This window comes from Molothrus aeneus, chromosome 2 (assembly GCF_037042795.1).
Source record: "Molothrus aeneus isolate 106 chromosome 2, BPBGC_Maene_1.0, whole genome shotgun sequence".
NCBI lineage: Eukaryota > Metazoa > Chordata > Aves > Passeriformes > Icteridae > Molothrus > Molothrus aeneus.
This window is the reverse complement of record NC_089647.1, coordinates 111,959,926-112,019,178: the sequence shown is the minus strand read 5'-3', so window position 1 is coordinate 112,019,178 and position 59,253 is coordinate 111,959,926. Positions and strand designations below refer to the sequence as shown.

The following is a 59,253-nucleotide window of genomic DNA, read 5'->3' as shown; positions in this document are numbered from 1 at the left end:
CTGATTGTACCCAGTAATTTTCCTGCTGGTGACCCAGGAGGAGGGGCTGGGGACAGCTGGGTCCCGAGGCTGTCACCAGGCTGTGACTCAGCTGTCAGCAGCTCTTGTTGCAAAAACGGGGTTTGGGCAGTGCCCTGCTCCCAGCTCCAGCCTGGGGGCTGCTGAGGGGCCCTGAGCCCTCAGGGGTTGCAAGCAGAGCCTGCTGTGGCTCCCCAGGGATTTCTGAACCTGCTGCAAGGTGGAACTTAATCCCTCACACTTCCTGCAGCTCTCTGTGCCTGGGCAGCCTTTGGCCTTTGGCTGAAATGGGCTCTCCACACACGGGAGGGATGCTGGCCTGCTGCCCTCAGGCTGGGACAGCAGGATCCCCTGCCCTCCTCTGTGAGAGTCTGTCCGAAATTTCCCTCATCTGCCTCACGATCGTCTCGGGGGACCACTGAAGAAAAGACCCCCCCTGTCTAAAATCTCTGGCTCTGTAGGAGAAAGTTATATGAGAGAAAGTTACTGAGACCTGAGGGCATTGCTAAGTTATTGTTTTCACCGGTGTATTTACTATATGTTACACTGAGCTCAACAAGAAGAAAGAAGGACGTTCTGACCTTTTGCAACAATAGCTCTGGGATTTTTCCCCTCCTATAGGCCTGACTGGACTTCTCCTGAGTTCTGGGTGGTTCCCCCACAGAAGAACCCTCTCACTCGTTTGCAACCACCGTGACAGACAGACTGAGATGTGAGAAGCCTCTCCATCAAGGACTGAGACATGAAACCCCCATGTGAAAAGGCTCCTCTCCTCCTTCCAAGGACTGGAACTGAAACCCCCAACCCAGGGGAGGTGTGTGGAGGAGGCAAGCTGACAAAACTGAGATGTTTGCCTGCAGGTTGTGACCACTGGACCAAGAAGACAATGGCTCTCGCTGCTGAGAACATGGACTACCTGTTACATCTATTCCTTATTGTATTTTCTCCCCCCCCTCACAATTTCCAATAGAGTTATCATAATAAAAACCTCTGAGTTAGCTGGAGATTTTGAGATCTCCCCAGACGTGACCTGGTGAGCCCCATCAACTGGACATCTGTCACAGACATCTTTTATGAAAAATCCTTTCCTTAGGATTTTTTCCTCCTGAGAAGCTGAGAGGCCTCAGGAACAAAATGTAAACAATGGTTATCTGCTGCTGTGGAATGCAACAGGTGCATCTGGGATTGGTCTCATGGGGTTGTTTCTAATTAATGGCCAATCGCAGTCAGCTGGCTTGGACAGAGTGTCCGAGCCACAAGCTTTTGTTATCATTCTTTCTTTTTCTATTCTTAGCCAGCCTTCTGATGAAATCCTTTCTTCTATTCTTTTAGTATAGTTTTAATGTAATATATATCATAAAATAATAAATCAAGTCTTCTGAAACATGGAGTCAGATCCTCGTCTCTTCCCTCATCCTAAGACCCCTGTGAACACTGTCACAGACATCAAAGGACTTTGCTGCTCTACATTTGGTAGCTATATCCCCCTCTTTCTCTCTCTCTCTCTCTTTTCTCTCTATCTTTTTCTCTCCCTTAATCTCTCTATCACTGTGGTCATTCAATAAAGGTGCATTTGTTTCGATTATTACTGCAAATCTCCTGTGCCGTGTCGGTTTTTTGCACCCCGAGATCAAATCCATGAACCATCACGAACCCCATTTGTGACACCCTCTGAGGGGGCTGCCAAAAGGAAAAGCAGGGATCTGCCAGCAATAGCAGCATTTCAGGTACCACATGAGAAGGATGTGCAGGATGAAGTCAGCCCATGCTGCTGGACTGGTGTAAGGAGAGGAAGATGAGGACAGAGCACTGTGTGTGTGGGGAGGCACCTGAACACCCAGTATGAGAGCAAGGAGCTCATCCTGGCAGCTTGGAGACATGGACAGAACTGCAGAGCCTCACACTGACAGCCAGGGGTCTTCTGCACAAATTTCTTATAGTCTAACACACCTAAAAGCTTGAACTGGCATTAAAAAAAAGCAATCTTACAGTCTTAACACACTTAAGAAGCTTGAATTGGCATAAAAAAAAACAATCTTACAGTCTTAATACACTTACAAGCTTGAACTGGCATTAAAAAAACAACCTTACAGTCTTAACACACAAGCTTGAACTGGCATTAAAAAAACAACCTTAGTCTCAACACACAAGCTTGAACTGGCATTAAAAAAAAACAAACAAACAACCTAGAGCCATTCTGCAATCAAACAGCTTTTATTAAACTTTTTGTATGGTACATTTGTGAACATCTGTGCAATAAATACAGCTCATAGTGGTGATTTTTCCCAGCTCCTTGAAGCATAAGGAGTCTTCCCTTTCCCTTAGTTGACAGTGCACAGTAAGAAAAGCTGTTGGATGACAGGGGCAATGTCAGGAAACTCCTGACAGTCAGCCTCGTGTGAGATTTATAGCAAACAGAAGTTTTCAGAAATGAGCTTGGTGGGCAGATGAGATTGGTCTGGCTGCTCAGAGGAACCACTGCTAGCCAGAGCTCTGGAATCAGCCCCAGCTTGTACAAGACATGGGAAATAACATTGGACATGACAATGTGAAAATGAACCTTAAGTCATTGCCTGGTAACTGCTTGCAAAATATTGTACAGATTTTACTGAACAGCTGTCTTCAGGTCAGAAAATAAGAAATATTTTTGCAGAGCCAACTTTAGGACTGATAATCTCTTAGAGTGACAAATACAGCATAAATTGTTGCATAAAAATATCCATGTGCAAAATAGTTTCCAGGTTTAGTCAGTGCTTGCAAAAGCAGCAAAGGTAAACAGAAGATGCAGGCACTCACTTCAGGAAAAAAAGATACAGGTCTGTTCAGGCTCTGGCCTTCAATTTCAGGTAAAAGACTGAACAAACTGCAGTGTCTTTCTTGGTCTTCAGAGCACTTGAAACAAAGATAAGCCCAGTTTTAATCAGCCCTACCACAACTAACCAGGACCAGGCCAGCAATGAGGTTTTCAGACATGCAAAAAAGCATCACATTCAGAAGCTTTAGCAGAGGAACTTCAGCCCTGCTGGATTCCCTGTCCCTTTCTCTTTGCTGCCTTCACCCCTGCCGTGGGAAAGAGCTCTGGAAAGTTTTTCGGTTGTGCAGTAATTCCATTTATTTACCCAGTTCCTCTGGAATCACCATGGGGAGTAAGAAAAGCTTTCTCCTCCCTGTGCCAGTGCAGAGGAGATAGCTCCTGTTCTTAGCAAACCCCAGGGTGAGAAGGTGAATTTCTCTGGATCCTTTGGCTTACTTGGGATGGTCTAGATTCCCATCCCCTGTTCCCCACCATTTCTAACACCCCTTGTGCCTCACTCCACAATACTGCCAGTTTCCATGGCACTACAGGGATTAATGTATGAACAGTGAACCAGAAAAACAGATTCAAATCTTTATACTTTTTTATAAATGACTAATTTGCTGCCCCACCTTTAACTCCCCTCTTGTGCTGCTCTGAAAAGCAGCTTTGGGAACCTCCTTCTACCATTTTCATATTTCTTGCTGAATTCAGTCAGGTCAGGTTTGACAAGGGAAAAGGACAAACCTCAGCTACTCAAGCACCTCCCTCCCTGCTGCTGTCAGCAAAGGTCAGATGGAAAATGGGAAAAAAAAATCAGATAAAAGCCAGTAAAGTAAATATTCCAAGTAATGCCAAAATCTAGCAGCAGTGACATCTACAATGGCAGAAAGAAATTAATCACTCTTTAGAAACTTTCAATTACTATTGAATTTGTACATTTTTAGATTTATAGTAATTTTTTTCCCAGAGCCTTGGGAAAAGCTGTCTTAAATCTTAAAGAAGTGTATGAATTTAATGGCAAACCACAGTTTAAGGTAAGGATGGGTCACTTGCCTTCAGCAATAGCCCTAATCTGAAGGGGTAGCCAATGCAGAGCTTTTCTCCTGGAATAAGGCACTACAGGATAGGAGCACCTGAACAGGACTTGGAAGAGTTCACAGCTCCTGACAGATTATCTTTGGCTCTCCTGAAACAGGCACAGAAAAGGCACTCTGAGATAAATGGGGAGGAAGAGGAAGGTAACTGATGAAACAGCATGATTTAAAAAAAATCTGCAGGCAATATGCTTCATCTTACCTTTTAAATCTTTCCTTACTTGTGCTTACTTATCAGGATACATTGGGGAAAAAAAACAGGTCTGTCATGGCAGGGAAAGCTGGTGCACTGTGTGAAACAGTCACTGGCTGATGTTTGTCACTTCACTGCCATGCTTCTACTCAAACCAGCTTTTCCTCAGAGCAGAGCAAGTCTCAGCTTCAGCCCTGAGGTTTTTTTCTTGTTTTACAGTGATGCCACCAAAAGGGAAACTCTCCTTTCTTCTCCCCATGCCTCAGTCCCAATTTTGTCTCCACACAGGTAATATCTAACTTAACATCTTTAAACAGGGGGGGGAAGAATCCAGAACTTTCCAGAGCTCTCTTGGGCCTCTGCTTCAGTAACTCTTTATTTCAACACATTTTATGATTCTGAAACAACACTTTGGAAAGCCAGCCTTTAGACATAATGAGTAAGGAACAAACCACTTAATTTAGGCAATATTTTTTACACATACATATATATATATATATATATATAGGTAAAAAAATAAATTGTCTTGATAAGAAATATTGCTTAGCCTGATTAAGAAACAATATCCCAGAAGCTGGGCAATACAGCAGGACACATTGGTAGGGTAGCTGACAGCAGGATGGCAAACTGCTTATTTTCAGAATTTAAAAAAAAAAATAAAGGAAAAAAAAAAAGGAAAAAAAAAAAAGAAAAAATCCATTCTACTTAAGACATGAACCTGATTGTTTGTTTGAGGCTGCAGAATGCTGCTGAGGAGGCCCCAGGCTGCTGCTGCCTTCAGTTGGATTTCCTCTCCCTCTCGCGCGCGGTGACGAAGTTCAGGAGGTCGATGGCTGTCACGATGCCAAACACCATCTGCCGCTTGCTGGAGGAGCCATCCGTGTGATCTGCAGGGGAAAAAAGGGAATTCTGGCTCCAGGAGGCACAAACACACCCCCTCCTGCTTGGTTTTAGTGTTTGTGAAATGGGGGAGCTGAGCCATCCCAGCTCCACCAGCCTGGAGATGTTGGGTGGCCCTGGCACACAGAGGGAGAACACAAAAAGCACCTTTGGCCAAGAGTCACAGAGTAGTGACAAGGATTTTCAGCTCAGAAAGGCCCCTCATCAAAAGGGACACTGGAACTTTATGGAAGGAAGGATAAGGATCCAGTGGATTTATTGTTCTGACACAAAAATTCCAACCAGGCTCTCTTGTTAATTATAAAGTGTATTTTCCTCAAACCTTAATTACTTGAAACAGCTGCAAGTGGCATTACCCCACTGGAACCAGGGGCCACTTGAATGGCCCAGTGGAGCCACATTTTGAGGAGGAAATGTGACACAACCATCTTCCTGCATCCCTGTCAACCACAGAATCAATATAAAAACCACAATACCCCATTTATATCCGAAAAATGTACTAACCATTTAATCTTTGCTGCATTGAGAGCACAAGTTCAACTGACTTTGTCATTATCTTGGGACTTGGGAACCAAATGGCCACACAACCTCCTGCCCTTTATCAATTGTCTAAATTCCAGTTCCTGAAGTCTGCCTGTACTGAGATGTTTAATCTACTTCTATTCTCAGTTTTTCCAGTCAGCTGGACTGTCCTGGGCTTTTTTTTTTTAACTCAATCTCTGTTTCACTGCAAGCTTCCAGTAAGACTCCAGGTTTAGAAATGGTCAACTCAGAACCAAGAGCACATCCTTATGGAGATTATCAGGAACAACCCCAAATTTGATGGCTTTTCTTTTTCCAGTTCAGAAGCTAAAGACAAATTTATTTGGCACAACTTAATATTGTCTTCAGTCTCAGTGTCTCAGTGTTTTCAGTCTCATTTCTCAGTGTTTGTAAGTTTGCAAAGTTGTCTGCTATTAGGAAGATTAAACAGGACAAAATATTATTCCCATATAAGAGTGATATACCTGAGATTTGAAGATTTATTTAGTCTTACTAATCCTAGAATGGTTTGGGTTGGAAGGGACTTTAAAATCATCTTGTTCTACCCCTGCCACAGGCAGAGAGGCACCTTCCACTCTCCCAGGTTGCTCCAAGCCCCATCCAGCCTGGCCTTGAACACCTCCAGGGGTGGAAATTAGGCTCAGTAGCACAAATTTAGACACAAAATGAGGATTTTGCTTCTTCAGAGCTCACTTTATAATTAACACTCTCACTTGCTTCTTGTTGCCACTCAAAGATTTGCCCTCACAAGGTGCAGCACTTTGTACTCACATTGAATTTGTTCATGAACCACCAGAGCAAAGTGGTCTATTTCCAGGATGTGAGAGAGTTTCCCCAAGTTGTCTTTCAGGTTAATCTGAGGAGAGAGTTACAGAACTTGAATGAAACAGTGCTTTCTATGTTTAGCAGTCAATAATCCCCATACACTTTGTACAGAACTAAAATCAACACATCAGCATTTGTGTTCTGCTCCCACCTGAAGCACTAGAAGACACCAACAAATCAAGGCCAACTTAAAGGATCAGTTTTCTTTGTTTCTAATTTCCAAAAAGCACTAACCACTACATGAAGTTATTCCTTCTGGTTCTGTAAACATAATGAATTTAATGAAGATCTGAAAAATGCTAGCAATCAAAGAAGGTTAAGTGTTCCATGTCTCTCAACAAAAGAAGTGACCATAAAAGTCTTTATATTTGGTGATTTTATTTTAAAAAGATTGAAAAAGTGAATGAATCAGGCTGAAAATCATTGCAAAGGCAGAAAAGCCCAAACAAGCCAAAACCAAAACCAAGGGTGAAAGATTGCTCAGCTAACACAGGATTTGGGTGCAAATCAAGGAACTGAGATTTAATAATTCATTTTCTTTGTGAAGCTCAACTTTGCTAAGACTGAACAAGAAACCACCTGTGTCAACTCTGGAAAAAATAAAGATATTTCCAAACACTTCAGCAATCACCTGCTGCAATCATTTAAAAAAATGCCTAAAACTGTTCAAACATGACTTAAGAGATGAAGCAGCAGCTCCATTAAGCAGGTGACTCTCCCCAGCATGCCCCATCTAACATCCTTTTACTAAAGGAACTCACAGCAAAGAAGAGTCTTGCACTGCAGGTTCAAAAAGCCTCTCTGTGAGAAATAAATGCCACAGCATGAACAGCTGGGCTGCACTGGAGCACAGAGTGGAGTCAGAGGATTCCCAGCAGCCTGTGTTTAAGAGACCTGCCATAGGAACCAATCCCTAAACTTGGGGGCCAGGAAAGGAAGGAGGTGGGAAATCTGCCACAGATTCACCCATCAGTCCCAAATCTGTCTTCAGGGACTGGGCAGGCTACAGAGAACCAGGACAAGCAGCCCCTTGGCAGCACTGGGACAGCCATGAAGGCATAAAAATGCCTGGAGATGCTCAGTGGAAATCTAACAGAACCCCCACAGAGTTTTCACCTGCTTGTTCAACCTTCTTAAACATTTTGCCCACGGGTTTTCCCACATTTAGGCTTTGTTTTTAAGTTTACTGGGTCTCTAGGCAGTAAGTACTACACTACACATGACTGGGAAGCCAAACCCCTGGAACTAACATCTGACTGCACAAGGATGGCTCCTCTCTCCACTAGCACTTGTTTGGGTTGGAAAATTATCCTGTGACTGGTATTTCAAATCCCCTGATTTGAAATTGTACCAGGGACTTTCAAAAAAAGCTCTAACCATTCTGCTTCCATTCTAAGAATTATCATATAATAATGAGGTGATCCTACCAAAGCAGGCTGCCCATGTTATAAAATCACAGAATGGTTTGGGGTGGAAGGGACCTTTAGGATCATCAGCTCCTCTGCCGTGGGCAGGGACACCTCCCACTATCTTACAGTGCTCAGAGCCCCATCTAGCCTGGCCTTGAAGAGGGATGGGAAATCCTCAACCTCTCTAAACAACCTAAAAAAGCCAAAACACCCATCCTTCCCAAAATGTACTTTTACCCTGGTTTGCAGGCTTATCCTCTTACTTGATGCAGCCATGTAGGATACCAGAAGTGATTTTTGGTGACAAGGAAATCCCAATTTCACTCATAAACAAGCCAAATCAGCTTGAATAAAGTGGCAAGAGAAGCAAAATCCACAATACTTCTGAGGTTATGTGCATTCCACCATGTTCCTCCATTAACCCATCAATTCAAATGGAAAATAACCATTTTTAGTTAACATGTCAGCAGTACCACAGCTTGTGTCACTCCCCTTCCAGCCTCCACCAAGAAAATATCAGAAATAAAGGGAAAATAAGTGGTTAAGCTGTTCTTTACTAAAGAAGCCTTTGAGCTGCCCATGGCAAGAGCCACAACCTCAGAAGTGCAGAGAATTGGCTGATGCAGCCAGCACCAGAGAAGCCCCAGAAACCACCCCACACCACCAGCCCCAGAAACTCTTGAGGTGTCCAAGGGAGACAGAACATGAACCAGGCAGTTGTGTTACCCACCACATGTCCCCATGATGCTGGATTATCTGTCTGGGGAGGAAAAAATAAATTCACTTTTGTCCATAAAGAACCAGCACCCTTCGGGTGGTTCACAGGTTGAATAGAAGCATTAAACACACTTCCAGAACACAGCCCTCAACCCACTTTGGGACAGTGCTGGAACTTAAATCCTGGTGGAAACTAAGTCAAGCATTCCATGGTTTTAAAAGGAAATTCTGTTCTCAGTAACAGCTGCTGGCTTGGCCCCAGGTGTACCTCACCCAGCCTGTGCAGTGTTAGCACACCTACTCTAGTATTGCAACCAGGAGCTGCAGAATACACCTGCCTACCTGTTGAAATTGCTTGTAGATGACTTTTCTGACTTCATCAGAAGGCTTAACTTTTCCAGCCAGCAGTGAGGAAAGCATGTTACCCAGGGTAACCATGCCCAGGATGACCCTGGGGAAGGAAAGACAGGACAGGGATAAACAACACAAAAGCTTTGGGTGCTCCTGTAAAAAAAAGCATCCACTCCCAGCCAGCCTGGAGGAGTCAGCTATTTCATGGTAATAATGCAGCATTATTGATGGCACACTTGGATTCTGTGTGTCTGCAGGAAACAGATAGCTCTCAGAGGTGCTGGAGACACACACAAGGCAGAAGGTGCTGCAGGTCCTTCTGAGCACCAGGACCTTTTCATCTCTGCTCCTTGCAGCTGGAGAGAGCTGCCTGCAATCTCAGAGAGCTTTTGGAAAGCACAAACTACTTCATTTTTTCACACTCCCATCTGTCCTTTTGAAAGGTGTGACAGCCAGAGACAAGCTCACCCCACTTGGGGTCATTTCCCTTCTCCCTGTGAGGATCTACGAGAATTCATCCTTCAGGTCAGCACAATTGAGCAACTCCTCAATACTCAGCCTGTCTGCAGGAGGGCTGAGGGTGATAAGGAACATTCCAGCTTGCTGGAAAACCCTGGTTTATGGGGGTCACTGCAGCCCTGCACTGTAACACAGTGTGCTGAAGAAAGCTCTGATAGACGTGGGCATGTTTGGGGTTGGTTGTTTTAAACAGGAATTTTTGCTTTCTTTAAGTTAAACTAGTATTATTAAAAGAAATTAAATTATCCTGCAGAGACACAATGAGTAAGTAAAAGCAATTCCTGTGAATTGTTTTTACTTAATGACCAATCACCATCAGCTGTGTCAGACTCTGAGGAGTCAGTCACGAGTTTTTATTATTCATTCTTGTTAAGCCTTCTGTCTGTATCCTTCTCTTTCTATAGTATAGTTTTAGTATAGCATTCTTTAATATAATACAATATCATAAAATAATATATCGTTAATAATAATCATTAGAATAATGTGAAGGGCAGGACAATCCTGGCATGAAAACACAAAGCCCAGCACTGGTGTGTTAAAGGCAACATTTCTGAACTGTGTTAATAAATGAAAAATGATGGGTGAGAAGACATTTTATTTCCAGCAAGCATTTAAAAGACAACCCTGAGGACCTGGTGAGGGGAGTGATAGAAATGGATGAAGAGTGATAGATGTGCACATACCCAGATTCATCAACAACTGGTACCTGGTCGAATCCCTTCTCCCGGAGGATTTCCACAGTCTTGGCACAGGTAACAGTTGGAAGCACAGTCAGGGGGGCAGAGAGGCTCAGCTCCTGAATGCTGATGTTCCACCACCTGGGAATGGAGTGAAAAACAATCCCATGCAAGTTTTATGGAGAACACAGAACCAGCCCTTTGGTGCCCAGTGGCCTCCAGCAGCACAGGAATGACAAAGGCTGCAAGGGAGAGTCAGGATTCAGCCAGAGTCAATAAAGCTTCAGGGCTCTCAGGTGTTATTCCCAGCATCAGAAAGTCTAAAGTGTGAGATGGCTTGAAAATCAAACCCTTTTCCTCATTTCATCTGCTTTCTGTGATTACAGATAGTAGAGAGCACTGATCTCCCCAATTTCTTTATTTATCTCTCACACAGAAAATTTTGCACTCCTACTCAAAGATCTATCTTTTTTTACAGTTATTATAGACAACAACAAGGGAAGATTCCCTTCTAGCTATGTAGACTTGCAGTGCTTTGCACTCAAGAACTCTGATTTTGGAAGGATTCTTTGTATATTTCCTTTTTTTAAAATTCCAGATATAACACTTTTTGCTAAAAAAACCCCAATCATTAAGTACCAAATTCTCTGCTGCTGTCATACAATTCAAGGAAAGATGTCAACTAATTAAAGCAAATTTGATTAACAGCTGCACAAGACAATAGCATGGAAGATCAGCTAAATCAAAGAAGTGTAAATTGAAATGAGCTTTAAATTAGCAGCTGCCATAAACTGGATTGAACAGACTGATGGAAATCCAGATGGATGTGACTGGCTTACCAGGGTTTGTTGCCAAGGTCTTCTTCTTTCATGAACCCTTTCTGAATCATCCATTTGTCACTCAAGAACTTGGACCTGCAGAGCACCAGGAAGTGAAAAACTCATTAGCAGGGCTTGAACATCTGACAGCAAACAGAGACAGCTGTTCACAGCTCACTGCCACCAACAGATAAAGCAGAATTGGAAACTGGACATCATTGGCCATCCAAGCTTGGCTGGCAGGGGCATGGAGAAGAAATATTCATGGGGACAAAAGGGAATCCCACAGGAAACAAAGCTCCAACTGCATCAGCCCCTTGCAATACCACAGAGACACAGCCTGGAATGGAGATCTGTTTTGTCTGCAGCTTCTGTTTGTCTAATATTGAGCTGGATGTAACATGGGTGAGGAAACTCAGCTAAAAATATCATGTTTTGGGTTATGTTTCAATGTGATTGGAGAAAAACTTCTCAGCACAGCTCAAAGCCCTGGCATTTCCACCTGCAAACTCACCCTGAGTGTGGCTGCTGCTGCTGCTGCAGGACTGCTGGACCCTGCTGTGGGCACAGGAACCCTTCCAGGAGTGGGATAACCAGTGATCCCCACAAATAACACAGTGAAAGCAAGGCCTTTGCTGTGAGAAATGCTAACCAGTGATGATGATCTACTGAAATCAGAGCTCACATTTAAAGGGGGAAAGACCCTCCCTGCTCCATGTGCCAGACCCCTTTTAGACAGCTCAGAATTTGTACCCCCAAGACATTCCTTGCTGGGATAACTGGGTGTTCCAAGGTCTGAGGGACTCCCTCATCCCTCCCCCAGAGAAGAAGAGCAGCAGGTCCTTACATGTAGTTCCTGATGGAGTCAGGGCAGATGACAACGCAGCGCTGACCCTCCTTCAGCTCCTTGGCTGCCTTCACAGCCACAGACATGGCACTGCCCGAGCTGCCCCCTGCAGAACAGGGGCAAAACCATCAAACCACCTCATGGGACCCATCAGAGGCGAGGAGCAGACAGAACAGAGGAGCCCAGAGAGAGAAGGACAAGATGTGAAGTGGGAGGAGGTCTCTGATGTGCATCAGAGGAAGGCAGAGGGCTCCTGCCTGCTCTTACCACACAGCAGCCCCTCCTCGCGGATCATCATCCGTGCCAGGGCAAAGGACTCCTCATCATTGCTCTTGTACCACTGGTCCACTGTCTGGGCAGGGGCAGGAGACAGAAACAAGGCTCTGTTTAACTGGGGAGGGACAGGGGAACTGCACCACCAGGGTGGATTCAGCCCTGGCTCCTTGAGGGAACAGCTGCCCTACTGAGCCTGGGGTTTCCATCCTCCTCCAAATGCCAAGTGGGGATTTTTGCCAAGGTAAAATGAACACATCAGCACAAAAGGCTCCTTACTGGAACCCTTCTGTGAGAGCAGCCTCAGACAGCATCAGCTTCCTCCCCTCCTGGAAGGCATCCCAGGGACACAGGCTCTGCTCAGGACAGTCTTAACCCCTTTGTCCAGGAGGGGCTGGGATGCTCTGCTGGAAGGTTTGGTTTTGTTGCTTTGTGGGTTTTTTTGTGATTGGTAAGTTGGTGTTCTTTGCTGTGTGTCTGTTTTATGTCACTGTCATATTTTCTGAAAAATCCCTTCACCAGGATTTCTTTTCCTGGGAAGCTGAGAAGCCTCAGAGAAAAATGCAAATAATAATTATCTGATTGCTGCTCCTGTGTTTGCTGCTTTGGAATGTGGTTTGAACATTATTTACCAACAGGTGCATGTTTGATTGGTTTCCTGTGAATTGTTTTTACTTCATGAGCAATCACCATCAGCTGTGCCAAACTCTGAAGAGTCAGTCACAAGTTTTTATTATTCATTCTTGTTAAGCCTTCTGTCCATATCCTTCTCTTTCTTTAGTATAGTTTTACTATAGCATTTTAATATAATATAATACCATAAAATAATAAATCAGCCTTCTGAGAACATGGAGTCAGATTCTCAATTCCTCATCTCTCACCTCGTCCTGGGGACCCTCACAAACTCAACAGTTTTATTTTTATTGTGTGTGTTTCATGACTTTTTTTTTTTTTTGATGTGTTATGGGGTTTTTTTAAGCATGAAACTAAGTGTGTGTTGTAGGAAAATGTTATCTACTCACAGCATTTTGACCTAGAATTGTAAAACTAATGTGGCCAGAAGCCTTTCAAGGGCTTTTTATGCTGATGGAAAGAAGAGGAATAGTTCTGCCTGCTAGCCCTTCCATTTCAGCTTGAAGAAACACTTCCCCAAGTTTTCCTCTGCCTTTAACCTCAGTCCTGCATCCCAGCAGAGGGCAAAGGGCAGTAAACCCAGCAATGTGACTTACAGATCTATCCAACACTGTGGGGACAAAATCATATCCAATTCCTTCCACTTCATACATTGTCTTGTCAGTCTTGTTCAGTTCTTCTGGTTCAGCAAGGATGGAGCCTTCAGGATCCACACCTATAATCTGGAGAAGCAGTTTCCACTCAGGCCACCAAGACACACAGCTTTGGAGAGCACTGGCCTTGTCACAGCTGCTGGTGGCACACAGGCAGCCCAGGCACTCCATGGAGTGATCTGAGTGTCAGTGTTCATCTGCTGAGCCAAACCTGAGCTCTGGTCACCAGTGGGACCAGAGCATGATGATTTTAGACACTCTGAAACCCTCTCTGCAGCCAGAGCCACCTTTTAACTGAGAACACCCAAGAGCTTCCCACAGAGAGCCTCACAAGGAGTGGGATGTGCCAAGGGGAGCAGTTTGAGGAGATGCTAAAGCCAAAAGCAGTGGGGTCCTCACTTACTTTGCAGCCTGGACACTTCTCCTTCAGCTTCCTGGAGATGCCAGTGATGGTCCCTCCTGTGCCAGCCGTGGCCACCACCATGTCCACCTTTCCTGTTTAAGGGTGTGGGAGAGAAGGGTGAAATCTCCAGTAGAAGGATGGATTGAAAGCTCACTCCTAAGGATGGACTTTCCTCAATAAAAATGCACAAAGTGGCTGAAAAGGGCAGGGTAGGACTCTTTGCCTTGAAACTGCATTGCTCAATCATCATTTTCTCCAACAAGGGTTTTGAAATGTCCACCCAGAGGCCTGGCATGGCACCAATCTGTGGCACTTTGGACACAGCTGGATGCGGCCCACAGAGCTGACAGCTGCAGTTTTCCTGTTCCTGTATCTGCTGATACACATAACTCATTCTCTGAGTTAAACTGAGCAGCCCATTATGTTTGTTAATTAACTGAGTGAGTGCCAAGAGCAGGACAAGAGAAGTGTTAACACAACTACTCCCTCATTTTCATGTGGAAAAGGCCATTTTGGTCACTAGCACTCAGAGTGAGTGTGGATATGATAGTTCATCCCTGTGTCACCACCTACAGCTTCTCTGGTGCATCCACATGACAGCTTTGTTAATTAAAAAAAAAAAAGGATTTTTAAAAGGTCACCAATTCACAAACAAAATAAATTGCTTAGCAGCCAAAAGAATAACACCCCAGCAAGCAGGGGTAACTGAATAGTGCCTGGGCTGTAAGGGGAAGTAAATAGAAAACAAGAAGCCTAAATCTGGAACTCATCTGGACTCTCAGTTTGTGGGATGGCAGCTTGTAAAAGTGTACTCAGTTTAACTCAAAGTTTGTTACAGAAAGACAAGGCAAATCCTCTGAACAGCCAGAGGAGAACCTTCCACGTGGTCTTCACCTTTGTGTGAATAAATTTAATTGCTGATTTTCTTATCAGAAGGTCCAATCAGAAACTGCACTGTTTAATAAGGCAGGTCTGGAGCCTTCCTATGATCCCCTTCTGTGCACTATGGAAATGCCCACATGCTGCAGCATCACAGGGAATGTCTCCAACAGCTCCCAAAGCAGCTCCTGAGCTGAGAACAAGCCCAGCTGAAGCTCTGCTGTCTCAGCTCAGCCCTTGCTGGGGCTCAGCTGCCCAGAGCCAGCTCTGGAGAGAGCCCTGAGAGCCAGAGGGTGCTGCTGGTGACAGCTGTGACACAGAGCAGCCTGTGCTCCTGAGGAGCACACTATGGAGACCACATCTGCACTCCTAAGTGAAGATGCTTCCAGTGTATTGGAGTATTTGCTCTGGGAATGTTAGAACACTTATTTCTGTATTTGTGATCAAAGACTGACCCTATTCCATACCAGTCTACCTATGGAGGGGGGGGGGGGGTTTAAGGTAACTTACACACCACTGCTTTCTCCACCTGATCACAGGCAGAGAAGTCTAAAAAACAAAGAATTCTTCTTTAATGGAAAAAAAAAATCATTACTATGACCACTTATCACTGTCATATCTTCTGAAAAATCCCTTTGCCCAGGATTCTTCCCCTGGGAAGCTGAGAAGCCTCAGAGAAAAATGAAAACAATAATGATCTGATTTGCCTGTCCTGCATTTTGCTCCTTTGGAATGTGTCTGGACATTGTTTCATTGGTTTCTGCTGAGAATTGTTTTGACTCAATGGCCAAGAGGGGCCAAGCTGTGTCAGGGCTCTGGAGAGAGTCACAAGTTTTCATTATTAACTTTTTAGCCTTCTGTCTGTATCCTTTCTATATTCTTCAGTATAGTTTAGTATTCTTTAATATAATATATGTATATCTATTATATATTATATATATACATTTATTATATTAATATATAATATTAAAGAATATATATTATATATATATATAAATATATTATAGAATAGAATATAATATAGATCATAAAGTAATAAATTAGCTTTCTAATAACATGGGAGTCAGGTTCATCATTCCTTCCTTCCTTGGGGGTCCCAGAAAATACCACAACCACTGAAACAAGGTAACTCTCTAATGGCACACAGCACACGTATGGGGTTTGCTTCATCACAATCCATGTGCTTTTCTCATCTGAGGGCTCATTCTCCAGGCACCTAAGAGCCAGGGGCTCTGGGAAGGGTTCAGCAGTAGAGCAGACCTACCATCACACTGCTGCAGGATCTCCTCAGCTGTGGTGTCGTAGTGGGTCAGGGGGTTGCTGGCATTGCGGTACTAAATTCAAAGGCACATCACAAGTATGAAAAGGCAGATCAAAAGTACAAAAATCACATTTTGAGCGAGTTCAGAAACATTTCAAACAATCCCCAAACCCCACAACACCTAAAAAATGCTCTCTGCAGAATGTTTCATTGTGTATTATCTGGAACTAGGCCTCCTAAGTGACCTAATTTAAGCGCAGTGCTAAGGTGCCAGCACCCTCCATGTGAAATCAGTCCTGTCTGTGGGACAGCACTCCTAGCAATATGACCCCTGGGTCCATTCTTCCTCACAGCATTGCCAGCTCACTGGAAACAGACACCCTGAGTGTTGTAGTTCTGGCAAACACCAGCTCATTGCTGCTCTCTAGTGACTGTAAAAACTTCCTTTCCTACAGCGTGGTGACTGCTCAGCTCCCGCTCCAGATCTGGGGCATCTTCTCCTCCAGAGACACATGGAGAGTGTTGAACAGACAACCCAGAACACCCCAGAGCCTCCTCCATGCTGCACCTGCACCTCTGACACCCTGGCTCTCACCTGGTCCAGGATGTGTGCATTGGGGATTTCATTCTTCAACCTCCAGGCCACTCCCACGTGAGATTCAGGAGAATCAAATCTGGCTGTAGTTGGGGTCCTCACAATCTCAGCACCCAGAGCTCTCAGGACATCCACCTGCAGCAAATAAAGGTGGTCACAAAACCCCAAAACACCCTCAACAGGCTCCCTTCACCCCCCAAGGCCAGAATATTTGCAGGATATTCAAAGCTTCAGCACTGTCTCCCTTCACCCTCCGCTCAGCAAGGCACAGCTCACCTGGGGCACAGGTAACCCCTTCAGTGTGCCAGGCAAACCTCAGGTTGTCTGTATTTAAAACAATTATGGGAGTTTTCAAAGTGGCAGTGCTTTGGGGATGGGCCCTAAAGACATTTCCCATCCATGGCCAGCCAGCCTGGATTTCTCCGGGCACTGGCAACAGCGCCTCAGCAGAGTTTTCCCTGGCCAAGAGCCTGCCCCTTTATTACTGAAGGCCCAGCAATGATCTGCAGCAGGAGCTCTGCAAGTGCAGACATGTTTATGTTTAAATTCTTGCAAGCAGAAGCAGCTCTGACCTTCTCCATGCTCATTTTCTCTGGCATGACGATGATGCAGCGGTAACCCTTCACTGCCGCCGCCAGGGCCAGCCCGATCCCTGCAAGCAACAAAGGCACACAGAGCACTCAGTGAGCAGCAGCAGGGCACAGAACACACAGGGCCAGCTCTGGCACGCCCTGCCTTCCACCATTTCCACCAGAGAGCCTCCAGAGGGGTGGCAGAGGGAATGTTTCTGCCTGTGGGGTTTACAGGGGCCGATCCTTGTTTGAGGTTCACAGCCCGGAGAAAGTTTAGCCAAGGGTGGGGGAGCTTGGCTTGTGCAAACTGCTGGCTTGGCCTCATGCACATCACCTTCCTCCTCTCTCACCCACTTCATTCTTCCACAAGTAATTTGGGAAAGGAATGTGCTTTAAGCTGGAGGAGATGGGAGAAATCACTTTGATTCTGCCAAAAGGTCTGCAGAGCCTCTATTGACTCACTGCTGCATAAATCCCTATTTGCAATGTGCTGAAACTAAGCCCTGTATAAAAACACATTATTTAGATGGTGATGGAGGTTCTAACACACTGTGTCAGCTTGCCACCACAGTGAAGCACCCTGGCTGCTGGAGACAGACATCTCATTTCCACTCTGAACATCTCCACCTCCAGCCTGACTCCTGCCTGCTCACCTGAAGGGCTGAGCTCAGCAGAGCTGTCCCTGGGGAAGAGAGGCTCACACCTGTAGCAGATCACCCCTCTGCTCACACCTGCTATCAGATCTCACACCTGCTATCAGATCACCCCTCTGCTCACACCTGATATCAGATCACCCCTCTGCTCACACCTGATATCAGATCTCACACCTGCTATCAGATCACCCCTCTGCTCACACCTGCTATCAGATCACCTCCCTGCTCACACCTGCTATCAGATCCCCTCCCTGCTGGACAGCCTGAGCTGATCAGGTTGGCTGAGAGGTGTGAGGGGTCAGGCTGCAGCTCCCCTGCTCCTCTGGGCACCAGCACATGCAGCTCACCCTACACAGAGACCTGCTTGTTCAAAGCTGCCTCTGGTTTTGTGTGGGAGAAAAAAATCCCCCACCTTAATCATCTTTAACTGTTCCTATAAGAGAAGCATAACCCACACCTCAAACAACTAAAGTGGTGTTTAATATATTGGGAAGGAAAAGTTTTCTCAGTATATTACAGATAAATATGGATGAGCAATACACAAATAAATAAGACAGCAGCAGCTTCATTAAAGCCAAAGGCTGAAGAGAAGTCATCAATATCTTCCTTATGGTCTGTGATGAAGAGAGGATTTTGAGACCTGAACTCTAATACTTTGTACTTTCTGCTACTGACCTGGAAATGCAGAAAAACATCAAAACAGGACTTTGGCTGAGGGAGAACTGGGATGCAGAGAAGATAAAAATATAACACATTAGCTCTCACATTTAACATACCCAGTAGTTCTGAGCAGTAGAGAGCAAAAACCAATTCTCTCAGGTTACTGTGTGCCCTGCTCTTTGCTCTTATGTGACCAAAAAAAAAAAAAAAAAATCAGCTTTCTGAAGTAATTGCCCAGTATCTCCTTCAGTTCTGCCTTTCTGGATTCTGTGGCAAGTAGAATCATTTATCAGGTACTGACCCAGAGAGAGAGATGTCACGGTAGGACCTTGGATACTGGAGGAATGCAACACATAAGGATATTTTCCACTCCAGGCCATGGTTCAGGCAGGAGCTACAGCCACACTCACCAAGGCTTCAGCTGCCCTGAATGTCCCCAGAATGCCCTGAATGTCCCCAGAATTAGTCCCAGAGCAGCTCCTGAGCCAACAGATGTGACTTCCCAGTTTCCTGCTGCAGCTGGGGAGCTGCTCACAGATCAGCTCATCCCCTCCAGTCACATCAGAACAAACCTGCCTGCTCTGTCAGGGAGCAGCCGTGGGTGGAAGTGCAGAGAAGAGTTCAGGCAGGAGCAGGACCAGGCTCCTCTCCTGAGCACAGCAGGCAGGAGGGCAGCTGTGGCTCACCCCATGAACTCCTCAGAGGAGGCAGTGTATTAGACACTTAACTATTCCTATTTCACTATATTATTAATTTTATATCTGACTCCAGGGGGAATATTCCAGGTGTGTTTGAGTCCCCATGAGTAGAGCAGCTTAACACAATGACAACAGCTTTGACACAGGAGCCCAGAGTTAACTCCAGACTGCTCAGATTGTCCATGCCCTGACCTAAGGGGATTGTTCCTTCCTCCAGGCCTCCAAGGAGGAAATGTGGGCCCAGGTGGAATCTGCTGACAATCCAGGTGTGCAGGGGCTGTGTCAGGCAGTGCTGTAAGGATGCAGCTCCTCTCCCATTTCCCCTGTACCAGCATGGAAAGGGCTGCTCCTCAAACCTGACAGAGGAACCATGGACTTCCCCAGCTGAAAGAAGGGGAAGATCCAGATTCACTCAGGTTTGAGCTTTTGTATTTTTCAGGTTCTGTGCTGCTTTAGCGTGTGGTTCTGAACTTCATATTATGGGATGGTGAGCTCTGTGCACAGAGCAGGGAGACAAAACAATTCCTGCTCCAGCTGGGCACCAAGGACAAATGATCCAAATCTCAGCCCAGGAGCACAAACACCGTGGGCTGGAGAGAGAAAAACAAGCAGGGTGGGACTGCAGGGGCTAAAGCTGGAATGGGACAATGAACTGCAAGATGCAAATGGAGCAGAACTGATCCCAGGGAGAGACCCCGTGCCCGGCCGTGCATTTTGGGGCCATTTTGGTTCATCTTGGGTGCAGCCCTGGCTGGGCTCTGGTGCTGCCCAAGGTGGATCCATGGAGGCCTTTTCATAAATCCCTGCTTTATTCTTTAGCTCTGCCCAGCCTCTGCTCTGGGTCAGCCTACACAAGGCATCAACACCAGCCCTATGAGTGCTTTTTTCCACAATAATTTCAGTCAGACTTGAATTCCCGAGACTTTTGTGAGTCTGGCCTAGCACTTACTTTCTTTAAATCAAAGAGGCTCTGCAGTTTAGCAGAACTCCTTCCCACCTGCTCTGGTCAGCAGAGGACAGTTCAGAATTGTTCCTGCTGTGAGGTGGGAGAGGCACTGCTCCCTGCACCAGGCAGGCAGAAGAGATTCCCTTCCCTCCCTGCACAGGCTGTGATCTCAAACGTGCCTTTTCCAGGAAAGCCACCACAGCACTTCCCCCACACTTTCCTCAGCCTCTCCATGCCCTACCTGTGTTCCCAGAGGTTGGCTCAATGATGGTGTCCCCAGGCTTCAGGATCCCAGCTCTCTCAGCATCCTCCACCATCCTGAGGCTGATGCGGTCCTTCACGCTGCCCCCCGCGTTGAAGTACTCACACTTGGCCACTGCAAACACACAACCAGCAGGGCTGCAAGGCATTCCAGAGCTCATCCAGCTCCTCACCCTGCCCTGGGCACCCACACCTTCCACCAGAACAGGTTGCTCCAAGCCCCATCCAACCTGGCCTCAAACCCTGCTCTTGCCCCTTTCCCCTCGCCTTCTTTGCTCCTTCCCCTTTCCTGGTAAGTTCTCCAGCCAAAAATGTTCTGATCAAAGTGAAGTTTCTCTCCCATCACTCCAGAACTCCCAGCATTAATCCCTTCAGCAACTTTCAGCACTCTGATCAGAGCCTCCTAATATCTACAGTATTAATATACAGTATTGGCTGGGTTAAAAACCCAACCAAACACAAAAAAACATCCACTGACCATTTCACCCCTTTAATCATTTCCAGTGATCTTTAGTGGTAACTGCAGAGCCGCATTTTGCACACACTGATGAATACTCTGAACAGGAGAATCAGTCAAAAACTTCACACAACTTGTTTAAATTCAAAAAATTATTTTCTATGAAAAACATTTTTGTGTTTTCTACAGAAATGGAAAAGCCGCACAAATTGTTCTCATGAGGTACAAACTGAAAGATGTTTTGGATTACGAAATCCTAAAACACAGAAAATCTACCAGGGAAAACCAGGAATTTTTCCTCACCATTTCCTGCCAATCACCTGCACTCCTGAGCCCAGGTGATATGACACTACTAACCCAAGCTACCCAAGTTTCTGAACCAGTGTTTCTAGTTTGTTCTCTGCCTGCAGCAACTCACAGAGTTCACACTTGAGCCCAAAGTGCTTCCCAATCTTGTTGATCCGCACCAAAGGTGTATTGCCAACTTTATTCAGGATGCTGGGCAGGATCTTCGGAGGCTCTGGCCTGGTACAAACACAAACAAAGTCAGTGCATTCACAGAGGGGTCACACAACAACCACACAGCATTTATTGCTTTTTATTTCTCCTTTTGTGGAGAATATTCCAGGGCACCAGGAATATTTCTCTGTCTGCTCTGGGGTGCCCTGACCCCCAGGGGAGCACTGACTCTGACCCTCATTCATGGAGAAAGTTTCCCAGACTTCAAGATAGACCAGAATCCACAAAAGTGTGAAATAGATTATAGAGAGCAATGTAGGTGCATCACTTGCTGAGAAATTTGGGTTTTGGGGTTTTTAGTATGTTTTGGATGGCAGCAAGATGGAGGGCACAGGGTGTTGTCCTGGGTTTCTTCTTCATGCTTCTTCTTCCTTCTTCTCCATGGGTTTGGGTGGCATTTTGTAATTGGGCAGAAAAGTCCCCATTGCAGCTCTTTGGGATCAGTTATTGGGTTAAAAGGGAAAATAATCCAGGTGCCAGTTCTTCATTGGATAGTTTAGTCTTAAAAGTCCTTGTACCAAGAGATTGTTGCCATTTTGTGCCTTCTGATGAAAAGCTGCAGAACTCACAGCAGTGAGACTGTTTTACTGATAAGAAATAATAAACACCTGAGTGTGAACATGAAACACCATCTCAAGTGCCTTCAATCCAGACCCAGAGAAACCCACAACTGGTACCACCACACCCTTTATCAAGCTGGTTATTTTAGCTATTTTAGTTCAAAGGAATATCCACTGGATACAAACTCACAGCCCCAAGTCCTTGATCCAAAACATGGATTAATCAGAGCTGGGTTTGTGCTGAAAATCAGCAAACAAGGTAACACTTACAGGGTGGCATGATGATGGGGGGAGGCAGAGAGGGGCTTCCCAAGCTTCCAGGTGCATTTGCTGGGTGTGTCAGGGCGGATCCACTGCCTCTCCTTCTCATTAGCCTTGCAGTTCTCAGTGCCCACCCCACCAGAGACAAAATTCTTGGCAGGTGCATGAGGGCATGAGTTGGTATCTGGCTTCTTCTGGGAAGGAAGAGTAGGGATTTCATTCTTGGAGGAGGGAGAAGGAAAAGAAAAGGAAAGAAAAAAAAGAAGAAAAAAAAAAAGGAGTTGATGTTGATCCAGAGTGCTGTGAGGATGGGAAAGTGTTCCAGCATCATTTGCCAAATCCTTATCACCAACACCAGAACCTGCACTGCAAGTTTGGGAGCAAAGGCTCACCACAGTGCTCTACACAAAGATAATTCAAACATACATGGCTCACTGTAACCAGCCTCCACAGACACAAAAAACCCAGGGCTATTCTCATGGGAGACTCCCCACCCACACCAAAAGCTCTCTCAAATAAAAAATAAAAACCTCCCCATTCCAAGCAGACTGGAACACAGTGAGGCTGCTTGGTTACTAATTAGAAAACTGTGCCAGAGGACTCTGCATGGCTGAGTGGTCACAGAGAACTCTTCCAGAAAGGTTTCAGCAGCTCCTTCCTCCAGCTCAGAGCCCTGTCCAACCTGGCCTTGAAACCTCCTGGCCTTGCCCCTTCCCTGGGAAGTTCTCCAGCCAAAGAGAAAAATGGAAAAAATTATAAAAATGGAAATTTCTCCCCTTGTTCAGCCTGAACTTTCACTCCAATACTCCCAGCATTAATCCCTTCAGTTTACTTTATTTATTTTTATTTATTAATCCCTTGAATGGGGTGGGGCAGAGAAATCCAGAACTTTCCAGAGCTCTCTTGGGCCTCTGCTTCAGTAACTCTTTTATTTCAACACATTTTATGATTCTGAAACAACATTTTGGAAACCCAGCCTTTAGATATAACAAGTAAGGAACAAACCAGATAATTTAGGCAATATTTTTTACACATACATATATACAGGTAAATAAATTAATTGTCTTGGTAAGAAATATTGCTTAGCCTGATTAAGAAACAAGTATTCCCCAAAGAGCTGTGAGTACCTTAGAGACAGGAACTGGCTTTTCTGATACAAACTTCTCCATGGTTTTTGGTGGGGGTGGTGGCACAGAAAACTGGATTTTCTTCAGGAGAAGAACTGCTGTGGGTCACAGGACTGGAATCCTCTTCCAAGATCTGCAGATCATACAAGTTAGAAGGAAAAAAAAAAGACCAAACAATCAGGAAACTCTCTCACAGGGGCAAAACACACAAATCTTTTTCATAGGGAAAAAAAAAAAAAAGAAGCTGCAAAAAAAAAAAAAAGTGAAGATGACTTCTATAAACAGGATTAAAAATAAATCATGAAGCAGAGAAATTGTGCAGGATTTATGGAGGGTGCCCTGACCCTGTCCCTCCTGCATTACTAAATCTTCCCTCTGCCCTGTCCTCCACAGCAAGCACAAAACATCTTTTATCAGACCTTCTGCAACTCCAGGAGCTTGAAAGCCACAAAAAGTAACAGGAAATACTTCAGTTCACAGGAAACACAGTTTGTTCAGTACAGTTCTTCATGGTGCTGTCCCCAAAAGACCCTGTACACAACTTTGGAAAAGGATTTATCCAGGAACAGAGGCCTCTCCACCCTCAAGGAGAGCAAAATCTCACGAGTTCCTACCCAAAATTAACGAGTATTGCATGCACAGCTTCAGGGGTGCTGCATAAAATACACACAGTAAACACTTCATGGTTTTAGCTCCAGAAATTAGTAAATACAAAATAGTGAGTGCATTTCTCCTACCACTTGTTCACAGAGCCTGGCTGCTTCCTGTCAAATACAGACAAAAATCTGGCTGAAATCTTGGGAAGCATGAAGTGTTTTCTTCCCCCTGATATTTGTTTTCTCATCACTGTTTTGCAGCAAGGTTCAGCTCTTTCCATTACTTAATTGTGCTGGAAAGGGTCCCTGGCTTCATCCTCCTGGCAGATGCACACAAAACACATATTTAAGATCTCACAGAGTTGAGAAAACTGGAAAAAAAATCTGGACCACAGCATCAGTGAAATTCAGTATTTGATCCTGTAAGTTAACACAGGCCACTAACCACTGCAATGCTTAAAGCATTTAAACTGCTCTCCTCTAGGGGACAAAAAAACCCCCAAAAATAAACCCAAAAAAACCCCACAAAACCCCACAAACCAACCAAAACGAAACAACAACAACAACAACAAAACAAAACAAAAAAAAAAAACAAAAAAAAAAACCAAAACAAAACAAAAAAACCCAAAAAACAAAAAAAAAAACCAAAAAAAACCCCAAACAAACAAACAAAAAAACCCCACAAAACAAAAAACCTCTGAAAAGATCAACTTTCCAGACTAAGACTTGAAATAATTTTCCTTCAACAAAAAGATTTCCATGCCACCAAAATGATACAATTCTATTTAATCAGGTTAATACATGCCCAAGAGCCAAAATGGATTATAACCTGTTATAGATGGATTATAATCTGTTATAGATGGATTATAATCTGTTATAGATGGATTATAACCTGCCATAGACTACTAACCAGGGTTAGAATGAGAGACACCAGTCTAAAAAAGCAAAGATGCCATAAATACACAAAATACAACACCAACCTGTCTTTGCCACCAGCAATCAGCTTAGTCCCAGCTCCAGAGTGAAACCCAGCCCTCATTTCTCCTTTTAGGATACTCTGGTTCACAGTCCAGAGTATCACTGGGGTTTTTTTGGGAAAGGAAAAATACTGGAGGATTTTTTCAAGGTTGGCATGAAACACTGGACACAGAGAGTGAGTGCCTGTGCCACAGGTAACACTGACAATATTGACAAAGTCCAGCTAAAAATGGGCCTTGCTGCCAAAGGGTCAAACAATTTCAAAATACAGGAGAAAAGCAGCAAATGTTTAGAAACAAGATACTGAAAATTTTGTTCTGCTTCCAAGTTATCATAAAATAAGAGCAAAAAACCTTTAAAAGCTTTAAAACACCAGCTCTCAGTGTCTTTCAAGAGTGTCCAAAAACTGAGATGAAAGAGGGAGAAAAATCATTGCAGTAAAAAACAAAAATTAAGAGGTTTACAGTATTTGTTCTTTGTATTGATGGCAGGAAAGAAATTAATGTGGCTCTCAAAAAGCTGCCTTTTGGACTGGGCAAAGCAATAGCATCTCATTTCCTTTATTGTAAGGCAAAAAAAAATTAATAATTTACTAACAGCAACTCCCATTACTTCTTGAACAGCAGAAACTGAGAAAAAGCTGTATTTATTGCCCTCAAATAAGCTGTGAGATTCTCTCATATCTTCATAATGGCAATACTTGATGTTTGATCAAAGCTTCAATAACAGGGCTTCAACTCTGAACAAAAATAAAGGAGAGAGACAAAAAGCTAAAAACCCTGTCACCAAACACAAACCTTAAGCAACATAAATAATTTCTTACAGCCCTAGGTGACACCACCTCAGCAAAATGGGGTCAGACACGGTCTAGGACATCCAAAGCCCCACCCTGATCCTCCCTACAGGCCCAAAACAGCATTTTATTTTCTGGAGAAGCAGGAGAGAAGGATGGCAACTCTGCTTCTGTAGCTGAACACTGCTCAGCAGAGGCCAAGGGAGACCATCTTTAGCAAAAAGAATCTGTCAGTCTGAATTTAATTTTCCTCTAAAGGGGAACACTCCCATAGCCAGCTGGGGGTGTGGGTAGAGTCCAACTAGAAAAGCCCGACTAGCTCCTGCCATTATTGTATCTGCAGATCACAGAGTCACAGAATAATGAATGAGGCTGGAAGAGACCTCTGAGATCATCGAGTCCAACCCATGCCCTAACACCTCAACCAGACTATAGCACCCAGTGCCATGGATGGGCTTTTGTAAAACACATCCAGAGATGGTGATTCTACCACCTCCCTGGGAAGAGCATCCCAGTACTTTATTATTCTTTTGGGTGTAGAGAGCAATAAGGTCACTCCTAAGCCTCTTCTTCTCCAGGCTAAACAAGCCCAGCTCCTTCAAACGTTCCTCACAGGGCTTGTGTTCCAAGATCACACAAGGCAAAAAAAAAGAAAAAAAAAATCAGAAAGAGAATTTACAAAACCACTTAAATCTAAGTCATAAAGAGGAGTGGGACAGAGGGATGAGATCCAGAAGGCCTCATGGGCAAGGCTCACACCCCTGGGTCCATCTCCACAGGGAAGCCAAGACCTAAATCATTTCTCAGCTCCTCGAGAACAGGACTGAGGGCCAGTGAGTGAAATGAATCCTGAGCTGAACTCAGTGCCCAGGTGAGTCAGGAGCTGCAGTTTCCATGGCTCTCAGCACTAATGCACTGCACTGTTCAAACATCCCCTGAGCAACAGCAAACGAGCTGAGCCTGGCCTGGAGCAGGGATGAAGCAGGGATGTGAGGCAGGTGTAAGAGCTGAATCCCAGGGAAATGCTGCTCAGGCTGGGATGGGATACAGAATTCCTGTGTCTCATCCCTCTCTCTGCTGCACCTGAGAAAGGGAAACTTGATGCTTAGCAGGCACAAATAAAGCACTGCAGAACAGTTGTTCTGCTCAGCCTGAGCACCACAGGGTGTCTTTGTAGGGACCCAGATGCAGCAGCACCCATCCAGCCTTTGGAAACAGCACAGCTGGAACATGTTTTGTGGGGATAACTGAAAACTCTTCAACTTTGTGACAGTTGTAAAGCTGGTGTGTTCATTACAGCACTGGAGCATGTGGAGATTACTCTCTTTAAAAGACATCCGTACTTCTGGGAACTTTAGGATTTTTTTATCCTCTTCTCAAATCCATATGCATACAACTTCCCAACAGGTTCATACATATTCATCTTTACGAATTTTGCGTGACATTTGCTGCTAGTTCTTCTTTATTCTTAGGTCAGGTTGACTTGCTCTCACAGCAGTCTTTCTGTTTCTTTTTATCACTTTTTGTTTCTTCTTTTTTATTTCTGTCTTTCACTGAAGCAGTTTCTCTGAGTTTAGGCTTTTGCAGTCAGGCTAAATAGCCATGTTTTCTAACTACAGACTTAAAGATGTACATTTCACTTAAATCAAAATGGATTTCTTCTCTGGAGAATTTTTACTTTGTAAAAATACTTTTCAGTACAGATTAAGGAGAAAGGCAAACATTTGGGTTGTTTTGCTGCTCTGGTTTCTCTGTGAGTCTGTGTGTGTGTGTCCTTGTCACTTCCTCAGGAGCAGCCATCCCTGCCCTGTGCCAGGAGGTATCAAGTGACCTGAAGCAACCTGAGTTAACATCTGGCTCTAGGAAGAGATCCTTCAAGAATCCCAAGTCTTATTTCCATTTTCTCCTACAGAGCAGGTGAGAACATGCACATCCTCTTGATGATCACTGTTCAAAAGCCAGACTGGCACACTCAGAACTTTCTGGAAGGAAAGGGGCAGCTCTTTAATGCCCTCACCTCTGTAACACTGCAAAGATCAAACTCTGGCAGCAAAGCAACTTCCACTGCTGTGGCAATTGTTATTCTAGAAACCAGCCAGGGAGGAGCGGGGGGGGGTTCAGTTTGCTGTGCCCCCAGAGGAGCGAAGCTGTGCCTGCAGCCCTCACACAGGTGTCTGACAGCTCCGTCTCCTGAGCTCATCCAGCCTGGACTCATGTGATAACTCTCCTGATGTCTCAGGAGCACAGCAGCATCTGAGAAAAGACTGGAGCATGCTTTGTCTGTGTTTTTACCTGCTGCAGTCAGAAGCTTTCAGCATTTCCTCCCTTCTAAGTTCCCCCTCCTGAGCACACAGAGATGGACCAGCACTGCAGCAGTGCTCTTGATCTGCCCAGCCCACCAAGCTCAGGGACAGGAGGACTCCATGCTCAGAAATTAAGCAAGCTGCCCAGCAGGACAAAAAGAGGGAGCTGCTCTCAGTTTTTGGCCAGCTCTGTAAGACAGGCAGAAGCACAGCACCCCTTCCCCAGCACTGTGCTGCCTCCTGCAAGGCTCCACAGCTTTTGCTGGCCCAGGGATCTCTGATAGAGGCTGGCAGAGACATGGGCAGGAAGGCAGCTTCTGGCTGATGCATATTAGGTGGGAAAAACCAGCTGCCATCACTCTGTGGAGCTTTTAGCAGGGTCCCCAGGGCAGCCAGGAGCAGGGCACTGCTGTGTTTGCCTGGCTCCTGTGCTTTTAGCAGGATCCCCAGAGCACAGCACTGCTGTGTGTGCCTGGCTCCTGTGCTTTGAGCAGGATGCCCAGAGCACAGCACTGCTGTGTGCCTGGCTCCTGTGTTTTGAGCAGGATGCCCAGGGCACAGCACTGCTGTGTGCCTGGCTCCTGTGTTTTGAGCAGGATGCCCAGGGCACAGCACTGCTGTGTGCCTGGCTCCTGTGTTTTGAGCAGGATGCCCAGGGCACAGCACTGCTGTGTGCCTGGCTCCTGTGTTTTGAGCAGGATGCCCAGGGCACAGCACTGCTGTGTGCCTGGCTCCTGTGTTTTGAGCAGGATGCCCAGGCCAGCAGCCAGGGGCCAGCCCATGCCAGCCACCCTGGCAGGCTGCCCTGCTGCCAGTGCCAGCTCAGTCCCTGAGCCTGCACACTGCAGGACATGGGTCACTCCTGCCCCTGGCTGCCACCACCTTGTTAGCAGCAGGCTCTGCTTCTAACCTCCTCTTCCTCTTCAGGGAAGCTGGGTAACACACACAGGGCACGGCAGGGCACCAAGGGCCGCCAGCTGCTCTGGAGAAGGATGCTCAGTGCAAATGCCCCTAGACCACAGGAGCACCCAGACCCCACTTCATCGGTGGTGATCTAAGCAGGAGAGAAGCAGCAGGCTCTGAGCAGGTCCCAGCTCCCCAGGAACACCTTTCCTCTCCCACACAGGATCCCCACGTTCCCCTGCCTCCACGCTCGGTGTTTTTCCGCCTCTCCACAGCGCAAGCGTTGCGGAACCACCTCAGACCAGCAAACAAAGCCCTGGCAAGGGTGAGCAGAGTGAGCAACCCCGCTGGAACGGGGCCCAGCACTCCAAAACCTCCGTGGCCAGAGGCTCTGGGAGCACAGAGATACACGGCAGACTGGATACTCAACCAGAAGCAGAAGAATCACTCGTCTTACAAGTTACAGCTGCTCCGAGACACCGGGAGCGTTATTAATATATTGGGAAGGGAAAGTTTTCTCGGTATATTATAGATAAATATGGATGACCAAATGACTGCTGCTGAACAGCTCCCTCGGGTCCTAGCCAAGTTCAGATCCCTCCCGGCTGGGGAGGGGGAATATATGAAATTAAATGTAAAAAATAAGGTTCATGGTCCAGCCAGACTCGCCAAAGACACCTTGCGGGAGAACCTCATGGCACCCACGAGAACAATGGGCAGCGAGCCAAGACCAGGTGCCAAACCCCGAGGGAGACCCAAAAGGCACAAAGTCATCCTGAGAGCCTGCAGGAAGAGCAGAGAGCCCATCTCTGCTCCGGGCTCGGAGGAGGCGCTCCCTGGCACCGTCCCGGGCCCCCGCAGCGGAGCCAGCACCGCCCGGGGCGGCTCTGGGGCTCCCCTCGCCCGCAGCTGCCTCTTCCTCCACTGCAAAACCGAAAGAGAAAAGCAGCACAGAACCACAGATGGTTCAGGATGGAAGGGACCACAGTGCTGCACCTGGTCCGAGCGCTCTGTTCCAGCAGAGCCGTCCCGGAGCACATGGCACGGGATGGCATCCAGACGGTTCTGGAATATCCTCACCCAGGGAGCATCCACAGCCTCTGCGCGCACTCCGCTGCAGCCCTCCATGCCCCATCCATCCCCTCCGGGATGAGAGGCACGTCCACCCCCGGCTCTCGCCCCCCCGATCCCGCTCCCGCGGATGATGCAACCTGCGGCCACCGGGATGCGCCGGACCCGCCCTGCCCTGCCCTCCGCTCCGGCCGCCACCTCACCCGCGCGATCCGGACCCTGCCCAGGACACCGCCGCTGTGGGCACGGCGGGGATGGAGCCTGTGAGGAGGATGAGGAGGATGATGGTGATGAGGAGGAAGAGGAAGATGAAGGTGCGGAAGATGCGCGGAGTTTAAGAGGAGCCCGCGAGCCGAGGCCCCGCCCCCCGCGCGCCCTGGCCCCGCCCCCGCCGCGCCCCAGAGGGGCGGGAGCGGCGCGGCCAGCGCTGATTGGTCAGTGCGGGGGCGTTGGCGACTCCGAGCCAGCCAATGGGAGCGCGGTGCGCGGGGCCGGAGCGCCCGGCGATGTCCGGCAATGTCCGACAGTGTCCAGGGATGTGGGGATGTCCGACAGTGTCCGGCAATGTCCCGGGATGTGGGGATGTCCGGCGATGTCCGGCAGCGTCCGGCAATGTCCAGAGATGTGGGGATGTCCGGCAATGTCCAGCGATGTCCGGCGATGTCCGGCGATGTCCGGCGATGTCCGGCAATGCCCGGCAATGTCCGGGGACGTCCGGCAATGTCCAGCGATGTCCGGCGATGTCCAGCAATGTCAGGGGATGTCTGACAGTGTCCGGGGATATCCGGCGAAGTCTGGGGATGTCCTGACAGTATCTGGCAATGTCCGGGGATGTCCGGCCATGTCTGGCAATGTCTGGTCGGATCGCTGAGGGAAACCCGGGGGGAACACCCAGGGTTTACCCACAGGGCCTCCAGAGACTGTGTCCAGTTCCGGTCACCTCAGTTCAGGGAGGACAGTGGGGTGATGGAGCATGTCCAGAGTAGGGTGAGGGATGTGGTGAAGAGTCTGGAGCAGGAGGAGCGGCTGAGGGAGCTGGGGGTGTTTAGCCTGGAGAAAAGGAGGCTCAGGGATGGTCTTGTCACTCTCTACAGCTCCCTGGCAGGTTGTAGACAGGTGGGAGTCAGCCTCTTCTCCCAGGCAAACAGCAACTGGACAAGAGAAAATGCCTGGAGCTGCACCAGGGGAGGTTCAGGTTGGACATTAGGAAGAGGTTCTTCAGAGAACAGGGGACGAGACATTGGAATGGCTGCCGAGGGCCTGGTGGAGCCACTGTCCCTGAAGAGACTGGATGTGTCAGTGCCATGGTCTAGTTGACATGGTGGACATCACTCAAAGGTTGGGCTTGATGACCTCAGAGGTGTTTTCCAACCTAATTGATCCTGTGACCCTGGAGAAAGGGCTCTGCCAGGGCACCTTGGAAGATCTTTTCCTCGTGTCCCCAAGGGCAGTGCCATAGTGGAGACAGAGATGTGGCTGCCAGAGGCTCCCGAGCACAGCCTGTGTCACAGACATGTTTTATGAAAAATCCTTTCCTTAGGACTTTTTCTCCTGAGAAGCTGAGAGGCTTCAGGAACAAAATGTAACCAATGGTTATCTGCTGCTGTGGAATGCAACAGGTGCATCTGGGATTGGTCTCATGGGGTTGTTTCTAATCAATGGCCAATCACAGTCCAGCTGTCCGGACTGTCTTGCTCAGTCACAAGCCTTTGTTATAATTTCTTTTTCTCCTCTTAGCCAGCCTTCTGATGAAATCCTTTCTTCTCTTCTTTTAGTATAGTTTTAATGTAATATATATCATAAAATAATAAATCAGCCTTCTGAAACATGGAGTCAACATTCTCATCTCTTCCCACATCCTAAGGCCCCTGTGAACGCCATCACACAGCCTGTGGTAGTGGCTGCTTGCCTGGTTTGGGGAGAATTCTCACAGCAGCTGGGGGTTCTGTGAGGGGTTTAATGCTGGGGCAGCAGTCAGCTGCTCCCCTAAAAAGGCCTTGGGGCTGTGCAGGCATTGCCCAGGTCAGCAGGATGGGAGAGAGGAGCAGGCAGCCCTAGAAATGCCCATCTCAGGGCAGGGAGCCTGCTGAATCATGGAATGGTTTGGGTTGGAAGGGAGTGAATGACCATCCTGTTCCAACCCCCTGTCATGGGCAGGGACACCTCCAGATTGACCAGAGCCACATCCAGCCTGGTCTTACACACTCCCAGGGATCCAGGGGCAGCCACACCTTCAGGAAACCTGTGCCAGATCCTCACCACCCTCACAGCAAAGAATTTCTTCCAAGTATGTATTGAAACCCTACCTTCCTTCAGCCTAAGGCCATTGTGAGAATGTGACCATGAGTTATTCAGTGTCACAACAGCTCCATCCTCACTGTTGTGAACAGGGCTTGATGGTGTAGAACACAGGGTGCAGGTGAATTTAAAACACTCCATGCCAATTATCTCAGAGTAATTCTTAAAAAGTTGCTCTAGATTATGCAGAAAATTAAACAAAAAACAAAAAAAACCCACAGAAATTCTTGCATGAAAGCAGAAGATACTGAAAGGCCTTACCAAAGAGAAGGTCCTCAAGAACACAACCTGTGGCTCTGCAAAGTCCAAGCAGCAATTTCTTCTGTATCTATAAAAAGTACCAATACAGAGAAAAGCAGTTCAAGGTAGTTTATTTTAGGACATGAGATTCACCCTGAAGTGTTCCTTGTGGTTCAGGCCATGGAAGGAGTTGAGACAGCTGCATGTCTCCATCTGCACATGGTATATATTATATGGAGCTATTTGGAGAATATTGCATGCTGTAGAAATAGGAAAAACAAGAAATAGGATGTTTTAATCAAGTGGTAAAAGTGACAGAAAAGACTTTCCAACTGGATGTGACTGATCTAAAGCTGAGGGACCAGTTTCAGCATTAAAAGTCAAGGGTTTGTCTCTCTGGTAAGGAAATGGAGCATGATAAGAATGTGGGGTGAAATTTATGAAAAAAAATGCTGGGAAAATACTGAGCAATTAAAAACAAATCAAGAGAAGAGCCAGATATTTTATATTTGCCATAAATAGAGACACTGAAGCAGCTGTCTCATTACATTGTTAAAAAGTCACAATCTGCAGAGAAACATCCACATCAATGACAAATTACAGAATGACAGAGTCACAGAAAATTCTGAGTTTAAGGGACCCACAAGGATCATCAAAATACAATTTCTGATTGAAATGACACTGTTTTTTCCCTATCCTCCATATTCTAATTTTACTACAGAAGAGTTTACTAGAAAATAGTGTTCTTAAACAGAACAACTATTTACTCTAAATCATAGTTTGCTTAGTTAACTACATCTGAAATATGTTATAAAGTGACATTGGCACAAGTAACCGTTAGCCCCACTGGTAAAACATCAGTTGGAAAAACATGTGGAACAAAATTGTGGCTTGCAGACACAATTTATCTGGTGCAGATAAATTATGGGATGGCACAGAGTGTGAAAATGGTGATGGTCAGGAGGCTGGCCTTTGATTTGGGTCTCAGAGAATGCCAGGGCACACACGAGGTGAAGCGATGCAAAAATCCATCAATATTTGGAACAGAAGTAGTGCAAGCACTGAAAAACTCCAGTCGTAGCTGTAGTGGTTTTGGTTTGTTAATTTGAGATTTTCTGGTTGAGGATGTCTTAACACCCTTTAAGACTGATCCTTCTATTCTTTTAACTACATTAGCTGCATAAGCAGAATCTGTAATCAGATTGAAAGGCTCCTGAAACAGCTGAAATGCTCTAACTACTGCTGCTGATTTGACAATTTGAGGAGAACCTTCAACTGTTTGAATGTCTGACTCCTATATTTTAGTTGTTTGGTCATGTCATGTTATTACTGATTTGTGTGTTTTCCTGGAGCCACCAGTAAATACTGTTGTGGCATTTAAAAGGCACTTCACTTAACATGGGTTTTTCTCTGAGAGATCCTTCAAGAATCCAAATGTTTTCTCTGAAGCTCAGTTTTGCTTGCAACAGCAAGAGGTGTTACCTCTTTGCTGGCTGGAAGGGAAAAAAAGAGAGTTTTGGGGTTTCTTTTGCCTTTAACATGTGTTTTTCACAGAAGTGTGTACAGCTTTTTAGTGGTTTAAACAGATTGTTAATTACACAGAAGCTTTGTATCACTTCTGTGAATGCTTCTTATGCAAAACTACTGGAGTAGCCAGGGAGGGATATCCACACCTTTCATGCCTTTCAGGAGGGACTGGAGTCTCCGGGCCTCTCGCTGCTCAGAGTGACCCCGAGATGAGTTCCAAAGTCTTTTTTCCAAGCCCAGTGCTCGAAGAAGGAGTCAGAGCTCTTCAGTTCTTGGTCTCAAGGTTGTTTATTATTCCTTATCTATAAAATATTTTCTCCTGTCCAGCTGAGGTCCATTCAGCAGGACAGTCAGAGGCACTCTGCCTGCCCCCGGGGCAGTGTTATCTTTTTATACTAAAAACTACATGTACAACATTTACAATTACTTTCCAATACCTATCACCTATGTTGGACAGTGAGCTTCTACTCTAAACCAATCTAAAAGTGCCAACATCACAGCAGAAGATGGAGGCCAAGAAGAAGAAGGAGAAAGGCTGGACATGCCCAGATCCCTCCATCTTGCTCCCTGAACCCCCATTCTAGAAAACCCCAAAATCTACTTTTTCACCCCATGATAAATTTACTATTATTCTACTTAACTGCCATGACTTGTAGATCTTCATCTAAGGTTGGTAATTTGTTCCACGGGTCATAATCAAAACCACAGGGGTCTTGGGCTCTGTGCCAGGGTCTCTGAGCCCCTGGCAGGGGTCTTGGCAGTCCAGGACAGCCAGAGGGATGTCCTGGGTTCTGACACTGGAGAAGAGGCCCTGAGTCAGCTGCTGTGCCTGGAGAAGTGCCAGCCTTGCAGCAACCACTGCAGCTTCAGCAGATGGGTGTCGAGGTGTGGAATTGCCAGCACAGATGGATGTGCCAGATCCTGAGAGATGTAAGACAGACACCTCAGAGAAATTTGTAAGACCAAGTGACAGCTCCAAGTGTGTTGGAAACTATCTGAACATAAAGTGTGAGGCAAATTGGAGGGATTTTTAATTGCAGCACAGCTCTGCACTCAAGATTCAATTTCCTTCACCAAGGCAGCAGCCAGGTGAAGAATGGTTTGGGTTGGAAGGGACCTTGAAGAAAGTCTTAGTTCCAACCTCCCTTCCTGGGAGGGGACATGCAGGGACACCTTCCACTGTCCCAGGTTGCTCAGAGCCCCAAACAGCCTGACCTTGAACACTTCCAGGGATGGAGCAGCCACAGCTTCTGTGGGCAATCTGTGCCAGGGCCTCACAGGGAACAATTTCTTCCTAATATCCAATCTAATCCTGCCCTCTTCCAGCTTAAAGCCATTCCCCATTGTCCTGTCACTACATGCTCTTCTGGAAAGGGAGTTTTGGTGTATATAATAAACTGCTTTAAAAGATCTCCACAGCAACACCAACCCACACTGTGCCATTGGCATTAAAGCCATTAAAATCAATCATGGTTTCTGGAAATGAACACACAGCACTAATTTGCTGCATTAGGGCTTTGCCCAATCACTGGGACACAGATTACTCGTCATCCCAGCTTTGAGAATAATTCCCATAAATCAGCACCAATTTCATAAGGAGAGCCACTTAATTCATTTCCTGAGATCTGGCAGTGGTTGGGTTTTTTACTCTTGCAAGGGACAAGAGGAGATGCTGTGAGGGTTGGTATAAAAGCAAAATTATGATCTGATCAGCCTAGCAGTGAAGTGACAGCAGCTGGAATATTAGCATGGAAATAAACAGTTTGTTTAGGAATGGCCAACAGAGAATGATGTTTCTTGTATCAGTGATGAGTAGACATGCTGAAGACTGAAAGGTCAAGAAGAGGAACCCCTTGGAGAAGCACAGTCAGTGATCAAAGAGAGGGGGAGAAAAAGGTAAATGCTGTTGTGGTAAGATCACTCAGGAGGAGATCAAGTGGAGAAGGCTTTTTGTGAGCAGCAACTGAAGTCACCAAAAGAACCAATGGAGCTTTGGTGGTACCCAGAACCCCTTTGGGAAGAGAGAGCATAAGCCTATTGCACAAGTTCATGGAAATGGTTTTATGCAAAGGGAGGAGAACACAGCCCAAAAAGAATCACTCCTTATTTTAACTGCATGGAATAAGCCACAATTTGGACAGAATCATATTTCAAAATGATCTTTGGCAGACAGGAGAAATCAGAAAAGAAAGTAAAATAGGAAGGTGGCTGATAAGGGCAAGTGCTAAATTTTGCAGCCAGGCAAGAGGAATAATCTTCTTGAGTGGCCATTACCTGGCCAGGAATTGTGTGGAGTGGAAGGGATGACTCCAGTGCCAGGCAGGCTCAATGTGAGTCAACAAGGCCCTGCTGTTGTGTAAAAAGCAAACATCATACAGGGTTAAGCAAACAGGGTTCCAGGCTGCAGGACACAGGGCACTCCCAGCACCCATGTGCTCTGGGGAGGGAGCTTGTCCCACCTGGAGTGACGTGGCCCATGTGTGACGTGGCCTGGGGAACACGAGAAGTTGTAGAGAGAAATACAGGCCAGGAGTGAAGAGTGAAAGAAGTGAAATTGTCAGAGAAGGGAAAACAGACTGTCAGAAACCTTGCTCAAATCAGCTGCAAGTACTACAAGGGGAAATAATATATTTGCTGCTTGCTCTGCACCGCAGGTCTATTCCCTTTGCTGAAGATGTTTTTCGGTGAGGTGTAACAGCTGCCACCACATGTGCTTGAGAATCCCAGGGCTGTCCAAAAGACCAAAGGCTGGCCTGCTTGGAGACTGAGCAAGGAAGGCAATTAAATGTATCTTTGTTGTGGTCATGAAAGGGTAAAATATAACAAGTTAAACCCTTGCAGAATGAAAAAATGGCCCAGACATTAACGAGACTGTTACTCGGTGAGATTCTGGTGAGACTTTGGAATTTCCCTCGCCCATCTCCAGTCCAGCACTGCAATAATTAATGTTGCATGCAATCCCCAAGGTAGTGAGGGCTGGCTGCTCACTCTCCACTGGTGCTTTGTCCAGAAATCAGTTCTTCACCTCCTGCTAGAGTCCCTTTATCAATTCCTCTCTCCAGGACTTTTTTCCTACAACACAAGAGCAAACATTTTGCATGTTCACTGAAGAGGAAGGAAAAAGGATGATGGAAGATGCAGGACTGTTTTGATCTGTGAGGTTCTCTCTCATTTCTCTCTAGGACAGGAGCAGCATTAGCTCTCAAGGAAATGGGTGGCAGAGAAGGGAGGAGCAATGGTTCCCCTTGGCTCTTGCCCCAGCCCCCAGGCCCGGGAGCAGGCTGGTGCAGAGCCTGCAGTGGGAGCAGCTCCCTTCCTGCCTCCCTGTGCCTGGCCAGAATCCCAGACAGCTCCAGGAAGACAGTGAGAAGGATCTGAAACACATCCAATATTCAGCTGAATAGGTAGCAAGACTTGAAATGAAGCCAGGTGCTGGCAAAAGCACAGCAGGGCTCAGCCTGGCAAACTAAAGGCTTTTCCCTGAAAAACAAGGAGGCATGGAGACTCCATTACTCCCTGCTGCCTTTCTCCCCACTTTGCCTGGCTGCTCAATCAGAACAGAAACTACTTTTTTTTCCTCCAGACTTAACTACACGTGCAGTCATGGAAGTGCAGAGCTAGAAGAGCCCTACAGTGCTTGGGAAAACAATATTCTGCAGACCTTTGTCATTACACAGGGTTTGTCCCGTAGGAACACCTGGATCACAGTAATTATCTCTTCCTAGAGAAAACAGCTCCAAGAATGCTGTTAAGGCACTTGGATCAAAGGGGCAGCCACACACACAAGCTGCTGCCCACCCCTCACTCACATCCCTACCCCTTCATCAGCTGTCCTGTAAAAACAATCTTGGAAAGCAAACACCCAACAACACAAATTATGCAAATGTACCGGGCTCGATGCTTAGCAGAGCACCAAGAAGTCGGCGCTTGCATCTGAACAGTCAGAGATAATCAGAGATAAGCGCACCCTGCCCCCTCCAGCCTTTGATACCTCAAACGAGCCGCTGCTACCCGAGCCAGGCTGCTGGCAGCTGCCCTGGGCTCGGCTGCCACCGTTCCACCCGATCCCACACATCCCATCTACAGCTGAAACTTGAGATCCATTGAATTGACTCCACTCCTGGCAGGAACCATCAGCAGGGAAACAGGGACCTGCTAAAGCAGGTCTGCTGCTGAAGAGCCAAAGGACTGCAGAGTGGGACTGTGCTGGCCTCTTGCTCGTGGCTCTTCTTGCTAAGGTTATGGTTTTGTAAAAAAAATGAAACGTGAAAGGTTAACAGGATCAGAAGATTTTGGCTGATGAGCACATTGCTGACAAGGAGGGACTGTCTACATAGCTAAGGAGATTTGCTGAATTTTTCATACAAGTGCATTTAACACAATGAAAATCACAAAATATAAGAACAATTTGGAGACACTCTCACCACTGACAGTGCCACACGGGTTGCCCAGAAAAGTTGTGCACTCCCTTCCCCTGGAAGTGTTCAGGACCAGGCTGGAAGGGGCTCTGAGCAACCTGGTCTGGTGGAAAGTGTCCCTGCCCATGGCAGGGGGGGTGGAACACGATGGTCATTAAGGTCCCTTCCAACTCAAATTATTCTATGCTTCATAAAAAACCAGTTAATTGGATGAATTCTGAAATACTTGTGGATGGCTTTAGAAAGCACCAGGTATCAATTCAATGTGAAGACACAATAATTTTTTCCTACAGACATCTGGATGTAATTTTGTGGGTTTTTTTTAAATTGAAATCCATTTGCTCCAGGGTAAGACTGTACAGTAACACAGCTCAGCTCCAGCCTTGCAGTAAGTGATAAATGCAGCTACAAATATTCTCTCCTGACAACCTTGCCACTCAACCATTACACTTCCTTATCAGCTAAAAAGAAAACACCAACCCAGCTCTGCTTTTCAGCTGGAACTTTTCCTGACCAGGACTGTTTTCAGGGAATCTTCAGTACAGCAGTATCTGGAGAATGAAATTATTTACCCACAGCTGCCATGAAAGTAGTTTCACTTCTAATGTATTAAAGAAAACAGATGCAGTTTAAAGTGCTGATGTTAACAATCATTAACACCCAAAATTCCAGGAGGAATCATCTTTAAAATGCCATGACCCCCTTTGATTACCTAATTTTTCATTGAACACATTCCTTCTCTAAAAATGACCTTCCTTGTCCTCTGCAGACCACCACAACAGAAATTTGCAGGTTCTTCCTAACCTTAACAGCCTAACCAAAAGCTTTGTCAACTGAAAGAACCCAGACCAACCCTCCCCAACTCCTAACCCCAAGCTGCACTCCTAAAATCCAACTTGATCATGTAAATATGGAGAGGCTGGGGTTACCAGCCTCTGAAAAACAGAAGGCAAAGAATTGCTCAAAAAAATAGCTTAAGATACAAGAATTTGAAACTTTAGTCTATGTCCTCACTAGATAATTAGAGAGCGGCATCCAATCTAAAGGAAAGGGATAATTTTTGTCAGATTCTTATAAAAAAAAGGCTTTATTTTGAACAAGTTTTCTCCATTTGGTTTTACAGTCTCAACATACATCATATTCATGGACAAGCAGCATTTTCACAGAATAAGAGCCAAATACAAAGCCACTTGGGATTAACAGTTTCAACCTAATTGACTCAGACTTCAGAAAATCCTGTATGCTGTCACTTATTTGAGGTAAAGGAATTCCATAAATTAAGATCCACTGTTTAACAGAAGAGTCAACAACGAAATATTTGAGAAGTAAGAACCTTGGGGAGGAGGGGGGGAAAAACCAAATCTTAAAGACATTGTGGGCAATAAGAGGAGGGGGAGGTAGGATTTCCACTTGGTTTGTATTGGTGAATGAACACTTGGGTCTGTCAGGTGTAAATGTTTAACAATTGGTGCATTTTACATTTCAAATTTGATGAATTTTACTGGTAGCACAGTCTCAAAAGGAGAACCTAATAAGATATGTCATGAGCTTTAGTTCATATGCTGAATGCTGTTACTAGGCACGCATTAGAGTATCCAGTAAAATCCACTGCTTTCAGTGCCCATTCCAACATATTCCAGTTACTTGGGGAATTTCTGGGCAGCTTTGCAATCAGATCACAAAATTATACATTTGGTAGAATTCTAGAATGCTTTCTTCAGTAAAATTGTGTTAGGGGAGACAGAAAAATCCACCTTCCACTATCTATTAATGTAAAAATATACCTGCAGTGAAACAGGATTTAGATAAACTGATTAAAGCCATTACAGGGACACATCTGTACTTGTTTTAAACTAACTTTATAGAACAACTAACTTTTAAACTAGCTTTATAGAGCAAATCTTAAACCTTTTAAATACTATCCACATTGTATTAGATACTGTTGAAAAACCAAAAACTATCCTCACCTTTTGTAGCTTGAGATTTAAGTTAGTTCACCAATAATCCTGAATCTCACTTAAGAGAAATATGAAACTGGATTAATATCCTGTAAACTCTAAGAACTAAATTATCAATGTGAAATTCCTAATGCCCAGCAGAAATACATTTCATCTCACTCATTCAATGCCAGGCACTGCTCCATTTCTTCCAGTAAAGCATCATTTGATTTACGTACTTACAACAGAACATCATGTGGAGATGGGCTTCACTGCTTGAGTGATATTGCATCTAAAAGGGTCCTGGCACACCAAGTTCCAAAGTCTGGTTAGCCAAACCATCCAGTGGGAACAAAAAAAATTCAAACTGAACTGATACAAGAAGTTAGTTTAAGAAGCAAAGCAGATTAATTTAGAAAAGCTCATTTTTTGATACTATTTTGTTTTCAAAGTTCCACTGAGAAAAATGGTTTTATACTTAAGAGGCAGAAGGAAGCTGGTTTGTTAATCATCTGACTATGTGACGCATCCATATCCTATTTCCATTTTTTAAAAAAGAATCACCAAGGAGATTTATCATTTAGCAAGTTATCTGGCTCAAAACTAAGGAAGCTCTAGCAAATTCTCTCCCCCACTGGAAAGCTGTGTTTTATTGCGTAGTTTTGTGTACACACAGTTCTATTTTGCAGAAATATGGTCAATGACCAAAACTTCTTGCTACATTACACTTTGAATAAAAGCAGACATGAATGAGGTGAAACTGCAAGTCAACCATTGTACAAGCTGTCTCTCAGAATGCCAATATTTCCACTGGAGCTTTAATGCTTTGGGACACAACCTACAATGTTCAGTGATTGAGCAATTCGAGAAAAAAATTTAAAAAAAAGTATTTGTGAAGGAACTGCCATCTGTCCATTAGCTTCCATCACACTGCAGACCATCAGAAAGGTGGAAATTAAGATTTATTTTCCACTAGCATCCAATTAGTTTTCTATGATCTTGAATGCTAACAAAATGCTTTTTATTAAATGACAGGTGAGAGAGCATAGATTAGAAAAAAAATGTCTGTTAAAGACTTTGATCCTTGCATGCAGGACCTTGCATTTCCTTCAACAGCACTTCTCTATTATGTTGCATGGAGCATAATTTTGGTGGGTTTTTTCCACAAAACCCTCACCTGCCTATTATGAATAATTGCAATAAAAATATTATCTTTTTCCACACTGCACTAGGCAACTTTCTTTCCAGCTAAAGAAAGGAGTTTAGTCAAGAATTATAAAAACCTGAACTATGAACTCTGGCACAGCCAGGAGCAGCCACTCAACTACGCCAGAGTGCTTAGAAAATAGGCAGCCAGGAGTAGCAATTCAACTACTCCAGAGTGCTTAGAAAATAGGCTTTAGATTTTACACCAAGAAATTGGATTTATTGTAAATGCCACAGTCACATGGATAGACAGAGCACAGACTTCTGGTAACAAACAAACATACATTTTTGTAACTAAGCGCTTCTACTCAGTAAATAAATGCATTTCGCACAGCCTTCCTCTTAAATGTGCCTAAACTAACCTAAATAAGCAGACAGCATAGCAGAAAAGGGAAACTTATGTGAGTAACTGTTTCTTAAGCAGTATATTATTTTTACTATGTATATAATATTTTATATTATATACACACACATTTTCATCAACAGTTCAAATGATACCCAAATAAAATTTAAAAAAAACCCAAACCAGAACTGGCGCTCCTCCAATACATTTACCACCTTTCCCTCAGGCAGACTTATCCAGGTATTTGTCAAGATAAAGGAATGACAGTTAAAAAGACTCCCCCCACAAGAAACAAGTTACACAAAGAATACTGTATCACTACAAATTTTTTATTCAGAAGCCCATCTTTAAAAAAAATGTCATTATGAACTTGTTTGGTCAAACTACAACACTTTCTAGCAGACATACAGTAAAAATGGCATGGCTCAGAATCGACCGGATCGTTCGCGATCCCTTGACCGCCTCCTGTCACGCTCGCGGCCGCCGCCTCCTCCTCCGCCGCCGCCACGGCCGCGATCTCTGGATCGAGACCGGCGCTCACGGGACCTTGACCTGGATCGATGCCTTCAAAGAGAGTTTGGACATTTTATTGTTTCAGCCCAGGCAGTGGTTTACTTGCAGTACCACACAGTGGAACATGGAATTAAGAATGGGAGTGATGAGGGACAAGAAAGGCAGCGTGTCATTAGAAGGATTGGTTAATTGGCACTAGGGCTGCAAAGCACAATGTATTTACAAAGTGCCCAAATTTCATGCTGGGGAGCCAGCACAAACAGGTACAAGAACTGGCTGCTCCCTGCAGTCACCTCTTACAATGGATGTGCAAACCCTAAGGAGAGGCATGCTTACACTGCTGTTATTTAAAGCAGGAGAAGGGGACACCTGCTTTGGCAGACAGGAATAGCTCTTAGCAACAGAAACCAAAAGCCTACAGCTGCTTCTAAGTCCACTTGTATTAAATCAATTGCATTAAGTAGCAATTAAAATCCAGTTCTCTGTTGCTGCTCCCTCTATGTGATTTCTACCCCTCCAGGACACAAGCACTGGCAAATTATCTTCCCTGCTCTTAGGTTGATAAATTCAGGAAGGGAGCTACAACCACCCAGAACATACTGCTATCACAGCCACTACCAATCAGCATTACTGAACCTGGGAGTTCCAGATTTGTAACAGCGATCAAAAGGTTAATATAAAAACACACTTGGTCTTTTTCTTAAAGCATTCAAATACATGAAAAAATGACTTAGCCACAAATACATGTGGCAAAGCAACACAATCTATGTTTTTCAAAGTTAAATTCGTCCTCACAGATTCTGAAACACTGCCAATTAGAGATGTTTACAGGAAAAACACATTCACAATCCCAGGCTCCTCGTGTGATTGACAGAAATCTACAAAAATCATCCTCTATATAAAAGCATGATCAAAGATTTTATATGCCTATTCTAAACAGCAAGGTCTTAAATGCAACCAGATTGAATCCAGTTCCAAGTGAACCATCACAGTAACAGCAGTGGTAAAAGCCTTTCTGCAAGGTACCTCACTAAATGAATAATTTAATATATAATGAAATGTCTTTATCAATTTTTTTCACCATTAACTGAAATTATTTCTCCTTTCTCCTACTGGGAATTCCTATCAAGGGACACACTGTGAAGCTAAGAGTGAGCTCCCTACAGTGACTGGCTGGTATTAACAGTAAGAAATGAATACAGGCTACAATATTTCACCATTAACAGTTAAAAGCAAATAAGGATGGGTCCTTAGTATAATCTATAGATATGGTTGACTGCACATAATGCTGAAAGCTGCCAATCTGCTACCAAAAATGCCCACTGGCCAAGTAGCCTCCATCTAACAAAGGCCAGAGCAAAGACATGTAGAAGAAAATAGAAGAAGCATAAAGCAACTTCTACCAAGTGATGTCCATCTGTACCTGAACAGGTAGGGCCTATGTCCTCAGTAACTCAGTGAGTCGTCTTCTCCTTGAACCCTGCCTTCAGCACCAACCTTCAGAATCCATAGCATTGCAGAGCAAGAAGCACCATGTTTTTAGAGCCCTACTCTTTTGCTGGAAACTGGCCACTTGCCAGCTTGACTTGACGCCCTTTGGCATGTGCTAGAAATGTGTCAGAAAAAACAAGAGGACTTGGCACAAGCTTAAAGATTTGCCTTCAGATTTTTCAGCAATTGATCCTTAAATTACTTAGTAGTGTTTAAAAACAAACTTACTTTTTACGACGCCGCCCGTACAACTCGCGCCTTAACTCTCGAGAAATGGGCTTCAAATGCATAAAGTTGCAGAAACCTCCTCGTGTACACTCTCTGAAACAGAAGTCAAGAGGCACAGTTACAATTCCCAGCTCTGCACTATCTGCTAAGACCTCAACACTTCTGATATTAAATACAGTAAATTACTAGTGACCTAGACACTGTCATACTTCTAGGAGAAAATCCCCAAAAGATGGCAGAAGTCAAGAGGTTCACTGCAGGTCCTCTGTCACCGTGATATTTTCTGAAAAATCCCTTCGCCAGGATTTCTTCTCCTGGGAAGATGAGAAGCCTCACCTTCTCCATGTTTTGCTGCTCTAGAATGTGGTCTGGAGATTGTTTATACAAACATGTGAATTGTTTTTAATTAATGGCCAATCATGGTCAGCTATGTCAGACTCTCAGAGTGAGTCACGAGTTTTTATTAATCATTCTTGTTAAGCCTTCTGATGCATCCTTTCTCTTTTAGTATAGCATTCTTTTAATATATATCATAAAATAATAAATCAGCCTTCTGAGAATTTGGAGCCAGATTCTCATCTCTCACCTCGTCCTGGGGACCCCACAAACACCGCAGCCCTCCACATTACTGGTACCTGCAGTGGTTTTCTTCCTGCACTCAGCTCCATGAAATGCACACCCAGCACCCTCCCAGCTGTCCAAGGCAGGAGGAAGGCCCTGCTTTATTTACCCCATCTCATATTGACGGCAGCAGGCCTCTCTGAAGTCAGTCACAGGGGAGAGCTCAGCATGGATGGGCTGCCCGTTGAACCAGCGATTGTTCAGGTCGATCACGGCCTTCTCGGCATCTTCCTCACGGCGGAACTGAAAGCAAAGTCACCTTTTCAGAGAAGCAACAGGAGGAGATGAAAGATTCCTATCACATCAGCTGTGTGATAGCTGAGGCTCAAGGTTCTAGTAAGGAAATTAGAAGCTACTTCAGATTTCTTGGACAGTCCATCAAAGCTTTTCATTAGCTGGGACTCAAGGGCTAATCAAATGATTGATTTTCCTCTTCATTATGCTCTGTTTGGTCTCTCAAGTGGGAAAGTTAGTCAATAGAAGATACTGTGTTTTCTTAGAACAGCTTTAAACCAAGAGAATGCTTATAAATAGTTTCTGGAGCACCATAGTCCCGATGTAATTTGCATTTTTTCAAACATTTAAGAGAAATTTATATAAAAACTGGAGCTCATATTCATTTAAATGAAAATTTACAAAAATCAAGATCCTGCTTTACGATGACTGTAAAATTTAAATGTGAAATGTTTTTTCACAGCTAATTTTTTAAAACAACTTTTTTTTTTCTGATTATGACCTACACAGTGAAGAATTTCAGGTGTGAAAATATTTTCCAGATGAGGAAAAGTACAGCCAAAGAACTCTCTCACACCTCCCCCACACTGTGCACACACAGTAAAATTTCTGCAGGTGACAATTTTGTACTCGTTATTCAAGAGATACCAATGACTTTTTGAAGTTAAACTTAAGTGCTCCAGTTTGCACCTTGAACCACACAGCTACTGCCAAATCTAACTTGGTCACAGATATTGGATTTAACTGGGAAATTAGAAAATTAATGCACCTGTGGCAAAACCTCTCACTGATGTGCTTAAAGGGCAGCATGATGCCAAGCTAACCCAAACTAACCCTGCCAAACTAAACAGTCTGGTAGTGGTGACTGTTTATAACTATGCAAAAGAAAAAAAAAAAGTTTATATTTCTGAAAATTAAATGGATTTTGACTATCAAGAAAGCTTCTTAAAATTCATTAAAATTTCTTTTGGATTCCTTTAACATTTTTACTCTAAATTGTGAAGTTGGAGAGTACCTTAGGTACTGAGGAGCTTTCCTGAAGAGCAAGATGAAATCTACAATCACACAGTGGCTTTTAGAATTCTAGATCAAAAAACACCACCCCTCCTGCCTGCAGGAACATCTCTTCATCCTACCTTGACGTATACATTTCCAACTAGGTGATCTCCAAGGTTATCACACACGTTCATCTCCTCAACTTCGCCGTATTTCTCCTCCATTTCTGTGAAGACCTCCTAAGCACAAAGCAACCCAGCACAAGTTTGCAGCACATTACTTGTAAGTACAGAAATATTGCATCTACCTCTAAGTAAATATAAAAAAGACCTTCCTTGGAAAAAAGCAAGATCAGTTGATTTTTTAACATTTTGGGGTTTAAAATGACTACTTCCTTGGCCATCTATAAGCACAGCACTACCAAGATACTAAAGAAAAACCTATGGAAAACACACACAGCATTTACAGAATACACAGGATGCACTAAAAGCACAACACAGAAACTCTGATGCTAGCTTCAGGTACTTTGTTCTTATACAAATAATTAAGAATATTTAAAATTTATACAAAAGGAGATCATACAATCAAAATGCTACATCACTTAGGCTGCTGATGTTAAACAAAGACTATTTCAAGCAGTCAAATTAAGGTCCAACTAACCAATGGTTACACCAAGAGATATTTAATAGAAAGTTGTATGTTTTATACACCCAAGGAAATAAGTGTTTTTTCCCTGAATCTGTCCAATTGTGCTGTCCACTACATCCATTTAACTTATCTGTGGTGACAAATCCAGGGATACTGTAATGCAGCTTTACATACCTCAAAGAACTCATCATAATGTTCCTGCATCTCAACATCGCTCACAGCACCTGCAAAAGTCAAAGAGTCACACTGATTAGAGCCTGCCAATAAGGAAGGGGAGATTTTGATCAAACTACAAAACAATCTAGAGAGGCCATCTGGAGCATGAGAGACACCATATAGCATGGAGCTAACTAACAGGAATATTGCAAAATAAGGTGTGTGAAGAGCTTTGAGTCCCCAAAGCATCTGTCAAAATATTACATTGGTATGATCAAACCAAAGCAAGTTTTAATCAGAGCCAAAGTTGTATGCCACAAATTTAAAGGGGAAAAGAATTACTGTGAAATATCACTTAAAATTTAATGTATAGTCCCACTCTCTAACTACCAACAATTTTACCTAAACAGAAGGCAAGTGCTTTGTTACAATTCCATACCTTAAAATATTACTAAAATTTAGTATTCCTCTTCCTAAAGGCAGAAATTTATGCCTACTTCTCCAGCATATCCACTTGAATTTGAGAGATCACAACGTAAAATAGCCCAGAATTATTTTTTAATTTGCTGAAAATAGTCATTGAAATGACACACTTTTCTCAATGCCCTCAATGCTTTGCAACAGAGAGCCATTTTCTAGTTTAAGTTTGAGTGTCACTTCATTTTTCTGTAGTCCTGCAGAACATCTTTCAGTGCAAGACAAGCCAGCCTTATATTCAAGTTAAGATTATTTTCATGCTACAAGCTGGACTTTAAAAACGAGTGCTGCTTGCCTGCTGCTACAAAACCCAACATAAGTGTGGCTTCTTTTTCAAAGCATTAAATGTATAAAAGTCAGTTTCATTTATTTCTTCCAGTCTACAGCAGTTTAAACAAGCTGTACACATTAAAGCCATTAGATTAGCTCTTCAGCAGTTAAGTGGTTTATTAAGGTCAAGCGGAGCAGTTTTACAACAAACCCTGCATTTTATACTAGAAAAATATGCTAGTGTTTAAAACTACAAACCAGACTGGTTTAGTTAACAGAATGTGAAAGACAAGAAACTGAGCCAATAAAGCTGAGTTTATTCATTTTCAGGCTGGTATGAAAAAAATTTTGGCTAGTATTACCACTTGTACAAACTTTATGCTTTTCTTCAAAGGCTCTAATATTAACCAGCCACACTCTCTGGAATTGCAGTTCCTGTTCTTCAGCCAGCTCACCTCAACAAGAGGCTAAGGGGCATTTGGTTTATAGTTTAGGCTGACAGTGTTTCTGCATTTGAGGCATGTTTGCTTTTAAGAAATTTCTTCTTCCCCCATGGTTATAGCAAATTAAGGAATATCAAACATTAAACCAGTAATTCTAGGCTGTTTAATACTTAACTATATTCTCAAGGTTCTGCCAACATCACTGATAACAGCTTACTAACACCTAAGGATTTTTTGGTTTTGTTTCTTAAGGTATCACAGGGGCTCTGGGAGCCTCAGTGGGAATAACTACTTTTTACCAGATGGACAAAAGCTAAAAATGTTTTTTTGTCAAATTAGGATATCACAGGCAACAGTTAGTTAATGACTACTTCAATGACCTTCTAAAGTGGGAAGTATACATATGACAGGCTTTACAAACATCCATATTCCAGGGCTAATGGTATCTGAACCATGAGAAGCCCAATTACTAATTAAAATACTCAGGAAAACTATTGCTGTTCCAAACTAAGGTTAATCCTCTACGACGGCAATAGAAAGGAAGACAGTTAAGCAACAATGACAAGGCATTAAATAGCTACCCAAGTTATCCATTTAAAATACATGCAATACTTAAGTAGGGACAAATATCAAAAACCAAGGAGCCAGGAGTTTCAGCAAACCTACTGCTTGCAGAGCTCCAGCTCTACCCCAGGAGGTACAGTCAGGCTCTGGCACACAGCTACTGGCTTGTCACAACAAACTAGAGTTGGATACCAGCATTTACAACACTGGAGGATCTGTGCAGGACTCTTGCAGCTGTAAATCTAAACAGCTCCACAGACCAAACTGCTGTAACTCTGTGCAAATTAGTTACCAGCGCATTGACAGTTCAGGGAGAGCATGGAAACACCCAACCAGAAATGTTCTGGTCTACTGAAACAGCATTAACTACTAAGCATCCGCAAGGAGAGAGCCTACAAACCGATGGAACTGGTCAAGCATCTAGACAAAATGACACAGCTCATTTACACGTCCAGCTTGATTGTGTGACAAAACCACAAATTACATAATAGAGCCGTTATTGCTTTTAGAAGCAAGAGAGACAGCGTTGACTTTTAAGTTAGTGGCCAATTCACAAAGCACTTCTAATCAAATGCTGGTAACTAATCTGAACTGGTCTATAAACCAAACAGTGAAAAAAAAAAAAAGAATAGCCAAACAAAGCTTTATTACCACACAGTAAATACTCACTTCAACAAGAAAGATTAGTTAGAAAAGAACACCGACCCTTTTTTGGTTCTAAAACTTTTTTTTTTAATCTTATTTTAATATCGATGATATTAATTACAATGATAATCAGTTAATCGCCGATCAGCAATCCTGGGCATTAATTGCTGCCAGTCTCACAGGAGGTGTGTTTGCTTATGCCCATTTGTATTTCAGGAGGAGTCATTAAATTACTTCATGACCATACCCAAATGCCTTCCCCTCCTCAAAAGTACTTTAAAAAAATCTTTGTCTTAGGTAAATATGCCAAATGGCATCAGAATTTGAATTTTCAAAGTATGGAAAGAATTTTAAGCATGCACCCATCCAAAAAGGACAGCTGCCAGAAGGGGTTAGTCAGTCATGGTGTGTTCTTCCAAAGTGCACTCCCTAAATGGAAGCTGCATTAACCTAGGACAAATTTATGCATGCAGTCTGAAAAGTTTCAGTTCAAGTTCTCTTAACATTTACAGAGCAGGACATTTGTTCTGAATGAAGTCAGTGTGCCCTGCTCTTTCCGACAGTGGAACCTAATGGATAGCACAAAACATACAGAAAACCATTCCTAGGATGCAGGCAACTGGCAGGGAGAGAGGTGACAGGAAGAAAGCAGTGCAACCAACACTGCTTCACAGGGGAAGTACAATTTTAACCTTTTTTGATTTAACAGCTGGTATTCAGATTGCCCCATAGTTTTGGGAGCAGGGAGGAAGGTTGTTGGACAAAAAAAAATTGGCTTTTTTTTTTTCTGCTTTTTGGTATTTTTTTGTGTTTGTTTTGAACACATGTAACGAAACGTGGTCAGTTTGATCTGTTAAACTAAAATGGCAGACCAGTTTAAGTCGACACTGAGCTCTGACAATCAAGCCCAGGGAACCAGTGAAGGAACTTGTATGAACTTACAGCGCAAACCGTCAGCAGACTGGGAAGAGTTTTGAGGGTTACGGTAAATGTTCAAGAGGGCAATGGTCTGAAATACAAAACGCAACAACTTTATATTATGGAAAATAATTTTAACAAGAAACTGGTTTCCTTTAGGGTCGCTTTAGTCGAGTCTGTGCTGAAAGAGAGGTGGTTATTCTCTCCCAAGCAGGAGAACTTGCACTTAGCTGGTGACCTTTCTATATCAACCTAACACTGTAAAGTAATAGAGATCTCATGATACTCCATTATTGTATTCTTAATTTCACTCCATTCACCAATATTACTATTGAGGGGTTTTGCATGATTTCAGACAGCTCTGAAAATAGGTGGTATCCAAATGCAGCAGTCATGTTACAAGCATAATAATTTTAATTTGGTATTACTGAATGGCTTCTTAGTAGCAAAATCCCAGGAAAGGAAGTAACACAATAATTAGAGCATAACATGAAATCTCCATTTTCCTAAAAAAGTTAAGATGAAAGAAAACCCAGTTTTGGGACTTACCGTACATATATACCTATTTTTTTTTCTTTTTTGGTGTTAAATCAAGAATTTGAGAAATGTCTGCAGTTTAACCCTTTCAAAAGAATGCAGTGTTACCAAGTAACCAAGTTTTCACTTTGCAGCACAAAAGGGAATCTGCATCAAGTCCAATTTGTGCAGCCCTTTCTGCGCTCAGAATTGCAGACATTCCACAAATTCTTGATCTGTGCGCAAGAAGAGTTCCGTCACTTGTCCTGTTTGCAACAGCTTTATGTCAGCAGCTCAGAAGCCAACATTATTTTATCATAATTAGGAGTGGGCTCTTTAACACCATTCTTTAAAAAAATTTCTCCAACTGTGGGACTTACAGTGTGAGCCGTCAGCCGTCTGTGCACTGTTTTGGGGGTTACGATAGATGTTTTGAATCAAGATGGTCTGCGGGGAAAAAAAATAAAAAGGGGAATTCTACTGGCTGCTGTGCATATAATAGACAATTGCAAAGAGACAACTTGTTTGCAAACAGCTAAAAGTCATATTTTATCCTTAAGACTTCCTTTTGTATTTGTAGAGTATCTTCCAAAATTGCATCCAGACCATCATATTATGAAAACAGTTTTAATTAACCACCAAGAAAGAGCTGCATTTGTCTCAACAGCTAGCCTCAAAATGGGAGGTGTGAGGCCCAGTAACCTAAAATGTCACACGAGGTACTCTGGAGATGCCTAAACTTTTGAGACCAGATTCACTACTGCAAGTCTAGGGGGGAAAAAAATAAGTGTTACGTGCACAGCATGTAATACATAATGCCACAGTGTCCAAAATACTACACCAGACCATAGGGCCTTTAGGCAACTGCTACATCTCGTTTTGTGCATCAGGGGTTTCTTGGTGGAATTTCTGTTTAAATAATATAATAGCATCATAGGTTCACATGTTTCCGATCCTTCAAATAAGGACAATATCCTTTTAGCCCTTCTGCTTTTTACTTGAAGAATTAGCCCAGGCAGACTTGAAACCTTACATTTGTACCGTTCTTCTTAAAATCAAGTTGTCTGAAAAAACAAACCATGTTTAAGTTAGTAAACTAATATTACAAAAAAATTCCAAACGTCCATATCACTGTAAGCAGCTCAAAAATTGAGATTTGATTACTTAAAATACAAGCTCAATGTTAGTCAGTATGAATGGCAATCCCCAAGTAACCTTAGCTTAGACATTTTAATTATTAGTCACAGTAAGAATTCAGAGCTTAAAGAAGTCAGAGGACCAGCAATGTCACACCTACATACACTACCCATTTAACATGTAAAAAAAAAAATACAACTGTACCATCACATTTACAATCACACACTTGTTTTATTACAGATCCAGCCATACCAACCAAAGCTTTGTGCTTCCGTGGCCCAGGTTTAAACTACCTGTGCTTTAGCCTACAGCTGGAGAGTGCCAGAATCAGGCATTTCGTTAGGGTGTTTCTGCTGATTGGGGGTAATTTGATCACCCTGGATTGTGTGACCTTTCCTAACACAGCTCTTCTGTAAAGCAGCTGCACCAGCAAGAGCTGCACAAGGTTAAAACATTGTGCTGGTAACTTCCCCATCAGCAGGATGTCTGTTCTATTTTCTATCACAGCTGATTGTCAACCTGCACACAAATAAAGATTTCTGCAGACCCAACACAGTGCCAGGGCCCTGGGAGATGGCACAGCACAGCTGCCAGCACGAGGCTCTGCAGTCCCAGACATCCCTGGCTGCATGGGATGTGCCCTGCTGACCCACTGCAGCTGGCATTGCTACCCAGAGCCTAAAGCAAAGCTAAAGGCTGCTCTGACAGAAAGCTGTAGTTGCACACAAACTTCTATTGGTAAAAAGTAAGAGTTGAGGAGGTTTTTTTTGTTAGGTTTTTGGGGTTTTTTTTTAACTTAAAAGACAACTACTGTAGAAACTCTCTGCTTTAGGAATATTTTTTTCCTAGTCAATGATCTAAATTTAGGTCTCTACCCAACTGCACTTCAACTTGTGCTCCATGTAGGTCAGCAACATGGGATAGTTTTGAAAATGGACAATACTCATTTAAAATACAATATCTGCATTACAAAGTTTTAAAATCCGAGAAGCAAAGAGGTGTTTTTGTTGCTTAAGTACCAGAAGTCCCTATCTACCAGTAACCTTGACATTCTCCCCTAGAAGGCCCCCTGCCTACTCACAGTTTACCTTGATGATCCTAGCTCTGAAGCTGCCACATGGATAGTACTCCCCTCCCTAATTTCTGCCCAAACCAGCATCAGCTCACATTTTGTAACATTTCTCATCAACTCTGCTCCTAAGCAGATTAAATAAACTTGCAGAAGTTATGTGTTTTAAAGGAACTTGCAGAAGTTCTGCTGTTATGTGAACTGTTTCTCTGCAATTTTAAAACAACTGCAGTTGAAAAATGCAGTAACTTTCAAAGGCACTATTGCTCATGTACAAAATTCCCAAAGAAATTCATCTGTGTACCTTGACAATCAGCATTGATAGAAAGAGGGAAAAAAATACATTTCTCCAGGAATATAACTTGTGAATATTGTACAGCTCGTAATAATAACAACAATAATGAAAACCCTGTCACTCCCTGCACCTTTTCAAATTTATTTTTATTTCTGGCAGACATGCAGTCACACATCGTGTCTCTTAATAATATTCACTGAGCCAAAGATTAAACAATCTGTCATGCCAATTGACAATTCACCCTCAGCAACCAGGCAAGTTGTTTTCTATAAACCATTTCTTCCACATTCAAATGAAGTATGCAAGTCACTCTTGAAACTTAAGAGCCTGGGTCAGAGAGCAAGTGTAATGACAGATGAGTCACTTTTATCCATTAATTAGTTTTCTTCTACTATATGCATAAAAGATTGAAGTTCCCACCTTTGGGACAGGTGGAATGAGCTGCCTTTGTCTGTGATTTAAGAACTCTGGGATGGTTTAAGTGCCTGAACACCACTGAGAAGGCACACTCACCTGAAAGTTAGCACTGGTTGGTCTCTACTACAGGCAAGCTTACAACAGCATCGCTTCCTGCAGCCATTAAGGGTGACAGGAGATAATTAGAAATGCTGGGAGAAGTAAATGGAACACCCCAAAAAAAAAGCAAAGACCCAGATAAACTGGGGCTAAAACTGAACTAATTAATCTGGAGCTTGGTAATTATTCACTTGTATCTGAGAATCTATGTTTTAAAGAAGCCAGAGTATATTTCCACAAGAAAGAGAAAAAAGGGGAAACAAACCTGGCTAAATGTTGGTTTGTTGTGCAACCGAGAACATCTGTCTCCATGGCGACAAGCTCCAATTTTGAAATAAAATGAGCAGTTGACTCTGCAAGAAAAAAGTGAATAAGGTAGTTACACACTGGCACAGAAACCAATAATTTGAAAAGAAGCCTATGCCCTAAATGTCTTTAGCTTGATGTGGATAAGTAACACGGAGAATAACCCACATCAAAACTGTACAGGAAAGTATTCCAACAAACCTGTCCATATTCATTCCTTTTGCCCCTAATTTACAGCCAGTATCTGACCAACTTCCCCCCAAGTGGTTCCATGATTCACCACACACAAGTGATCTCTGTTTTATCTCCTGCTTCTCCATCCTTGTCTTTACATCAGTTTCAGTGGGTGATGGGATGGAAAGGAACGAGAAAAACAGTCTGAAATTGACACTGGGAGCTCTGTGGCTGAGTTGATGCAGCCTCGGGTCCAGGCAATAAAATCTGATTTAAAACTGACACAGTTGCACCTCTCTCACGTTTATAAACCACCTGTTTAAGTCATACTCTAAGGGTAACTCAGACTCCTACCAACACAGTATCCAAATAATTCAGGGAAGAGAAAACCATGTTACAGAAAGAATACACATAAGCAAAATAAATCCATGTAGTTAAGCTATTTCCATGAATGTAATGAATGATTTTAAGAGTAAGCTGCTTTTTCTTTTAAACCACAAGCTTTTTTTGAATGATCCACCTCAGGACACCTTGATAATGATCTGGGTTTAGAAATGCTACTGAAACTCCCACAAAAAGGTGTAATTCACACAGAATGATGAAAGAAAACCACAAGGAGTTTAGTTACCTTGACAGGGAAATGCAAAATTCTGAAGGGCAAGAAAACTATGATGGGCTATATATGGGTAAATGAAATATTAGAATTCTCCTGGAAGAAAAATTATTATTCCCATAATTAACACCAATTATTTTCCACAATCCTGTGTAACCAACATCAATTCATGGAGGGGAGAATTATTAAAGTACTAAAGCACATCTGATCTCTAGCAAAGCATTCTACTGTAAAATTGCAACATGCTCACTCTTCATTATGTTTTTGAAAACAAACACTTAGCATGATAAAATACTTACTGTCTTTTCTGAACTCTAACCTGAAACAAAAAGAAATACCTAACTACAAAATTTCCAATAGTGCCTCCAACTTCAGCACCTTCTGGAAGGTTCCGTTTGCTTTTTATTTAACAGAAAAAAAGAGCTGCACAGGAATTTCATGCCTGATTAAAACTCTGAAACTGTAATGCATTAAATTCCTATGTATCTCCTTTGTGTGAAAGGATGCTACAGTAACAGAGCTCAAAAGAGAGGCTGCCGACACTGCTTTCCTGGAATGGCAGCGCTACAGAGCAGAGCAGAAGCCCCACGGCCAGGGGCTGACAAGAGTAATTTAGTCCAGCAGCACATCGATGCCCCCTTTTCATTTTTACGAGTGGAAAAACACGCCGGTTTGGTCAGGCCGATGGTGACCAAATTTTCGTTAGGAGGGTTTTGTGTGTGTGCTTCCAACAACCAGAGAAACTAGAGGCGTTCCCGGACGCGTGGAAGGCTGCAGGCAGAAGCCTGTAGGATCAGGATGCAGCAGTCGGGGAAATCCTCCGCACCCTGGGGAGGGGGGAGAAATAACCAGTCGCTGTCCTTGCAGCAGAGCGGGAGCTCTCAGGCTGCTGCGAGGCTCAGGGACACGAACAAAAGGGGAACAGGAGGAGGAGGAGGTGGCGCTTTCTGGCAAGAGGCGGCGGGAAGCTCCGGCACCCAGCGGCCCCGGCAGGAAGGCGCAGCCGCGGGGGGAAGGGGGGAGGGCGGAGGGAGGACGGGCGAGGGCGGCAGCGCGCCACGAGGCGCGGCACACCCTCATGGCGGCCAAGGGACGGGTGGGGAAGGGAGGGGACGGAGAGGAGGAAGAGAAGGAGGAGGAAGAAGAAGTGGGGGGGTGGGGAGTGAGTGCCCGAGAACGGCCCCGGCCCGGGAGGGGGATAGGATTGGGGGGGGGGGGGGGGGGGAAGGGGGGAGCGCGTGGGCGGGGCCGCCGGGCGCGCGCGCGGGAACGCGCGAGACCCACGCGCCGCCGGGCGCGCGCGCGCCTGGGAAGGGTTGGGGGGGGGGGGAGGGGGAAGGGCCTGAGGGAGGCGATGGCGGGGGGGTGTGGGGGGGGGAGGGGAACGGGGAGCGCGGCCGCCTCTCGCTTCCCTCTTCCCGCCGCGTTCCAGCAGGATGGGAAAGGCGGGGGACGTGGTGCCGGGCGGCGCCCCCGAGGCGAGAGTGGAAGAAATGGGCGAAACGGGCCGGGGGTCCCCCCCGCAGGGAAGGAGGGGCAGGGAGAAGGGAAGCAGGGCTGACCGCCGCGATCGGAACAGGCCGCGTCCCCGCGCAACCCGCTACGGGCCTCCGGCCTCCCCTCGAGCTTCCCCCCTCCCTCCCGGGGGTACCGCAGCCGCGGGAGCGGCGCGGGGAGCGGGGGAATGGGGCCACTCACTTGTCCTTCTCGGTGCCGAAGATGGAGGCCAGGTACTCCGCCATCTCCCACCGCCCTCCCGCCCGCCGGACCGCCCCGGCGCCGACGCCGCGTCACAGCGACCGCGCCGGAAACGCTGCGCTGAGGGAAGGGGGGGAGAGGAGGCGGGGTCCGCGCCACACGCGGGGCTGCCGCGGCAGGCGCGCAGGGGCGGCGGGGCGGGGCCGTTGGGGTAATCTGCGGGCCTCAGGTTCGAGTCCCGCCCCTGGCAGCGGCTGAGGGGATGGAGCTGAGCGGGGGTCGTGGCTTCCAAAAGTGCTGGAATAAAGGGATTCGCTCCAAAACCGTGTGTGTGTGTGTGTGTGTGTGTGTGTGTACACGTTCTGAAGGGGTCTAAATTAAAAAAAAAAAAAACCAAACAACTTTGCTTTTGAATAAAAGCAGAGTAGAACCAAATTCTTTCTGATCGTTGTTTTGGGAGCGTGAAAAACGCTAATCACTTGTTTTTTTAAATTTTAAAAGTTTAATGATAATAACATGGTTATTGAAATAGCAATATAGTTAGAGTAATAATAATTTGGACAATTTGGATTAGGATATAAGACAATAAAAACAAAGAGTTACAGATAGTCCGGGTACCCCTTTCTGAGCAGCACAAGCCCGAAAAAGGACCCACGTTAACAGAGGATTAATCCTTAAAAGCAATGGCCTGTTGTATCTTCATACACCTCCTACATGATGCATAAATTCCATTCAAACAAAGGATTCTGTCTGGTCATCGTCAACTTCTTCCTCTGAATCCTGACAGCATCTTCAGGGCTGAGCGAGGGGGGAAGAAATTTGTTTCTTCTGATAAGAGAGCAATAAATTCTCTTTCTCTGAAAGATTTATGTGTCCTGTGGCTGCTATCTGGTGTGAGTACCTCATTCCTTTCTTAAAAAAAAATACCTCACATACATAGTTTCTATTCTAACTTTATGTTATAACCTAAACTATATTTATCACACTACTTAAGAAAATTAATACAGCATAACTTTCTAACACAACACATATAATACTCGTTTTAATATTTGCAAAAACAAATCATAAAATACACATTTTTCACAGGGAGGTTTTATGGAATTATGGGCCAGAAGCTGCAAGGCTGAACCCAGTGAACTGAAATTTTTGTGATGGAGCAGCAATGCATGTGGAAGAGTCCAATACTCTACATCACTGAAAACCACATTCAGTAATAAACTTACTGGTTCTGCTGATTGAGAAAACGAGACTGAGCACTCAGTGTGAGATGAGTAAAATTCATCTCAGATGTTTTGCAGTTCTCTGAAGCAGTAACAAATATACACTCTGTAGAGCTCACAGCTCCAGTTGGACCATTTACAGAATCACGGAATGGTTTGGGATGGAAGGGACCTTAAAGATCATCTTGTTCCAAGCCCCTGCCATGGGCATGGACACCTTCCACTATCCCAGGTTCACTCCAAGCCCCATCCAATCTGACACCTCCTGCAATTCCTGATCTGGTTTGATCTGTGCCCTGTCTCAGGACAGGGCCTGACACTGCTCTCATGTCCTGCCGTGTTCTTTCTGTGCTCTTTGGGGATGTAAAGCTCACCTGCTCCCTACTCCTTCCAACAAACTTGCACTGATCTTTGCTCCAATGTTGTTGTTAAAGCCTTCAGCTGAAATATGTCAAAATACATTTTTCCTGGGGAATCAAGACATGTTTTCAATATTTGAAACACACTGGGTTGTGTGCTGGTGTGAGTTAGGGGAAGGGATCTCTGCCTGGCATGGTAACAGCAGCCAGTCTTTTTCCATATTTCCATTTTTTTTATACCTATCTGTAAATCTCAGGTTAGTGATTTACTGTGGGTTACTCCCTGCCCCAAATTGCTCAGCTCTGTTGGGTTAAATGCTGCCACAACCCCTCCTCTGTTTTGCTCTGCCTCCTTAAGGCCCACTGTCATCAACCCAGGACAAAATGGTGACACCCAGATCTGGTTTGGAGATAAAAGGGCCGAGAGAAAAAACGAGGAAGGAAGCAGCTGGTTTTAGGAGAGGAGGAAAGGCAGAAAAAAAAATTGTGAAGTAAAAGAAAGCAGTGCTTGGATACAGAAAAAAAAGATGGAAACAAACACAGAAGCTCATCCAGGGGGGTCAGTACATGAAGTACTTAAAGCATTCACTGGAAAATAGCACTTTCTTGTTGCCAGAGCCCAGAACTATGTGCTAAAGAGGTACCTGGAGTTCCAGGCCAGTGCACAGGACTTGGTTTCTCAGGTTAAAGGGATTTTGCTAACAGCACATATGCAGGGATAATTACTGACCCACACCCACCAAGCCCTTTGAACAAATTTGCCAGCACTCTGCTTGACACCTCTTGGAACAAGGCACAGCTGTGAGGAAAGAGAACCAATTTAAGATGTAATGTCAAAAAAATCATCTGAGAAGGCAGCCTGTGTACATTAGAACAGAGCTGTAGCTGGGAACCTCATCTAATCTCCTTGCATGCCTATACTTCACTAATCACCATGGTTATATAAGCAGATCTTTGACAATATCCTCAATTTTAGCAGCCCCCAGGAGCGGCTGCACAGCCCAGCAGAGAAGGGTGAGGGTTTTTGGAGCTGTACCTTCCACATGGGTCTGGGGGAGGACTGGCTGTGGCTTTGTTTCATCTCTTGGGGCAGCATTGGTGGGGTGAGGAGAGGAGAGGAGAGGAAATTTCAAGGAAAGGAAAGGAAATAAAAGGAAATTTCAAGGAATGGAAAGGAAATTTCAAGGAAAGGAAATTTCAAGGAAATTTCAAGGAAAGGAAAGGAAATGTCAAGGAAAGGAAATTTCAAGGAAAGGAAAGGAAATGTCAAGGAAAGGAAATTTCAAGGAAAGGAAGGAAATGTCAAGGAAAGGAAATTTCAAGGAAATGTGAAGGAATGGAAATTTCAAGGAAATTTCAAGGAAAGGAAAGGAAATTTCAAGGAAAGGAAATTTCGAGGAGAGGAGAGGAGAGG

At 44.5% G+C, this 59,253-nt stretch overlaps 2 protein-coding genes across 9 annotated transcripts; both read right to left on the bottom strand.

Moving 5' to 3' along the window:
• Positions 1 to 2,213: 2,213 nt before the first annotated feature.
• On the bottom strand, positions 2,214 to 30,078 carry LOC136553763 (cystathionine beta-synthase-like protein). Of its 2 annotated transcripts, XM_066545528.1 has the most exons (17): positions 29,967 to 30,078; positions 23,120 to 23,252; positions 22,002 to 22,213; positions 21,071 to 21,177; positions 20,176 to 20,310; positions 16,978 to 17,057; positions 16,406 to 16,540; positions 15,814 to 15,883; positions 13,671 to 13,762; positions 13,211 to 13,336; positions 11,976 to 12,060; positions 11,709 to 11,814; positions 10,883 to 10,957; positions 10,050 to 10,184; positions 8,839 to 8,947; positions 6,317 to 6,401; positions 2,214 to 4,989 (listed from the first exon to the last, which is right to left on the bottom strand). In XM_066545528.1, the coding sequence occupies exons 2-17, from the start codon at positions 23,159 to 23,161 to the stop codon at positions 4,880 to 4,882; spliced, it is 1,704 nt and encodes a 567-aa protein (XP_066401625.1). In that variant the 5' UTR covers positions 23,162 to 23,252; positions 29,967 to 30,078; the 3' UTR covers positions 2,214 to 4,879. The 2 variants fall into 2 exon arrangements, 1 of the variants encoding a protein (XP_066401625.1); XR_010783218.1 differs by lacking the exon at positions 2,214 to 4,989 and having other exon boundaries at positions 10,073 to 10,184.
• A 9,236-nt stretch (positions 30,079 to 39,314) lies between these two features.
• Positions 39,315 to 56,391, bottom strand: U2AF1 (U2 small nuclear RNA auxiliary factor 1). Of its 7 annotated transcripts, none has more exons than XM_066545521.1 (8): positions 56,261 to 56,391; positions 53,735 to 53,822; positions 50,833 to 50,899; positions 46,638 to 46,687; positions 45,956 to 46,054; positions 44,695 to 44,828; positions 43,965 to 44,057; positions 39,315 to 42,296 (listed from the first exon to the last, which is right to left on the bottom strand). In XM_066545521.1, exons 1-8 carry the CDS (start codon positions 56,302 to 56,304, stop codon positions 42,158 to 42,160), a joined length of 714 nt encoding a protein of 237 aa, XP_066401618.1. In that variant the 5' UTR covers positions 56,305 to 56,391; the 3' UTR covers positions 39,315 to 42,157. The 7 variants fall into 7 exon arrangements, with proteins under 7 accessions (XP_066401618.1, XP_066401619.1, XP_066401623.1 ...); XM_066545522.1 differs by lacking the exon at positions 50,833 to 50,899 and adding an exon at positions 49,961 to 50,027; XM_066545526.1 differs by lacking the exon at positions 56,261 to 56,391 and adding an exon at positions 54,862 to 54,940.
• Positions 56,392 to 59,253: the final 2,862 nt, after the last annotated feature.

What these genes read in the sequence shown, in the direction of transcription:
- LOC136553763 (XM_066545528.1), bottom strand. Translation starts at nt 23,161, where the DNA reads ATGGAGAAGTTTGTATCAGAAAAGCCAGTTCCTGTCTCTAAG. An exon ending in GCCAACCTCTGGGAACACAG is followed by an intron (nt 17,058 to 20,175) that starts GTAGGGCATGGA and finishes TGTTGCTTGCAG; the next exon opens with GGATCGGGCTGGCCCTGGCG. An exon ending in AGAAGTGTCCAGGCTGCAAA is followed by an intron (nt 13,337 to 13,670) that starts GTAAGTGAGGAC and finishes CTGCTTCTCCAG; the next exon opens with ATTATAGGTGTGGATCCTGA.
- U2AF1 (XM_066545521.1), bottom strand. Translation starts at nt 56,304, where the DNA reads ATGGCGGAGTACCTGGCCTCCATCTTCGGCACCGAGAAGGACAA. An exon ending in GACGGCTGACGGCTCACACT is followed by an intron (nt 46,688 to 50,832) that starts GTAAGTCCCACA and finishes TGACTTTTGCAG; the next exon opens with GTGCTGTGAGCGATGTTGAG. An exon ending in TTGGAAATGTATACGTCAAG is followed by an intron (nt 44,829 to 45,955) that starts GTAGGATGAAGA and finishes CTTTGCTTTCAG; the next exon opens with TTCCGCCGTGAGGAAGATGC.